This window comes from Triticum aestivum, chromosome 4D (assembly GCF_018294505.1).
Source record: "Triticum aestivum cultivar Chinese Spring chromosome 4D, IWGSC CS RefSeq v2.1, whole genome shotgun sequence".
NCBI classification, from domain to species: domain Eukaryota; kingdom Viridiplantae; phylum Streptophyta; class Magnoliopsida; order Poales; family Poaceae; genus Triticum; species Triticum aestivum.
In genome coordinates this window covers 493,941,789-494,002,913 of record NC_057805.1, presented here as the reverse complement: position 1 = coordinate 494,002,913, position 61,125 = coordinate 493,941,789, and the positions used below count along the sequence as shown (strand labels likewise).

Below are 61,125 nucleotides of genomic sequence, written 5' to 3'. Positions count from 1 at the left end.
ATGAAAAATGAAATAACAAAAAAACACATAAAACTGAAAGAAAAATGAGAACCTTTCCGAAACTATAAAGGATAGATTGTTGGGCTGGCCCATTGTACATAGCGGGAGCACAGCGACCTACGTGGTACATAGGATCTGCCCTTGTGTCCGGCAAAGCAAGAATCTAAAATCTCCAACTTGGTTTGCTCAAAGAGAAAAGTCTCAAACTGATCGTATGTTCTCAGAAAGAGTGACAAATTCATGTTCCATGCAAACAATTTAAGCACTTCATCTCAAATGGCAAATTGAGGCATATTTAGAATGCAGGATTAGAAAATGTAACACCATGTTTGGATGTTTGAATTTGGCAATGAATTGAGGAATTGGTTTAGAAGCGGTGAATACCACGTGTTTAGGGTGGCTACCAAAACGACCAATGTAATTGAGCTCTAATTCCAAGTTGTGCGCTCATAAGTGTGCACGCGCCCGCCCTCGATTCCAATCCCCCCCCCCCCCCGGCGCGCATTTTCAGCAAAACCAGTCTGACCCACACTTCCTACCTCTCTGCTCCCTTTCTTGTATCAAGTCTGTGGGAGGGCGACGAGTAGAGAGGACATCGACAGAGGGAATTTGGCGATGATGGTGCAATTATTCATTTCAGTTTCCCTATTTACTTCCTTGTTTTTTTTTCTTGCACATTATGGTTCATATTATACGTAGATGGGCCTTGTGGAAGTAATCGTTAGAAGTAAATGAAGAAAGACATTATTGGCATCACTTCGAGGAGACCAATGGAACTATACAGGGAAACACTTCATGTCCGTATACTTGATTACTCAATTCTCGTTTGACGAGTGTAGTACCGTTCATCCTACCGATTCAATCCAATGTCATGGGTTTCCATTATATAATCTCCCCACCCACCAGTCGCACCTCCTCATCCACCCTCAAACCCTAACTACATATCGCACACACTGCTCTGATCCATAGCTCGCTTCACTCTGACGACTCCTTCCATGGTGTTAGCAAATCAAGGTTCCTGCACAACGTCATAAGCGGCAGTGGAGGTGGAGACAGCAACACATAAGACGCGGCATGAAGGAGGTTGAGGCCCACCGGAGCATCGAGGCCGGTGCACATAGGACACAACCCAAGTCTTCCTGCGGCCCTGCCTAGCAACGATGCAGTCTAATCTCGTCTGAGGCTACCTCGATCCAATGTCGTCACTATCGCTCTGTTATCGTAGACGCTCCTCCACTAAGACACCCTTTTGTACACGGTGATCATGTTCTAGCAGGGGCATCATCCTCGTGGATGTGCTATCATGGTTTCGTGTTGTCAAATGGAAGCAACGTCCAATCTTTTCTAAAGCGGAATTTGTTTTCTTTGGAAGTAAATTCTGATCTCATTTGGAAGCAATCTTGATGGAAAGATACGTGAATTAGAAGAAGAAAAATCTCTGGAAATATATGTCAGAAACAAATTTCCACTTCTTTGGATGCACATGCTCACTTGTAAACAGATGTATTTCTTACCTTTGTATTCGACAATTCTCTCTGTTACTTCCAGTGCACAAAATGAAGCTTCGCTACACAATAACCAAATTTGTAGTTTTCACAATACATGTATGCTTCCTACATGGTTGAACAAAGTTTATGTTAGACACTAATCATGCTTCCAGCATTAGCGCACTATGCTTCCTATGCATCTGAATAAACTCATGTCTTTTGGATCTACACAAACTTAGTTACGTCAGAAGCAAAACTAAGTCATGTTTGAAGCAGGATTAGCGACTCAATTATGGGAACCCATGTCAATTTCATGGGTAAAGTGTACCATTTTCCTCGATCTTGCTATGCACATGCAGCACTCGTGTGCTTAGTTAGAAGAGGAGGAGAACCCTAGAGAGAGATAACTGAACATGGGGCGTGCAGTTCAAAAGCAGTTACGAGCAAACCAGCCAATTAATAAAGCAAAGAAGCAAATCACGCGCGGGTGCTGACTATAAGATCTGACGACCTTCCTTATTCTGATCGGATGACCGGGACTAGTTTGATAGGAAGCAAACACATGTAGTCGGATGTCTAGACGCACCCAACTATCTATGCAAAAGAGGTTGCTATGTGTCAGATCACTTATGATGCCATAGCCATACCCTTGATTGATGGTTCTAGTTTCTGCCCAATTATTATCAACTATTCCATCATAATATGTTATTGTTGCATGTAAGATAGTTGAAAATTAGTGTTGTTATGTTACTAGCTCTACTATTTCTAATATTATAAACAACGAAAAATTAAATTTGTCTTATTGTTACAAACGGTTTCGCATTTTTTGGAATACTGATGTTGTCATGAATAGTTTCAGAAAAAAAATAATGTTTCTTCAAAATATTGTTGTTGTTATGGACCCTTTTTAAAATTGCAAAGTGATATATAAACATTTGAATATATGCACATGTTGTGGAAAATTCATTTTCAAACATGTACATCACCATACAATGTGCATAATCTTTAAATTATGCAATTCAACACTTTGTTCCGCCAAACAGAAAATAGGAATTGGGCGCTCCCGTTGGACTGCAACTGCGGATTACATGTACATCCATACATGAAAAAAAATGAATTCCAACCCGTCTTGATATTGTGGCCGATTTGGAACTAGACCCTAATTCAATTCCTTGAGCCCAATATCTACAACCATAAAGAGCTGAGATGGCACTCATGGTATACTCTTATGTTATATTAAAACATGAATTTCCGACATATAGTGGCATTGGATGATGCTTTTGGACATGTCGCGGGGTGATCACGGGTGTGCACCAGTAAAGAAGATAGATAGTGGCATCGGATGATGCCTTTGAACATGGCGCATGGTGGTCAACGAGTATGCACCAGTAAAGGAGACCATTCTTTTAGCATTTCTAAAAATAAAATAAGATATGAGCTCTTGCGGATATTTTCTCTACTACCTAAAAGAAACATAAGGATCCGTCTCCCCTCTTACGTCCTCCACTTCATCCGACCTCCCCCTCCCGCACGTCCTTCCCTCCTCCCGCACTTGCCATGATTTTTAGCCCCAATTAATGGCATTTACTTCCTCCCCAAAAAATAGGGACTGGGATTCTCCTTTCCAGATCGGAGGCTCGGAGCAGCCGATCCCCTCGTCCATGCCCCGTTTTCCTTCCCGCGCCGCCGCACTGATCTGCATCCGTACTCATCCTTCGCCGCCACCATTGAAGTCGCCTCGGACCCCTCTCTCTCTCGTCCAACCTCCATCCTCACTTTTCCTGCCATGAGCCGCGAGCTCCCTGGTCCTGTCGCGACGGCAGATGACAGACAACGTCTCGGAACGTCCTGCTCGAGCACGACATTGACGGCCTAGAAGCAGTCGTGCGACGAGGGCGGCCTCGAGCAAGCGGTTTGCAGAGGCGCTGGAGTGTGCGGCGCGTTTCTTGTACTTCCATGTTGGTGGTGGCTTTGGTCACGTGAAGGTATTTTGTCCATCGATGGTGTATGTGTGTCAAGATTTCCAGATGCATGTCTGACTTTCTGCTCTGTTTATCTGTAAAACTACAACCCAGCATCAGCATTCTTGGACGTCGGCCCATGTTCCACTTGATCTATGTGCCACTGTGCAGAAAGTCTGAGCCCAAGAAAACTCTACTGCTGCTTCACTGCTTCTGCTAATTAGTCGTATAAAAAAGAGTCCTGAGCAGACAAGTATCCTTTTATTATGTTTATAGTAGATTGCTACCAGTTTTACTTCTCTTTTCTGAACATATTGTTGCGTGTGTGTGTGTTTACAATATGCTATCATAGGATATTTTATTGTTCCAGTCACATTCATATTATAGTTCATTCTTAGCAAATAGTAGTGTCTACTTAATTAATCAGTACTAAGATCTGGTGGCTTTTTTGGTAGTTTAATCAGTATCTTGCACGTCTTATAAGGACTCTTTAGGAAATCCTAAATTTTTATTTTCTCCTTAGTTGATGTGTGTTGTGTCTGGTTAAAATTGTATGACTAATAGCTTTCTTTTCTGTTTTCTCTTCAATTACAGCTTGTGGACACATAGGTCCTGAAAAAGGCAGTCTTGCTGTCTATTGTTGTTTTACAGTTTGTCTAATTCACATCTAGATGTTTTCTAAGGATGTCACATCTAAGCTCCCACAAATAATGTAGCAACAAGGAACAAAAAAAAGCTGAGACAAAAAATAAATAAACCACAAGCATAGTGGGCATCAGGTTAGATGTGACACAACTATGTCACATCTAGATGTGTCCTAGACAGACCCGTTGTTTTAACTGTGTAAATTGGATGGTTAATGAGTAATAAAAATAATAATAAGTATATAATTGTGCATGTTGTCATCTTCAAATTGAATTTTGTACTCCGTTACTTTACTTATCTTGACATTTAGCATAGTTCACACTGCGTGTTTCAATTTATATAGCTAATTTATAGAGTCCAAAGAAAGAAGAAAAGTTCTACTTATAAAATATCCAAATCGGGAAGCTGCCGGGAAGAATGCTCATTCTGCTAGGAGCATATGTACAATAATAGCAGACCATTATCTGCAGATGATATCCAAAAAGCAGAGATGTGTGCCATGTTTATGCGGGAGAAGTATGGCAAGGTTGACACAAGTAAAGTTTGTGATAAACCTGAGACGACACAAAATAAAAAATCATCTGTCTTCATTAACTCAAATGTGCCTCATGTGCCCAGAAGTTCCCTCGCATCAACTGCTAGAAACAACCTGTTGGCCCAAGCCAATCAACTTCTATAAAGAATGTTGTACCTCTGCCTGATAATCCAGAAATCATGGTCAGTCCAAAGCTAAACAAAGCTCCCAGAGAGCCCCCCATAGAGAAATTGGATTCCAAGTGGATTCGTTGACACATAGCACAAGGTATACCTTTGCTTTGTGCTTCCTCACTTGCCCAATTTCTTAGAATGTTGGATCTTTTCGAGTTCAATAAACTTCTTTGGACAACAAGAACCAGTGAACTTGTAGTTAATGGAGTGTTTGGCGACTTAAGAACTTGAGACAACACCCCAAATTTTGTGAATTGCGTAAACCATAGCTTATATCAAGTTTGATCTCCAAAATAAATAGATGCAGTATAGTATATGAATGGTTATATAGTATATGTAAGATAGCTGACAACTATTGGATTATGGCAATAACTGTAGGATTAGCCAAGTAGAAGCTCAAGTGGGCTGGTTATTTGACTGGGTTTTCTTATACACATCTGCAGGTTGCAGAACAACCATGCCTAAGATCATGTGTTGCCGCAATTAACAGGATGTTGAGCATTCTTTATATTTTCTTATTATTTTGTGCGGATGTAGGTCATGGAAGGACGTCTCATGAGAGCAGAGTTTTGGCTCCCACATCCCGGGCTCATCTAAATGCGTTTAAAATATCAAACAAATTCAAAACAGTTATGGTGAAAGATGCTTAGGCGCATGATATTCGTGCAAATTTTGGTGACATTTGGAAATTCGAGGAGCTCGTGGCAAAAAAAATCCGGTTTGAGAGAAACATCTCAGAAACAGTACAGATTTATCTTTTTTGCCACGCACGTTTCGAATTTCCAATTATCACCAAAAATTGCACGAACATCACGCACATGCGCATCTCGCTTGCAATTTTTTGGGTTGGATTTTTTGATTTATTTTTGTATTTTTTGCGATTTTACTTCACCGGGCTCATCTGAACCCGGGCTCCGAAGTGGATTATTGTTTTCGGGTTCTCTTTCTACTTCCCCCTTTATTATTCCCCTATGTTGCTCTCTAACGGTCTATTCTGTTTTTTTGTGTTGTAGGAAGCGCATCAACCTTCGCTATGATTTTGTTGCCGCTGGCTGCAATCTAATTTTACAACCAGTTCATGCAAGTTATCATTTGCCCTTACTTCATAGAGACATTACAAAGTATCCATTGAATCCAATGTTTTTCCATTTTTTGTTATTTCATTGTACAATTATTTTCTTCAATCTGGGGTCACCGGTCCAGCTTTATTCAAGATCCCCCAGATCCAACTTCTCGTTTGATTATTATAGTTCATATCCAAGGAATTCGTGTTTATTTTAGATCACGTTATTTATCATGTCAGTAGTACCAATTCCCTTATTAGTGCATTTGATTAGTAGTGTGGGGCTACTTCCAAGAGGGTGTGTTTGGAGATGTCAATGAAAAGGAAGGAACGGGGCTTATAGTGGTCCCAGTAGATGAATGGAGCCAGTCCTATGCTAGGAAATAGGATGGCATTTGCTTGATGCATTCACATGATTATATGTACCCTGTGGAAACAAACAGGCTGCAATACTTTTCAGGTGCACATTGGTCATAGTAGAGGTGGAAGTTAAATGTAATACCCATGAAGTTGAATTATGACCTTGATTATCATTTCTTAATACTCCATATTTTGTATCCCGTTGCAACGCACGGGCATTCACCTAATCTTTATGTAAATGAGGGGCGTAGGGATGTATTCCTTGGAACTTTACACCTCGATATCCAAAGGATCTCGTAGGAAATATCCCAATGGTTGAAATACTGGGCATCTGAGCCTCTCCACAGGTGATTGAGTACCAAGTCAATCTTTAGCATCACTGGGTGGTATCTAGTCATAAGTCAATGGCTAAGATTGACTGTAAACCACAACAGTCAACCGTACGCTCGTACCAGATCACAACTCTAAAAAATAACTCCACGCAAAAAAATCTAAAGAATAATCAAGAATATTTCAGATATTTCACCATACAAAAATGATTTCAGATATAGTAATTCAAAGACCAATTTGTACACAGGAGAAACTGACGTTGAGGAGAAACCGACGTTGAGGAGAAACCTGGTGTAGTGTTGTTTATTTTTCCCTGCGCTAACATCAGAACCAGACAGAGATTCCTGATTGTGCTTGCACATATATTTCGCCTTCTGACACTCTGAATCACTCTGTTGCGCGGCTAATTATTAATTAATCTACTAGGAGTAGCAGCTTTATACTATATCTGTGAAAAAACAAGTGGATGAACGTGCGGAGTGCATAGCATGCGCGTGTGGAGTGGCACCCTAGCTAGATAGCTAAATCTTTGCGGGCCAGCTGGTCGAAGCTGATGGGCGCGGTGAACCCGGCCGCTCCGTCCAAGTATGCGGCGGCGCTGAGCTCTCCGGCGCGCTGCGAGGGATGCCCCCGGTCCCAGAAGACGAAGCGGTCGTGGTCGGCGCACGTCGTGGAGTTAGGCAGGCAGTCGCTGTCCGCCCCCATCCTCCCGCTCCCGCAGCACGCGCTGTCTATGTTCACGTACCCTGCACCATCAAATCAAATCACGTGGATTAGTACAAGTGCTTGCTGCTAATGCTCATCATTAAGAGTTTAACTTCCTTCCAGAAGTTAGGTATTTGCAAATCAAGTACTCATCCGTATCCATGGAAAAGAGGTAAGGCACGGCGTACGTACCGGATGCCGCTGGGTTGGCGAAGGTGACTTGTGAGAGGTTGTAGTTGTCGGCGAGGGAGTAGTCGAGGCCCGGCAGCCGGGCGGCGAGGCCGGCCATGAGGGACCTGAGCTTGTCGTTGAAGCCGGCCGACAACTGGTTGAGCCCGTCGTTGCACGCGCCCGTCGCGCTGAGAGCCCGCGCCGCCGGCACGCAGCCCAGCAGCCCCACGTTGACGATCCCGAACTTCCTCGCGCCCATGCCGTACAGGTCCGTGATGGCGGTGGAGTAGCCGGAGATGAGGCTGGCATACAGCGCGGCGACGTCGCCCGGCGCGGCCGCGAACACGGAGATGTCGTTGCTGCCGACGCTGAAGAGGAAGAAGGACCTCGAGAGCAGGAGGCGCGCCGCGGCTTTGCCCACCCTGGCCTCCATGGCGGCCTTGGTTGACTCCATGTACCGCACCTGCTTCGACAGCGGGATATTGTTCCCCGCGTTCTGCATGCATTATTAGCTTTATTCACTTATCTCCATGCGTACGTGCGTGTGGAACTCGTGATGGATGGTAACATGCACGTGCAAAAGATGGGCCAAAATAAACTTACGGTGGAGTCCAGGATGCCGGCTCCGGCAGAAGCATAGCTCACGCCTGTGGCGAGAGCGCTGAGGAGCAGGTCGCTGGGGCGTGGCGCGAGCGACAGGTACGCCGGCGGGCTCTCCTTCAGTCCCAGTTTTATTGCTGCATACATGGTTGCACGTTAAACGATCAGTGACGCATCTTGAATTGATATACTCATGTACGACCGATGGCTTAGATACGTACCGATGAAGTCGGCGACGTGGTAGCCGTTGCTGAACCGCCCCGTCGCCCGGGCGCCGCCGGGGAAGTCGACGCCGTTGAGGGGCGTGTTGGCCCTGGGCACGTTCGGCCCCGGCAGGTAGTTGTTGTTGCCCACGTCCAGCGTCGAGTCCCCGAACACGTACATCGCCGGCACCAGCCTCGCCATCTTGCGCGGGCCAGCGGCGGCGGCACTGATGATCAAGCACACTTGCAGTATGGTGACCATAACAAGGCACCCCATGACCGTGATGATGGTCTCTGAGCTAACTGGAATATATAGCTTGCTTCAGGCTGCACTCTCGATTGGTTTCTCGATCGCTTGGTGTGTGTGTGTGTGTGTGTGTTGGTGGCCATTGGGCAGGACTACTTATAAGTGGAGGCGCATGCGCGTTTTCAACTCTCTACCAGGTCCCGGTCTCATTGCACCATATGCTTCACAATTCCTTCATTTTTTTCAGTCCGGACATTGGCCATATGATATGTGGATGTGATGTCCCCGGCGAGGAAGAAGGTTTGGCTCCAAAGGGATCAGAATCCAAGGGCCATGCGCTAGTGATGCAACACGCCCATTAGCCATGTGCGCATGCGTGCTTGTGGCCGGAGAATGTGCTTGCCTACAGTGATTTTGATGTGTTCCTTCTGTGACATTCCTCGGTCTGTTAGTAGGTCTGCATCCATCGGAATAGTAGCCTTAGCGTGTCTGCGCGATGTCTCGTTTTCAAATATATCCCATCTTTTCGCAATAGTAGGTCATCATTTTGCTTACATTATTTATGTGAATGGATGTGCCCAGATGACATCCTTACCAAGTCAGATCTCATAACCATGTACTATCTAGTGGAGAATAATACATGTATGGACCGGTAGCTCAAGCACTTTTTTTAGTGCAATTCCATGCATGCTATCCGAAAATCAAGTAGCAAGCCTGACTTGTCTTGGCATGCATGATTGAATACAAGAACTGAAAAAAAAATGCAACGTTCCACTATAGAACTTTTGTCTTATATTTTCGGACGGAGGTCGGACTACTTTTGACCATTTCCTACTAAGGTATGTATATGTCTGTATAGTTTTTTTATATAATTTCCTATACACATGACCGTCTCTAGGAATTCTAGGCATAGGTGCGGAATGCAAAATGGGGCCTAATCGACTTCCAAATTTCCATTCTAATTCCAATTTGCATATACCACATAACTCTCGTTATGTACTTGCCCTAATCAACTTCTGAATTTCCATTCCTATTTCAATTTGCAATACCACATAACTTTCATTATGTACTTTCCCTTCTCTTGATGAAGACAATCTTGGCGAGACCGTGATTCAGCGGAAGGCTCCTATAACAAGACCACGCACTTTATCCATGAGGCCACTAGATCCAAGTCCTCAATAACATAGGTAATCATTAAAGACATGGATGTTCTATTTGAAATCTGATGATTAGTTTCCCGGGATCAAATTGTTCGGATTTAAACCATTTGACCTTTGCTCCGACATGTTCACCTAGCAGCACTTCTTTTCCTTGTCTAAGACTCCCATTCATAAGAGAAACTCGATAATATAGTTCAGCAAATTGAGATCTAAGGTAACTCCCCTTTTACCCTTAGTGTGGGGATCTAGGAAAATACTAATGGTAACATGTCATTTAGTCTTCTCTATCACTAGGCTAATCACACCTCTCGGTTCACTCCATCTAATACACACCGTTACTCATAAATGTTCCATCAAGATAACCTGGTCAGGATTAGATAACAAAATATAGATACGTTATGCATCCACGAGCCAAACTTACAGTCAAGCGAACATCAATAGATGGAATTATTCAACTCATAAGGCACCACAAGAATTACATACATGATCATAAACACGTATGGCAACTCATATGATCTAGACAATGAAGCAGAAAGAAATAGATCTGTTGGACTCATGAATTGATAAAACAATTCGATTACTTAATCAATTAGTGATATCTCTAGAGTTTACTCCTCCATGCTACTACTGAAAGAGAAAATGAAGTAACTGACCACACAAGCAAGTTGGAGGGTGCCTCGTTCAAACACTATCAATCTCTTGAACTAGCCAATAAGAAGCCGACCGGTCGAATTGGGGGTGATGATGCAAACAAAAGCGCACGATGCCATTATCTGTGGTCACAACTCACATTCTCACAAACTATGCAAGGGAAGACCAGGCTTAGGATGCCAACTAATCCCATCAGCAAATACTTCCACGAAATTTAACACTTACTACATCTCAATCACCATTCGAATGAGTTCATGAATTCACCTAGCTGGCTATCGTCTTTGAGGGTTTATCACAGTTTGTTGTCCATTATCCGCTTACATTAAAACCTCAGTTTTGCAATAGGGTCGCTGTTAATTTTTTTCTTTCAAAAAGAAGGTTGAAACTTGAAACCACCAGCCTCACATCATTGTGATGCACACAGCCATTTTTATTAAAGTTGATGCAAGGCAACAAAGGCAAAGTCATCAACAAGAGAAGTACAAAGTGAGACAACCACGACATAACCATTACAAGATATATGACTTTAACACCTATGGCTAAGTCGATTTCTTCTGCAACAACACTGTCAAAAAGGGATAAACACCCTCATGATGTCGCCTCCTCCTCCTTCAAGAAAGAAAGTTAGGGTTCATGCCTCTCACCGGCGTCAGCACAGGTCCGCCTCGTCTCCGGTGGCCCTAGGGCCACGGAGGCACGGTCGATCCTAGCAAGGGCCGGTGGGAGGGCTCCGTTTCAGTTTTTTTTTAATTTTGCTTGGGTTTGTGTCCTGCTCAGGAAGGCGAGACGGCGGCGGCTCCCTAAAGATGGAATAAAGGTCTCCCCGCCTAGCCCCCGTTCCGACAATGCATCTAGCATCGTTGGTGGGCGTGTGGAGGTGTATCTCCGGCAGATCTATCTTTGATGGATTTGCTTAGATCTCGTCGTTGTTTGTGTACCTTCGTGTGTAACCAACAAAGAAATTTCCATCCTAAGAGCATCTCCAACGGGCGCCGAATGCGCCGCGCGCTAAAAACTGCTTTGCCACGCGCCCATCGCCTGGTTTGGCGCGGCGCACAACGCTGGCTCCAGCAGCCGCGCTAAAAAGTAGCGCGCGCGCAGCTCCAGCAGTGCGCAAAAATGCAGCGCGCGCTAAACATTGCGTACATTTTTTTAATACGATAAATAAAATTCATAGATAAAAAAAAGATACATAGATATTTTACATAGTTCCATAGCATAGATAGATTAAAAAAACTACTACTAGATAGTTCAACGACATAAAAAAAACTACTAGATAGTGCAACTACATACTCCCAGTCGTCGTCGTCATCGTCATCGTCGCTATCCTCGCTGGTCTGGTCCGAGGTATTGATCCACATGTCCAACCAACGGTCATCATCAGCCGAAAAGATCGACTGCCCACCATTTTGAACGATATCGCCAGAGCCTTTCGCCGACGCCTATCCAACCGCTCGTCGCGGCGCCTTTGCGTGTCCTCCTCGCGGCGCCTTGCCCAGTAGGCTTGCTCGTAGGTGACGTCCTCCGGGTGGCGCCGGCGTCACTCCGCCATGGTCCGCTCGTCCTCATGGGCGACGAGGAGGCGGCGCTGCCGCTCTGCGTGCTCCGCACGGTCTTGTGCCGTGCGAAGACGAGGCGGTGGGGCGACGTCCAGCGCCTGCTGGAGCGTGTGGACGTCGTCGAAGTTCATCTGCGGGCGCGGCCTGCCTAGGCGCCACGCCGCCGCGTCGTACGCGCGGGCGGCCTCGTGCGCCGTCTCGAAGGTGCCGAGGCCGAGCCGGAGTTGGCCGGACCGTATCTCGGAGTAGAACCCGCCGTTGGGGCGCTGGCGGACGCCGCGGTAGCCCGACGCTCCTCGGCGGCGCGGCGGCATGGTGGCGCGTCGGTGGCGGGGCGCTGGAGCGGTGGCGCGCGTGGCAGCGGAAGCAACCGAGGAAGCGGTGGAGGCGCGCGTGGCAGTGGAAGAGGAAGAGAGGCGAGCGCCGCATTTTATAGGCGCGCCGGAAGCGGTGCGCCAAAAATAGCGCGCGACCTGCCGCCTTTTCCCGCGCGCGCGACTTTCCCGGCACCGCTGGAGCGCGCCGAAACGTCCCGCGCGTGCTAAAAACTCAGTTTGCCGCGCGCCTTTTAGGACGGCGGTTGGAGATGCTCTAATTGCCGAACCAACCAGGCCGACGCATAAATGAGGCGACATCTTCAACAAGGCAACGACATGAGTTCGTCATTGTTAAGTTCGATCAATAAATGTGCAAAGAAGAGTTTTCACCCTAGATTGAAGCAATGTTTCAGTCACCATCTTGCCACGGATCTTTTGAGAGTCACATCAGCCAGTACTCCATGCCAGACAGGAGTGGCACTCAAGTGTTGGATGCTACTTACATGTAACAATGTCGGTTTCGTGTTTATTTATTCGTCACTCAACTGCAAAGAAATTCAGTGACAGCCCCAAGCCGTAGACAGGACGACGCGCCACCGGCTGCGAGGAAGGCTACCGGGGAGAAGAGTTGACTGAAACTGTACCTGAAGATTTGGCGCACCATTATATATTACTATTACTATTAGAGACAGGGTTGCTCTCAACGTCATTTCATAAATCACGCGATCGACTAGCAAAGTTCACAGCAGCAACAGTGTCGATGTTGCCGTAAAAGAAGCTTTTAAACTGTTGTAATTTATCGAAATGAATAAGTACAAGCTAATAATCTGAACCAGCGTGCCTCTAGCTCCCATGAATTGGCCAAAATTTACGTCTATGGAGCACTAAACGATCCTGGAATCACCTAGCTTGGCTGCTGGTGCTAGCTATCATCGCCCTTGAGCTTCCTGACCTTGTCGAGGAAGGCTTGCCGGCCGGGGAACGGGTTCCCTCCCTCGCCGCCTTTCAGCGGCGCCGCCCTCTCGCCGCCGCGCCCCAGCCCCAGGATCTCCTTCTTTGCCGCCGCACCAATGCGGGCCTTCCTCGCCGTCCCCAGTGCGCCGCCAGCCTTCGCGCCGAGCACATCCAGTTTGGCCGTCCTCACCTGCTCCTCCCTCCTCGTCCGCATCCGCTCCCTCCTCTCGTCCCTCTTGCCCCTCGGGCCGTCCGCGTCGGCCGCCCCGGCGTCGAACAGGGCGCCGCCGCCGCGGGGGGGTCTGTTGCCGCTGCTGCCGGTGCTCTGGCGCCGGTCGGCCTTCCTCGGGATGCGGCCGCCGTAGGAGGTGCCGAGCAGACGGAAGTCGAGGCGGCCCCAGCCGTCCTCGTCGGAGAGGTCCCAGCCGAAGCGCTCGGCCATCTCCTGGAGCGGCCCGTCGCCGTCGTCGTCGTAGACGTAGTCGAACTTGGAGTCGCCGCGGAGGAAGCGGTGCGCGTGCTCCCACTCCACGCGGTCGACGTAGACGGGGTCGTCGAGCACCTCGCGCGCCAGGCGCGCCCAGGCCGCCGTGTCCCCGTAGTCGAGCTCCGCGACCACCCAGCGCAGGTAGGACGGCGGCAGCGTGCCCAGCATCTGCCCCTTGTGCTTGCCGAAGTCGATGACGCGGTCCCTCGCGGGCCGCGAGGACGCGCCCGCGCCCGCGGCGGCCCAGAGCGGACGGAGGAGGGGGAGCCTGGCGGGTCTGGGCAGCGTGGCGGTGGAGCGGCGACGGGGAAGGGGGGAGAGAGGCGCCGCTCGGGATGGGGGTCTCGGCCGCGGCGGCGCCGGGGAGGAAAGGCAGGCCCTTGCGGCGGCGAGCGGGAGCATGGCGTGCCTTTGGCGGCGGCCGGAGAGCGGGGAAGTTTGTGTGTCTGGATGGAGAGATGCCGCGTCACCGCGCCCTCGCGGGTAAAATTATCCACTCGCTGGCTGGGCGCTCACAATATACAGAGCAAACCATTGTTCGCTCGCAATATACAGACGCAGTCACGCAGAGCAAACCATTGACCCGTGGGTACAAGGTTCATCTCACTCACAGAGTCACAGCTCGTGCTCATTGTTCGCTCAACGGCGGTCGAGTGACGACGCCGGGACGACGATACCATGTGGGCTGAACAAAGAAATCAATCTTGGATGCCTAAACCATCAAAACTGTGACGAGATGCAAAGACTAAAGTCTGAAATAAACCTTATCTTTGTAGAGGCCGACGCAAATAAACCCTCACCTTTAAATCCCTGAAGTTGATACCCTGACCTCTCCGATCCCAGTCTTTTTAAACCCTAGACATGTCCTCTCCGATCCCAGTCTTTTTAAACCCTAGACATGTTTGGCGTACTGGGAACAGAAATGATCCCAGCCGGGTTCATCAGCTACTCTTGCTGACAGTATGAGTCCACAAGTCAGATTCATCTCTCTTCTCTTATCTTCTTCTTCCTCTATCCTCTCCTCTTCCGATCCCCTTTCCCTCTCCAGCCACCAACTCCCCTCTCTCCACCACTGATCCCTCTTTCCTCTCTTACGAGGCAGGCCGAGACGCGAACTGGTTGGCGTCGACGGCCGAGTTGACTCCGTCTGGCAGTCGACCAGAGGCGGCGGCTGTTGGAGACCTTTGGACGGTGGGGCTATACTGAGTGGTGGCGGCTGGCGGCGGGGTCTCGGTAGAGTGCGACACGACCAGCTGGTCGCGCGCGCGATGCGGCTGTGGCTGGTGCATCGCGGCGGCTTGCACGCGGCTCAACCACGGTAAGCACGGTGAGCCGTCCGGTGACGTGCGCGACCAGTGGGGCCGAGGCACGCGTTGGCCGGCGGTAGCCGGGGTATCACGCGGCACCTGCAGCTCATGGCGTAGTCGAGGCTTGCGCGGGGACGAGGACTGACACAGCTCGGCCATGCGGGCTGTCCAACGAACACGGGTCATGGTGCGGGTTGGCCAACGAATACGGGGTCATGCAGACGACGGGCCACGCGTATCTACGAGCAACTGCAGGAAGCAGGTGGCGTCGGGCACGAAGTTGAAACATGGCCCGTGGCTGCAAGCGAGCTAAGGCAAACGGCGATGTGGTTAGCGAGCAACGCGGCGACCAATGGCGGGATGGAGACGCATGGATGCGTACGTGAGTGCAGCCTGCAAGACGTCGGGCGCCGCTGCCGGTCACCGCTGCACTGCACCTAATTAGTTGGGAGTGAACTCGTGGGGAGATGCATATGATAGCTAGGTGGGACCATGCAGTAAGTCACTATAAAAATCAATCCTGGCTGGGACCAGACCTTTTCAATTACACCAAATAAGATTTTACTCACGCGGGGTCGGGATTAATCGGGATATGCAAGTACTGGGTACCAATTTCAGGGATTTGAAGGTGAGGGTTCATTTGTATCGGCCTCTACAACCTCGGGATTTATTCCAGACTTCGCTCGGACGCAAAAGGTTAGGACACCTCCAACATCGACCCTCAAACCGTCGACAGCGTGTGGTGCGGACGTGTTTAGTCCTCTGACGCGTGCCCGCTCGACGGCCAGGACGCACTTTTTTACGGTGGTGGTTGGAGGGGGGGGGGGGGGTGGGGGGGATGGGGAGGTTGAACAAGGAAATACCATCAAAATTGTGCCATCCAGAAAAGAAAAAAAGAGAACCATTTCCCCTCTCTCTAAAGATGGCTCATGCAAAACGTCAGAATGACGGCCCAAAGTAGAATTCAGCACCTGACCAGCAGAAAAAAGAATTCAGCATGCACCAGCCGGGAATCGAACCCGAGTCTGTACCGTGGCAGGGTACTATTGTACCACTAGACCACTGCTGCCTCGGTGAAATTCCATTTTGTGGGTTTTATAACTCCAATCTTCTAGCAGCAAGCGCACTCACCACATGTCAACAGCTGCAAACAGGAGTGCCCCCGCAGCTCTTGCATCTTTGCTGCACTCCAAAGTTTACTCCATAATCTCACATTTCTCTCCCTGTCCATCTTACTTTGTACTAGAACCCATCCATCAGGCCAGATGATGAAAACTAATAAATTGCTCAAAATAACCACACTAGGGACAGCCACCAATATTATTTTTTTCTTGACAAAGGGCAATAAATTTCCCACTGTTTATTACTCCCTTCTTTCCGGTTTATAAGGTTTATTTTAAAATTTTAGATTTTCCGTTTTATAAGTCACAATTTGATTATTCTCACCACATGTTCAGATTTCAAGATGCAGTAATTCATTGCATACAAGGTTTAAGATAAAATTGATCAATGCATGTACTTCATGCATGCATGCATTGTAATTAATGCATTGGTAAACATAATTCTTTAAGGAGCCGAGCGCATTAATTGAGTGCTTTTACAAAGTACAAAAATTATTCCACCACTTATCATCTACCAAGCGGCCGGGAAGATTGGGTCCGCGACGCCATTCAAGGCGGCGGACCGCGACCTCACCGGTGGCGACGGACGACGCTGGCGACGGCAGCGAAGCGAGAGAGACAGATGGGAGAAAGGGACGTGTCCGAATGGATAAGGTTTGACTGGTAAAGCCCACACACTCGCTCTCACATTTGTCCCTCACCTCTCTTGCAAGCGAGTGAGCTTACCATGTGTGTCGGCATCGATTGAGCTAGGGTTGACAACGATGACATGGAAGACTATGAATACGACGACCATAACCACTCACAAGATCCCCCAAGTCGTTGCACCTAGAAAAGCAAACTGGAATACTTGCAAGGATTACTATTACAATACATACATACATCAACATTTTTCTGTTTCCAAAGCCCTCTTTCACATTTTTCTTCGGCCTCATCTTGGCTCAGTGTGTTTTCAACTTTATTGACAATGTCATCCAGATTCATCTCTAGATCCACTTCATCTTCCCCTATCTTCCATTTCTCTTCCCCTAACCTTTTCATTTTTTGGTAAATTTTATATTACCTTTTCTATCTTGCTATTTCGTTCTTCAAAGTTTCTTATATTTTTCATTGAGTTTCTACACCTCACGATTCATTTCAAACTCAATTCACTCCCTTGTAACAAAAATCACCTTCTTAAGCAGAGCACTTTGGATCACCAGCTTTACAAAATGCAAGAATAAGAAATAAAATCAATGAGTGGAACACAAATTTGGATGAAGAAATCTACCAAGCCAAGACTCACCACGTAGTGTATTATTTCTAGAGACTAGGTCCAGCCTTGAATAAGTTTGACTTAGGACAAAGTTAGAATTCAATTAATGTGAGAGTGATTATCATTGATCTTTACTTGCTCCGATGAATATAAAAAATCCCAAGCAAGTTCTCTCAACTGCATCAGACACAGGAAAATCCTAAGACAAACAACCAAACAAAAGAAGCAAAAGGAACAAGATAAACTTTTTTGAGGTTTCCTTTTGAGGAAATTGCACTCAAAGCATCAAATCATCTTGTGGGAACATTTTAGTCCTCAATCATTGATGGAGGGGCATTGATGGAGGGGCCTTTTCACAGGGAAGATCAGGAGTGACCCGTGCAGGCATGGGCGGATTTGGGCCCCAGGCAGCCCAGGCCATTGCCTGGGGCGTGAGAAAATTTCTCGGCCTATATATAACAAAAAAATAATTCGGCCTGGGGCGTAGCCCAGTTCCAAGCCCAGGAGGCCCAGGCCGACTAGCCCAGCCGCCCAGGCCGACTCACCCTCTTGCCGCTCGCACGAACCGCACCATCCAGACGCAGCTGCCCTCTTCCCCCAACCCGACGAACCCTAAGCCGTCGCCGGTCGCTGCCCGCCACCGCCACCGACTGCCGTCGCCGGCCCGCTCCATCCCGCAGCGCCCCCCGGCGCCCCCCTTCCACTCTTCGTTCCAGCGCCCCTGGTTGCGCCTCTGCGGCTCCTGCCCTGTCCGCCTGTCATGTCCGGCGAGGGCGCGGCGCAGAGACCTCGGCTAGGGCGCGAGGCTGCAGTCTGCAGGCTGCCCGGCGGCCGGCGAGGTAGTCCTCATTCCTCACTTCCTCGGTCCTCACTTCCTGCCACATTGTCACTATTTGTCGATGATTTTAGTTGTAGAAACCGATGACTTGATGGCTTGATGCCATGTTTTTGTTTGTAGATGTCACATTGTCACTAATTGATGATGATTTTAGTTGCTAGATGCCAGAGTTTGTCTGTTTGTTAGATGTAGAAACTGATTTTGACATTGAGAAAATTTTGTTTCTCTAAATTTTTACAGGAACGCAAGATGAGTAAAAGAAGCAAGACACTGCATTCTTTTTTTCAAGTTGGAAACACCGAAACCGCGAAAAACAGGTCCTTCAACTCAAACGACTGATAATACCCCTAATGTTAGAGCTGAACTCAAACTCGGTGATGTTGAATCTGACCTCGGTAAGAGAATACCAATTGAGGATTTAGATGCAGACATTAGAAATCTTGCTAGAAGGGAGTACATTAGTATGGGTCCATGCCAACCAACTAATCATGCTTATGAATGGATAAATGGTAGAAGCTCTCATGACTATTGGTTCAATGATCATGGCGGCTGATTGGAATATAGCATTGAAAAAAAAATCAGCCTTTTGCTTTCATTGTTTTCTGTTTAAGCAACCAAGAGCTGAAAACTATGGTATTTCAAGGTTATCGTACACGTAAAGGCGTTTTGCCTCGTACTAGACATAAGTTTTCACATTTTGCATCATTATTAACTAGTTTTACCTGCTATGTTATGCACTGATTTGTATTTCAAAATCGATGATTGAAGGTTTAGCTTCTTCTGCTATTGAAGATGCAGTCATGGGAGGCTCAGATCAACCAATCCTTTGATTTGGTATCAATCTTTTGTATCATCTATCTATGCTACATATTGTCTTTTGATTTGTCTTGCTTTATTAGTTGACCCATCATGGAACAAATGCTGCCATTGAATATGATGTTTGGTTTTTCTTATTAGTTATGCAACATAGATTGACTTTTGTATGCCTTGAAACTAGAGTTTTTTTGGGTAGTTTTTAGCCCTTAGTTTCTCGCCTGGGGCGTCAGCAAATCATGGGTCCGTCACTGCGTGCAGGTATTAAGAGATTAGTTTTTTTTAAGATCGAGTACATATTTAATGGAGAACAATTTGTTAGAGCTCTTCTTCAAAATAAATGCATCAGTTTTAGATGGAACATTGTGGTTTATGGTGCCGCTCAACCTGAGGTGCCGATATTAATTATTATGTAATTAAATGTACTGTTTAACAATGTAAAATCTTAATTACTATTTAATTATTCTACTAAAAATGTTACACATAAAAATAGCCTGAGTTAGGATGGGGTGCTGATATGGGAAAGTATCAGGTGATACCAGTCTTTAAATGATACCATGATACCAACTTGAAAAATTCAAATTTAGACATGTCAAAAAATTATGAAAAAATCATGGATGTTCATAGCACATATGTCGACCACTCCTAAAAAATTCAGATCGAAATTGGAAATATATAAGGAGAAACAAAAAAGACAAATTCAGATGTGAATAGTGTCATTTTTGCTTTTGTCTTCTTTCGACACTATTCATGATGAATTTGTCTTTTTTGTTTCTCCTTGTAGATTTCGAATTTTGATCTGAATTTTTTAGGAGTGGTTGACATATATGTTGCGAACATCCATGATTTTTTTCATAATTTTTTGACATGTTCAAATTTGAATTTTTCAAATTGGTATCATGTGAAGACTGGTATCATGTGATACTTTCCCATGCTGATATCTAGCTAGTCTCATCAAGGAAAGAAAGACAGAATAGAGGGACGTTTTCAAAAGGTGGCATGGTGGGGTAAGGGTGGTGGCCTTGGGACATTTTCGAAACAAATAGAGGGACGCTTTCAGAAACATTGTACAGGGGTTCGGGCGGGGTGGGGTGCAGAAGAAGTTTACTCCAAGTTTGTGCGAAAGTAGGCATGCAACAGTGTTGAAGTTGGCAAGGTCGATCGTCAGTTTGGGCTGAAGAACTTCATCATCTTCGTCCAATTCATCGCCATTGCAGCGCTGTGACGTTGGTGTGCTTGGTGTGATCGTGTGTAAGGTGTAGTAGTAGTGGGTAAGCTCAACAAGTAGGTTATAAGGTGAGCACAACTCTATGCTCGTATGCAACCAAAAAGCGTGCACTCGTGTGACCACATATAATGCGAGCAACCAAACATAGTGAATAGAGCCGTTGTTGTGATGCAGGGGGAGGATATGCAGGCAACCAATCAACATGCAGATGTTGGTTTTTTGCCTGCATATGCTCAACCAATCCCTGATGAGACAAGTATGCAAAGTGCCTAAAAACAATGCAAGTGACCAAACACATCCTAGTCTCGTCAACGAAAGAAAGACAGAAGGGCGTTTTCCAAAAGTTGCATAAGGGATCTGGCCACCTGGGTGGGGTGGGGTAATGATACGTCTCCAACGTATCTATAATTTATGAAGTATTCATGCTATTATATTATCCATCTAGGATGTTTTATATGCATTTATATGCTATTTTATATGATTTTTGGGACTAACCTATTAACCTAGAGCCCAGTGCCAGTTTATGTTTTTCCTTGTTTTTGAGTTTTACAGAAAAGGAATACCAAACGGAGTCCAATTGACGTGCCAATTTTTGATGATTTTTTCTGGATCAAAAGAAGCCCCCGGAGTAAAAGAGTTGGGCCAGGAGAGTCCCGGGCTGCCCACGAGGGTGGGGGGCGCGCCCACCCCCTTGGGCGTGGGCCCCTGCCTCGTGGACAACCCGGAGACCCCCCTGACGTGAGACCTACAACAAAAAATCCTATAAATACTGAAACCTCCAGAAAATAACCTAGATCGGGAGTTCCGCCACCGCAAGCCTCTGTAGCCACCAAAAACCAATCGGGACCCTATTCCGGCACCCTGCCGGAGGGGGGATCCCTCACCGGTGGCCATCTTCATCATCCCGGCGTTCTCCATGACGAGGAGGGAGTAGTTCACCCTCGGGGCTGAGGGTATGTACCAGTAGCTATGTGTTTGATATCTCTCTCTCTCTCTCTCTCGTGTTTGATTTGGCACGATCTTGATGTATCGCGAGCTTTGCTATTATAGTTGGATCTTATGATGTTTCTCCTCCTCTACTCTCTTGTAATGGATTGAGTTTTCCCTTTGAAGTTATCTTATCGGATTGAGTCTTTAAGGATTTGAGAACACTTGATGTATGTCTTGCATGTGCTTATCTGTGGTGACAATGGGATATCACGTGATCTACTTGATGTATGTTTTGGTGATCAACTTGCGGGTTCCGTGACCTCGTGAACTTATGCATAGGGGTTGGCACACGTTTTCGTCTTGACTCTCCGGTAGAAACTTTGGGGCACTCTTTGAAGTACTTTGTGTTGGTTTGAATAGATGAATTTGAGATTGTGTGATGCATATCGTATAATCATATTCACGGATACTTGAGGTGACATTGGAGTATCTAGGTGACATTAGGGTTTTGGTTGATTTGTGGCTTAAGTTGTTATTCTAGTACGAACTCTATGATAGATCGAACGGAAAGAATAGCTTCATCTTATTTTACTACGGACTCTTGAATAGATCGATCAGAAAGAATAACTTTGAGGTGGTTTCGTACCCTACAATAATCTCTTCGTTTGTTCTCCGCTATTAATGACCTTGGAGTGACTCTTTGTTGCATGTTGAGGGATAGTTATATGATCCAATTATGTTATTATTGTTGAGAGAACTTGCACTAGTGAAAGTATGAACCCTAGGCCTTGTTTCAACGCATTGCAATACCGTTTGTGCTCACTTTTATTACTTGTTACCTTGCTGTTTTTATATTTTCATATTACAAAAACCTATATCTACCATCCATATTGCACTTGTATCACCATCTCTTCGCCGAACTAGTGCACCTATACAATTTACCATTGTATTGGGTGTGTTGGGGACACAAGAGACTCTTTGCTATTTGGTTGCAGGGTTGCTTGAGAGAGACCATCTTCATCCTACGCCTCCCACAGATTGATAAACCTTAGGTCATCCACTTGAGGGAAATTTGCTACTGTCCTACAAACCTCTGCACTTGGAGGCCTAACAACGTCTACAAGAAGAAGGTTGCATAGTAGACATCAGGTAAGAGCTTCCCTAGCAGACCCCTTAAAGTTACGACCCTTAAACCACGGATAAGGGTAGAGAAAAACGCGTTTTAAAGGCCGAAATCGGCTACGGCCGGACAGAGCCCGCAAACCCGAGCGAGGGCTCTGTTTCGTGTGCTGCCGACTTCAGGGGCGGCGGCAACAACGTCGTCATCGGGGTAGTTCTTGTCGGCGCAATCGGGGGAGGTGTTGGCGGGGTAGCTCTTCCGGCAAGCTTCTTGCGTTTCACACCCTCAACCTTCAATTTCTTCGCCGGCGCGGGCCGGACCGGATTCCCGGCGGGGGCTGCGGGAGCGTCGCCCTGGACAACGACGTTGCCCTGCCACTTGCGGGGTGGCGCGGTGGAGCCTTGAACGGCGACGGGTGCGATATGGCCGGTGACGAGATCTGCCGGAGGGGTTGGCGCGTGGATGGCATCCACGGTGACAGGTGACGATTGGGAGGCTTCCATGGCGGCAGAGGGAAGCCGGGTAAGGTTCTCCGAAGCGGGTGGAGGGAGATCGTTGGCGGCGGAGGGAAGGGGAAGCGGGAACTGCCGCGCGGAAATGTCCCTCCTGCCAAGTCTCGCAGCCGACAGGGGTCGAGCTCGGGTCGGCCTCCCACCCCGTGTATCTAAAGGTCGAGGACGAAGATTTGCTGCGCCCCGCAATTTTTTTTACAGGCCACGGGTTGACGTGGTGTCTGATCGGGCAACTTTTTTCGCCCGAAAGCGTAAACGAACGGTTATTTTGCGGGTCGGCGTGTTTTAAGGGGTCTGCTAGAGATGCTCTAAGGGTGGTGACGTGGGGGCGTTTTCAAAGAAATAGAGGGACGTTTTCAAAAACATTGCAGAGGGGTTTGGGCGGGGTGGGGTGCGGTCGGGGTCGGGGCTGGGCGGGTTCCCGTGGTGGGCCCGTGGTGAGGCTGCCTCCTCTATACATATTCCCCCTCCCCCCCTTTCCTCTTCTTCTTCCATCCGAAACAAACAAACAAAAAAAAAAAAATCTCTCTGCTGGCTCCCCCCCAAATCCCCAGCCCCAGCCGGACCCGCCGCTGTCCTGTCAACCTCGCCGGCGGCGCGATGGATTCGTCGTTGGGGAGCCACGTCACGGTCATCCCCGATTGGGTGGGCGACTTGGGCGAGTCCGTCGGCCCCGTCGACTACGGCTGCGTGCGCCGGTGCCGTCACCGCCGCCTCGCCACCTACCTCTGGCTCCACGGCTTCCGCGACGCCCTGCGAGGGTACGTGCTTGAGCATCCCCTAATCCCCACCCCCTCCGTCCCCCTAAACTGTTTCGCTCGCTCACCGGCGGCCGCCATTGCCCAATCAACCAATCACTCGCAGGCTGCTCAACGAGACGGACGCGTACATGAGCGTCATCCACCTGTCGCGGCTGGTGCGGCAGGGCCTGTGGGACGACGCCATCGCCTACGTCTCCCGCTTCCTGCGCCCGACCTCGCACCCGCAGAGCGACGAGGCACAGGTGCTCCTCCACTTCCTCAAGCACCACGCCGCCTTCGCCAGCATGGTCGCCGGCGTGCCCGACCGCAACCTCACCTACTTCAACCGCAAGTACAACACACGGTACCTCAAGCACGACGACTCCGTCTCCCACGACGCCCTCCGGATCCGCTCCATCGTCCTCTCCATTCTCCACTCGGAACAAGTCAGGTAGGTGATCATATCTTCAGTTCAGTTCCTGCCTGCCTCTCCATTCCTGCAATTTTTCCTCTTTATTATGTCTCTCGACTTAAATCTGTACCACTGTTTCATCAGGTCCTCCCTGGACTGGGAGCGCGTTCGTTGGAAGGCCTCTCAAATCGTCAAACACTTGGCTTACAAGGCTCCTGAGTTGAAAAGCCTGGTCATATTGCCGGCCGGCTCAATGATGCCACACGATGTACTTCCCATCGGATTCAGGTGATTCCGGCTCCATTAGTTTGCTTGTCCATGTTCACTTGATCCATTCCATTCTAGGCAATGTGTAAAACCGGTCTGCCAATTTCATTGCAACTAACTTTGATACAATTAATAAAAATAAATAAGTCTCTCATTGATTTCCCTGTAATCTTGTTTGCCTAGGTACCGTCGGAGGCGCCACGTCAAGGAACAAGACCTGCCAAGACCTAAAACACTGGCCAAGATCTTCCTTAGGACCAAGAAGAGGTAAAAATATGACCTTGAAACATGGCGAATTCATTCTGCTCTTGCTGGCTCTTTCTTGACCAACTCAACTCATGCACATGCTCCATGTTTTGCAGGCTGCCTTCGTCAACTCGCAGTCACGAGATAAACAGGGGTACAATGCCCTATTTACAAGCATCTTATTATTAAGCAATATACTTCCTTGTAGATTCTATATCTGTGATGCTAAAAGCCATCGTTACTGTTGTTGGTGCCAGGATTGACAGACAAAACAAGGAAGTGGCACGCAGATCTTATTGGTAACACTAGCCCCTGCTCTTGTGTCCTTGTCTTGTTTACTTTGCACTTTACACATCTATAGCTTGCTCGACTTATTGTCAATCCAGATATATTTGGCAGCAAGCTGTGAGGCCCTTTGATTTTACTCTTTCGAAAAACCTCTCGGATCTTGCATGTATATGCATATAAACTGATCAACTTGTGTCATCTTCAGATGAAAGCTTGCAGGCTGGTCTGGAACTTCAATCAAGTGGGAAGGAAGGTAACCCTAGCTTACTAATCCCATTTGTTATTATCTCCACTTATTATATGACGTCTTCTTACTAGCTGTCTAATAGGCTGAATCCTTTTGGCACACATCTGCACAGCATCTTCCAAACCAATTTTAGTGGTTTCTTCTCTTTCAACTTCACACTTTTTACATGTGATTTGGAGACTGTAGCCCTGTTAGTTTTGTGTACATGCTTTCCGCGTTTGTTAGAACCAAGCCTTTGTTCTGACTTCACAAAAAAAAATCAGACATTTGTTTGCTTTTAAGGTGCTATACTGGAATATGCGTTGGATATTCCTTTGTTGTGACCTGTATGCCCATTCGTATTTCAGCCAATCTAAATTCTGTTGCAACACAGATTGTTTTATTGTTATGAACATTGCCCACTCTTATTTGTAGAATTTCTCTAAAAATATTTGAAGTATCTGACTTTATTGTTATGCACATGTATATCGGTGTTTGTTTGATGTGCACATAATACAGAACTGCAGTCCCTGTTGTGATTGGTCTTGATGATGGTGTTTGCATTTTATCAGTGCTTGGCTGCTCGCTGCCACTTTTAACTGTTTAATTAACTCATTGCAGGTGTTCCTGGTGCTACAGTCTCGCAGACCATGTCGAATACCTTGACAAATGCAGGTATTGTTAGGTGACCACCCTTGATTGTTTCCAAACCAGGGCGAACCTCCATCTTTGGCTTTGCACAATTGATCCCTGAAATCAAGGGCTGACCTATACTATAGCAACGGGGTCAATCGACACCTATGACCAACAGCATATGATACATACATGTTAATTAAGAACAGTTTACCATGAGCCAGTAAAAGTTAGCAATACAAGCGCAGACTTGGCAAGGTGGCGACCTTTTATGCTGGGTCCACCCCTGCCTGAAATTGTTCGTTGTTAGAAACCACCAAATTTATGCATCAAGGGGCTATATGCATTATTGATGGTAATATTTGATTTAGTGATGATGTGCAGTGGTTGAGATCAACAATTATCCATCGATATTTATATATTGTCGAGGCTAGCCACAACAATTCGTAGGCATGTTTTGAAATTCACAAATATATCTAGGTGACGAATAATAGCCAAAGTTCTAGTTTTCTATATTTGGCCAGGGTCGTAGAGGAAGTGCATTATAATTTAAGGCACTTAGTTTTACTTCACAGTTCACACTGGCCTCACGAAGTATAATACCAAGCCATGTCTGTGCCATGTGCCTATTAGCATGTACTCCTTCTATAAACAAATATAGGACGTACAATGTCGTGCTGGAGTCTGTTCCACTACTTACCTTCTCGTTCCTATGTACATTGTTTTCCCCGTATCTATAGCACCTACTTTAAAAGATCTGCAGTTGAAACATTTTCCCCTTGAGTTTTCCAATCTATCATTTTTATTAATTGCTTCTCTTTCTTTCTATTTTATCTGCATGATAATTCTTAATTACAGTTACCGTAAGGCTCATGTTCTTTTTTGCCCTTTATTGATGCATGTTTACCTGCTGCCTTTACTAAATGCTGAATTTGTTGCAGGTGCTCCTGTTCCTTCAGTTTCACAGACTATGTCTGGTACATTGACAGTTCCTGCTAAAATATATGGTATCTCATCCGTGACAAATGCATGCTATTTTTGTTAAACTTGGGCAAACTTCCACCTTATTAGTGAATCATTTTTTCCGTTATCATAGAATATCAATTGTACTAGCACATGGGCTATATGCATCATCATAACAGTGTATGCTTTATTGATTTCATGCAGTTCTTATGTTCCAAAAGGCTGCTTCTCAGTTTCAATCTATAACCTATGTGCCTGTAATCATTGTCATGCTTCATTATGTCAAAACACATATTGATTTATTGTTTAGTTCATGGTCGCAACACTCATTGAGTTATGTTTGCTTCATATGCACATTGTCTGTCCCTAGTTACAGAAGTTAGTTTTAAGTATCTACATCAGGGAACCTTTTTTTTCCCTTAAGCTTTCCATTACCAATCTTTCATTGGTTTATTCACATATTATACCTGTTTTATGAAGCAACACCATCATGATTTGATGGCGTTCCTTACACTTCGTGAGTACATGCGTGTACTGCATTTCTAATTGTCGAACTCGTTGTAGGTGCTGCTGTTGCTGCAGTCTCACAGGCAGTGAACTTGACAAGCCATGCTGAAAACGCTGGTATCTCGGCAGTGACAAATGCAGGTAAATTGTTTGAATACTGTTGATTGTTTATATACCAGAATGGAACTCATCTGCCCAACTGATCCCTGATATGATTTGTTGTAAGTACACCGAATGTGTAGTCAAGTAGATGCATGCATTACTGATAATATTATACTTCCTCTGTCCCATAATATGAGACGTTTTTGCTAACATAGTTTGCAAAAAACGTCTTAGATTGTGGGAGTATGTGATATGCCATGTTTCAGTTTCATTTGTTCAGTCATAAGAACTGGTCGTGCTGCTTTCTGCTGTTTACTCACCATTTTGTTCCTATGTAAATGTACCTTTTTTTCATCAAGTACTCCCTCTGTTAAACTGTTTTTGTTGTTTTGCTTATATTATTTCGATGGTAGTTTCAGGACTGAATTTGGATCAATGAGGCTAATTGTTTGTGTTTATACTGCATAACAATACTTGAAGCGATCATTTTTACACCATATAGGTCCTGGTTAAAAAATAAAAAGATGTTGCTCCCTGGAAAAGAATGAACGTGAATTAAGTTCAGATTCTTCCATGAACTAGCTTCTTTCTTCACCTTTGGTCCTTGTAATGTTCACTGTTAACTGAACACTCTACATAAAAATCAAGTCAAGGCATGTTATGCCATGGCGATTCTTAATCCAGTGATCCTTAAGAGTATGGATTCTTGGGCAGGCACAAATAAGGTTTTGAGTTCGGAAAATTCCAATCTCAGAAAGCATCCAAGGACAGAACAAGCAGCTTTTGAGCAAGGTCCTCGTCCAAAAACACAACGGTCAAGTGGGGCTTTTGGTGAAGCATGTCTGGTAAGAAACTAGGTTTCATTAACTTGTATGGGTGACATAACAGCCCACAATGGATTATACAATTCCTACTGTTCTGTCTCTTCCATAGCAAGTAACTATAGTTGGCATGCATGCACTTGAGTAAAGAGGGGCTTTACTGTTGTGCTATTTTGTATGCATCATCTGGCGCGGTACTACTTATTAATAGGTGTAACATTTGTTGATGGATAGGCGTCGGTGACTAAAGTTGGAGCGTGCTCGCAGGCTGGTATTGTCCTGGAAGATCCTAAGCATGAAGTTGAGCAATCCTAAGCATGAAGATACTAAGCGTGGTGGCCCTTCTGGACTTTCGAGCGGAGAAACAGTCGAGGAAACAATATGCTGTTGGAACGAAATAAAATAATAATTCTGCTGCGGCTTGTACTAGTAGCACTCTATTTACGTGACCTACTTGAGGCTTGCAAGTCTCCTGGAGTCTATGTTATGTTTTGACGCAAGTATGTTCCTGAGTTTCTAATATGAACTTAATTTAGGTGTAAGAGAGTGAAGAATTGCATAATCTTTTTTATTCTCTTATCCAACGTCCTATTTGACCTGTCTTCTATCTGCCCATGTCTCCCTATTCTGCGCACTTTATCAAACAAATAAAGGATCGCAAAGATAATCAAAACAACATAAATGCTAGATAGTGCAGCTACACTATTCAGCGAAGTCTGAGCACGTCATCAACTATTTATTCCGTTACATTTTTTTCTTCAAAAGGCTACAACTTTTGAATCAAGTGTCAGAAAGAACCGTTTTCACTGTCTGGTTCCTTGCGATGAGCTCTTTGAAACTAATCCTTACATGGATACGTTTTGATGATTTTTTTCAAAAACAAATTTAATGCTAGATGAGGCAACTTTAGTGCTAAACATAAGCCAACTTCACTTCGTTAAAAGTAACTAATCAGCAACAAATAAGCAACTAACTAGTAATAGAAAACAACTTCAAGACAGAGGTAGATAACATCACATCACCTTCATAAGCAACTTTCTTTACACTAGAGGCAAAGTTAGTGCTAAAAATAGGCAACTTCACTACATTTTGTATCCTAGTTAATTTTGTCTAACATTCTCTTAACTTACTCACCTGTACTTCTAAGTTGCCTATTATTCATGCTCGTTTGTCGTTGTTTCTAAATTTCCTATAATACTATGAAGTCATCTACTTATGATGCTTTTGTGTCTGCTATTGCTAATTATGGTAGGCAACTTGGTGGTGAATCTAGGCAACTTCAGACTGTTTGTAGGCAACTTAGAAAAATAATGATAAACAACTTCATAGTATTGTAGGCAATTATTTCACAAAGTTAGGCAATTGAGCAGCAATGGTAGACAACTAATTACCAATAGCAGGCAATTGGGCATTAATGGTAGGCAATTTAGTATTTAGGCAACTGAACATCAACTTTAGGCAACTGACCATCAACAATAGGCAAGTGAGCAACCATGATAGGCAAGTTGGAATAATGTAAGCAAAATTCACAGGTATACTAGTGCAGTGAAGTTGCTTTGTGTGTAGCACTAAAGGTGCCTTATGTATTGTGTGTTTTTTCTTGTTTTACGCAAACCAATCTAATACGAAGTCCTACTAGGCCCAAAATATGAAGTTGCTTCCCTATAACACTATAGTTGCCTTCATCGCACCCAAAGTTGCCCTTGAAAAAAAAGTTTGACGAAAGCTACCCATATGGGATCTAATTTTGAAGAACTCGTCGTTAGAAACCGTTGAAACATAACTGGATTTCGATCTTGAATCAAAAGTTACGGCTTTTAAGACTTTTTGAACGCCAAATAAATGCACGTAGGGACAAGATCTAGGTTGATTTCTTCGTTAACTTAACAGGATCGCGTGGGTATGAGGGAAGGTGGTGGCAAGGACCAGAGTGCTTCCTTTTTTGGAAGTGTGTGAGGAGAAATCGATTGCATTTACATATATGATAGGGACGCCGGATCACACGAATGGGCGCCCGAGCTAGCCACGTCCTAAAAAAATGCGAATTTATTGCTAGATACATACCATACATTTCAAAGTCGCCAAGTTAGGAATTCAACATTAAATTAAACAAGCATAGATCATCTAGAACATAGGTCAATCAAATCAACTAGCATAGTTTAACTTTGTGCATTCTGTTTACTCCCTCCGTATCAAAATAAGTGTCAGTTTTGTACTAAACTTTTACTAAACAAGCATAAATATATAATTTTTTTACTTCGGTTTATTCAGTTAACCGTTCGGTTTTTCGGTATATACCTAAAGAACCAAAGTTCAAACGGTATGTAAATTTCATATACCATGCTTCCATACCAAAAACCAGAAACCACAAAAATTGTAAAAATAGTTTGGTTTGATTTATTTCGGTATGGTTTTTCGGTTCAGTTTCAAAATGCACAAGAGTATAGTCATCCATCATGCACTCCCATTGCCACCCATGGCACTTGAGTTTCATACTGCCCATGAAGCCCATGTAGGCGCCCTTGGACCCCAAAACTTGATCACACATAAGGTTGAAGTAGGCTCCCTTTGGATCAAGATCCTTGAATTCATGAACATAAGCCTTTGCTCTTGCTTTTTCCTCAACATCCTCTCTTCAATGGCAATTTGTCGCTCACCCATGTCAACCCTTTGCTCATCGAAGGCAATCTAACACTCCTCTAATTATTTGATCTCGGTCCATCTTGCTGCCTTCCTCTCTGTGGCAAGCTCCTTCCTTGTGGTGACCATGCTCTCAAGTGTGGTCGAGCTTCTAGGGCATATAATCTACAATCTAGCACCCTCTTTTCTTCCTTCAAAGCAAGTTTCAATCTTTCATGACCAACTTCAAGTATGCACTTTTTGCAACCTCCTTTTCACTCTTCCTCCCCGGCGGCCACTTTTTTTATGGCCCGCCGACCTAGAAGTGGGACTCCTTTTTACACCACCATCATCATCAGAGTTACTATCTTCGGAATCAGTCATGATGTCGGGAGATTTGGAGCCTTGCCTTTCTTGTTTGGCACCTCAATGATTCTTGTTTTACACTGCAAAGCCCTTTGCTCCCAACTTGCTCCTTTTTTTCAAGTTCATGATCTTGTACATTTCTTGAGTAATGATTGCCTATATAATAAAGACAAAAAATCAAATGATTGAACATGATATAAAGAGTTGGCAAATGCAAATAGTTGAGCAACACAAACAATTCATCACCTTATCACCATGGGTGGTGCCCTAGGGTTGAGATGTTTCACTTGCTCCACACAGGCCACCCACTTGCTACAAGATTCTTGAATTGGTTGCCATTGATGTGCGAGGGAGATACTGATATGTCGCCACATACACGTTTCTTTTGTGAAGGAAGTAATCATGGATATGTTCCCAATATATGTTGCCACTTTTGTTCAACCCTTGAGACAGGAATCAAGAGTGATGGCCTTCCGCGCATTCACCAAAGCCACGTCTTCATCGAACATACAATTGGCGGTCCTTGATCCCCACTTCATACCATGCAATGAAATGAGACAAAGAGGATAAATCATACATTGGTGGTATTTCATCGAGCACTAGTTGTGCAGCCTCCCTGGGGAACTCGGAAGGAGACGGGGTAACATTCTCCTCTTGTGAGAGGACAACAACATCCAAAACCACCGTAGTACGAAGACATGGTCGACTAGTATTATCCATATACACTAAGACTCAAGATCATGCCATATCCACAACTCATTTTCTTTTATTTTTCCTTTGATTCTATTTTATTTCTTTGTTATATAAAATACTCATAGTATAACTATATTTTTTTATATTTTTCTAGTTGATTAGTATAATTCATATACACAAAGTCTCAAGATCATGCCGTGGTATAAGCACATGGCTTAGTTGCTCCCAATAAGTCATTGGGATAGGCAAAACAGAAAATTGAGAGAAAGATATAGGTAACCGATTACGTATGTTGATGGAGTACTGTTTTCTTGCTGTTGTCAAAATTCGGGTTTAGCATAGGCGATGTGATTTAGATATGCTATTGGAGATGCTCTTATGTATGAGATGAAGTAGTGCTCTTGTCAGAGTTATCATGCCTGCTAGTTAATAGTACTATGTATTATTTGGCATGTTCTGATACATATCTGCATATATATGGATGGCTCGACACTGCTTTCATGGCAACGAGATTCAGTACCTGCATTGACAGTTGCCCATATCTTTATTTTTGTCCAAGTGCTTGTGCTAGTTGGGCAAATTAATATGACGGTTGCATTGCAAAAGACTAGGGAGGAGCAAAATTCTGACTAGCGCAACAAATTGGAGCTAAGAGATGAGTTTTGCAAGGCAAAAGAAACAACTTAAAAGGCATATGCCACAGTTGATAATAATAATTATTTGGAAAAGAGCAAGTTGGGTAATGATGTAGTTGAAGACAAGACCAGCACATATCAGCTGTTTACAGTACGCTTAAAAACTAGAGTAGCTAGCAGGGTAACCATAACTCAGTCGGACACCTCCAGGCTCCAGCTCAATCAGACAAGGAGGGCAGCGCGGGCAAGAAATCGGAATCCTCAAACTCCTCGTAGTAATCCAGGACAGCACCTTGAAGCGGCGCTGGAGCAGGTTGGGGTGCAGGTTGCTGTGGCACGGCTGCACCAAGTGGAGCTTGAGGAGGCCCAGCAAGGGCTGGCACTAGCATGGCTGCAGCAATCTGAGCTTGGTGTGGCACGGCTGCAGCAAGTGGAGCTTGAGGAGGCCCAGTATGGGGTGGCACTAGCATGGCTGCTGCAATTGGAGCTTGGTGTGGCACGGCTGCAGCAAGTGGAGCTTGAGGAGGCCCAGCATGGGGTGGCACTAGCATGGCTGCTGCAATTGGAGCTTGGTGTGGCACTGCTGCAGCAAGTTGAGCCTGAGGAGGTGCTGCAGCCTGGCGTTGTTGTGCCAAGGCGACGAGTTGACCGATGCTATCTAAGATGCTCCTTAGTGAATTGGTTCCTGTCTGGACATCCTGTTGGTTCCTTGCCATCCCATCTAGAACCTCTTTCCCTTGTTCCACCTGCGATCGACCGGGTCAAGTCAGAGATGTTTCACATAGACAGACACACACACACAGAGACCAACCAACCAACCAACCAACGATCAGTTTGCAGCATCACTTACTCTCTGGTACACCATGTGCAGTGGGTCAACAGCATCGGAGATGGTGAGCCTGGGAACCTTTGTGGGCGGGGCGTCGCTGCTGCCTTCTTCTCCAGCCTTGTTCTTCCCATCTTTCCTTAAGGCTTCACCATAGCGACGTGAGGCATCTGGCGTGAGCCCAGGGCACTCCTGCAGGTGCGCCTTCATGTCCACGCCAACTTTGGAGTGTGTGTACTCCTTCTCGCTGCACACGAGGCACCGGACATGTGGCTGCCTCCTGCTTCCAGGAACCGGCACGTCCACTCGCATTACAAACTCCCACATGGAGGTTTGCTTCCCTTTGGGGCGCTCATGACTGAAAATGCAGAAGCAAACATAACATGTATCTGTGTGTCTCTCTCATACCAGAGGGGCAGTTGTTATACTTAATTAGTAGAGAAAAGAAATGCAACGGTAATGACCATGCTAGCTAGCGAGTGTGCACTTACCCAATCACCTGAGGCAGATACAAGCGCATGTAATCGTTTATGAGCTTCGGCATAAGCGCTGCCACACAGTGGGCATGGGCGATGCTACAATGAGATTACATAGATGACTCACACGTCTTAGTTAATTATCTCAAATACCACAACAGCAGTACTGCATGCATGCATGCACGAGGCTGGGTGAAGAAAGAGTTGCATACCTAGTGTTCTGGTTGAGGCATGTCTCGATTTTGTTAATCTCATCTACTAGCTTGTGAGAGTAAGCATACGCCGTAACGACAGATTTCAGTGGGGCAACCTTCTCCACAAAGATTTGCGCTGCAACGTCGCCCCTTCCAGCGTCAATAAGATCCATGATCTGGTGCAATGTTTGACATGGTCAATAGGAAACAAATTCAATACAAAAAGGCCAACATGTTTGCAATTTGGATGAGCCTCTCTGCTGGCTCAAAGCATCCGACCTGCCGCCGCCATATTGTGAGGAAAGGCATCGGATGAATAGACATTGTTTTGGGGCCTCGGCATGGCATTGGCGATGTGCTGCTCCAGGGGGCCCCATTGGTTGGTGTCAAGAAGAGTGTTTACTTCCACCACACTGTAGTCACTAGGAATCAACGGCCTGCAAATAAGATTGATGCATTAAAAACACCAAAAAGTGCTAAAAAACACACATTTTTAGGTTGATGCATGAATTGGTCTGGATATATAGGGTGAAAGGCAACAAAAGAATTCCAATTCATGTCTAGACGTACCAATTCATGTACTTAGTGAGAGTCTACATTCATGATTCATCTAACGAGAGATCCAACCAATTGGTAGCTAGATAGACTCAAAGCTTAGCTAGCAACATGACTGTAGATAAGTAGATTGGGGGGCCAAAGGAATTAGCTTTTGCAACTTACTGTTGCTCTTCCTCCTCCTCCTCGTCATGGTCGACCAGAAAATTCATCGGATCGAACCTACAGAAGACGCGAGGGAGAGAAGATCAGGACTGTGACTGAGCGCGGAGAGCTATGCATAAGGGACTTTCATCCCGCCCCCACAGGGGATGCATCGGGTGGCTGCCGGGGCGGGGCGACGGCAGCGCCATGGCCAACTCAAGAAGCAAGCGGCGCCGTCGCGTGGGGCTGCGGACCGTCCAGATCTGCCTCCGGCGGCTCATAGGAAGTGACTAAAGTGGAAAAGTAGTTACCTTTCCTCGGCGGCGGCGTCCTCCTCATCGGCGCCCTGGCTCCCTCCGATACCATAGGCGCGCGCGGCCGCATCCATGGTGGTGAGGCTCTGCAGCAGCAGGAAGGACGGGTGCAGGGGTTAGGAGGTAGGGGAGGAGGCGTGGGAGAAGGAGGGAAGGCGCCGGCGGGGGAACCCGGCGTAGAAGCAACCTGGGTGTGTGCGCTGCGCTGCAGGCGTCGGAGAAGCGCAGGCGAAGGCGAAGGAGGACTGGAGGAAGATGTGGAGTGGGTGCCCGTGGTGTGGTTTATTCACCGCAGTGGCCTACCATCTTGGGCCGCCACCCGGCAGCCCATGGGCTACGTGAGCCAATATCCAACCTTTTTTGCTGGAAATTTTTATTTTTTCCACCCTTCATCAGAAGAAAAAAAGTGCTTTCTCGTTGGTTTGTCAATATAGATGTCCATTTCTTTTTTTTTTGCGGGTGATAAAAATCCATTTCTTCACCATCAAATCTAAATATCCAAGTATTGAATGAATCTTGATTGTGGCCATCAGAAATAACATTGTTCTGAGGGATGGGAACTAGGTCCCGTTTAAACCCACTAATAATCCAACTCTTTTTTTCAGGGAAAATGAACTATGGAGCTAGTTAAAGCTAACTAAACGGGACTTGCGGACGCTGCTTATTTGTCATTTACATCCCTTGTTCAGTTAAACCCCAAAGGAACAAATAACATGTCTAAATATCCAAACATACATTAATCATACTTCATCACAGCGAGTACATTACATGCATGCATTTGCTGCTGATACTTGGCATCACTGTCTACAAGCAAAGCGGTGGCCACTACTACATCAGTAACAACAACAAATTAAAGCAACTTCCTCCAGCGTCACCACATTATACTTGATAGTACATTACATGCATACATTTATTTGCTGTTGATATTTGACCATAACCCATCACTGTGTGTTGTCTATAAGCAAAACGGTGGCCATTACATGAACTCAACCATGCATCAGTAACAACAAGTTAAGCCTCTCTCTATCTTGTGTCCTGTCCACAAAGAAACACCACCCATCCCATGGACTGGACTAGCTTTCATGCATCCCTCCTCCAGCTTCAGATGCCTGCACATCAACAATTAAGTACACCACCTCTTAGTATAGGGATCATGCATGATTCATACAACATACATACATACATAAACTCCACGTAAAAAATGCAAAGCCTCCTTCCTTCCTCTTTACCAAGTGCACCCAGCACAACATATATATACTGCCAAGCTTAATTAGTTGGATATTCATCAGAAAAATAAATAAAGTTTAGCCATTTCATTCACAAAAGCATCTTAAGTTGGGCAGTATAACTTGCGCCAAGCATCTTAAGAAATCGCCATAACTTGCGTTCATGTTTGATGCTGGTTTAACATGGGAATAACCCCTATTTCAACCTACCAAGTATCTTAAGGCATGCTTCCGTCCACCGATTCTTCCAAGACCGGAACCTTCTGGACTCAAATGTTACTTGTGTGTGCCCAATAGACAATATTTTCAAGGAACTTGACTCAAATATTATGTATGACCGATGCTTTCTTAGCAATGGTCATTTCAATGACAAAAGGTGATGGCAGCGGCTTGTGGAAGATTCAAAGAAAGAGACCGACTTTCATTAATTTGTCATGAGAAACAAGGGTTTTTAGGAACAATTTTATGTAAGAGTGAACACTTGCAGTATGTTATTCAATGGAAACATGAACAGTTACCCTCCACAATGCAAATGTAGTCCTGAAACTATCCTGGATATACCATATGCAAAAAGAAGGAACAAAGAAGTAGATAACAAATGCAGACTCAGAAAAGGCATATCTTCCACAATATTCAGAAGCTATATTTCCACAGGAAACAAGTGCCAAAAGGACAGGTAAAGGTAGCAAGGCCAGCTCTATAACTGAACGAATGAAATCGAAATACGGACAGCACATATTATATTAACAATGCAAGCAGGCAATTGACTATATATTTGTTGTTCTCTGACAACAATATCAGGGATCAACTGAGCAAATGGAGTTTCGTCCTGTTAAAAACAACTGGCGGTGTTCAACTAATTTACCTGCATTTGTTACTGATGCGATTCCAGTGTTCTGAGCACTGTCTGTCAACTTCACTGCCTGCGCGACTGAAGTAGCAGGAGCACCTGCAACAAGTTCAGCAGTTAGAAACGCTAGCAGGTAACCAAGTACCGGTGAAGTGCGGACTATCAAAGCTTGATTGTTGACGTTCTCTAACAATTAATACTTCAGGAATTAACTACGGAAGTTTTTCATGCGCAGAAAACGGGTGATAAACTTATTTACCTTGATTGGTCACCGATGAGATACCAGATACTTCAGCACATGTTCTCAAGGTACCGAGCATACTCCGCGAAACTGGAGCAACAGGAGCAGCTGCAACAGATCCGGCAGTTAGAAATGACAGCAGATAGGCAGGCGCTGACGAAGTGCAAAGAACAAGATCAAGTAAACAACAAAAGAATGATAGAATGAAAAACTCCAGGGCAAAATGTTCAAATGGTACCGCAGATCTTTTAGAGATAGGCCCGTATAACAAATAGGGGCAATCAATGCAAATACGAACCAAACTGTAAGGGTGGAACAGGATTTAGCACTACAAGGTATTCCAGGCTAGCCGAATCAACTTCCTCTATGATTCAACTAAAACTTTGGCTAGTATGTTTTCAAAGGAACTTTGGTTATTATTTATAATTGATATACTTCTCAGAGGAAGCCATAAATAGTATTATAAAAAATTAAAAGAAGTCCTAAGTGGCATATCAATGATTATTACGAGACATCTAAACCACGGCACAACAATGACACATAGCCCCTTCACACGTACATGTGGTGATTGCTAGAAACAAACAATTTCAGAGATAAGTTGCAACGCAAATGGAGGTTTAAGAATGGTTGAGGGTGGTCAACAAAACTACCTGCATTTGTCAATGACGAGGTCCCAGAATTTTTAGTAAGATGTGCTGCGGTACCAGACGTGGCGTTCGAGACTGAAGCACCAGGAACACCTGCAATGCGTTCATTAGTTAGAACTGGTAGTAAGCAGGCAAGCACTAATAAAGTATTAAACTGCAAAAATATAACATCATCAAGCCTGACAGGGACAGTGGTTCTGAATTTACCATGCACAAAAGCAAACACACGGAAAACAACTAAAGATAGAATGGAAGAATGCAAACACAAAAGGGGAACACATGTTTCTACCGTTCATCGTTCAAAGATATGTGCTGCAACGGATCATAGATAATGGCCACATAGCCACATAGGCCACATCACAGTTATATCCAAAGTGTAAACATCACAGAGCAATTTGGAAGAATATGGAAATGCGGCATAGTAGTAAAAAAAACATTAGCGCAACAAGAATTAGTTCATTCTAATTTGACATATATTAATCAACAGGGCTATTGTCTCCGAAATATGATGTGAAGTGTGATTCTAAAATTGGAAGGGGAATAAACTGTTCATACTGGTCTAAGATATTATGTAGATGTGTGCCAAAAGGATTCAACCAATGAGACAGCTAGTAAGGAGCCTACATAACCAGTGGATACAATGAAAAATGACTGGACTAAGAGAAGGTTACCTTCCTTCCCACTTGATTGAAGTTCCAGACCAGCTTGCAAGCTTTCATCTGAAGAAAACACAAGTTGATCAGTTTATATGCATATACATGCATTCCAAGAGGTTTTTCCAAATAGTGAACCAGTAAAATCAAAGTGCCTCATAGCTTGCTGCCAAGTGCCAAATATATCTGGGTTGACAGTAAGCCGAACACAGGTCTAGATACGTAAAATGCAAAGTAAACAAGACAAGGACACAAGAGCAGAGGCTAGTTTTACCAATAAGATCTACGAGCCACTTCCTTGTCTTGTTCGTCAATCCTGCCACCAAAAACAGTAACGATGGATTTTAGCATTCAGATTTAGAATCTACACGGAAGTACATTGCTTAATCATAAGATGCTTATAAATAGGGCATTGTACCACTATTTAACTTGTGACTGCGGGTCGACGAACGCAGCCTGCAAAACATGGAACATGTGCTGAGTTGGTCAAGAAAGAGCCAGCAAGAGCAGAATGAATTTGCCATGTTTCAAGGTCATATTTTTACCCCTTTTTGGTCCTAAGGTAGATCTTGGCCAGTGTTTTAGGTCCTGGCAGGTCTTGTTCCTTCACATGACGCCTCCTACGGTACCTAAGGCAAATAAAATTGGCAGACAGGTTTTACACATTTCCTAGAATGGAATGGATCAAGTGAACATGGGCGACCAAACTGATTATGGAGCCGGAATCACCTGAATCCGATGGGAAGCACATCGTGGGGCATCATCGGGCCGCCCGGCAACAGGGCCACGTTTTTCAACTCTGGAGCCTTATAAGCCAAGTGTTGGACGATTTGAGACGCCTTGCAACGAACGCGCTCCCAGTCCAGCGAGGATCTGCTTGCACATATATGTGTAACAGTATAGTACATTAAAGTTGAGATGTAAAGAGGAAAAATTTGGATAGGAACTGAAGATGGCTTGAAAATTGCAGGAATCGACAGACAGGCAGACATGAACTGAAGATGTGATCGTCTAGCTAGTGCTACCTGACTTGCTCCGAATGGAGAATGGAGAGGACGATGGAGCGGATCCTGAGGCAGTCGAAGGAGATGGAGTCGTCGTGCTTGAGGTACCGTGTGTTGTACTTGTGGTTGAAGTACTTGAGGTTGCGGTCGGGCACGCCGGCGACCATGCTGGCGAAGGCGGCGTGGTGCATGAGGAAGTGGAGGAGCACCTGGGCCTCGTCGCTCTGCGGGTGCGAGACCGGGCGGAGGAAGCGGGAGACGTAGGCGATGGCGTCGTCCCACAGCCCCTGCTGCACCAGCCGCGACAGGTGGATGACGCTCATGTACGCGTCCGTCTCGTTCAGCAACCTGCAGGTGATTGATTGGCCAATGCCGGCCGCCGGTGAGCGAGCGAAGCAGTTTATAGGAGGACGGAGGGGGTGGGGACGCACGTACCCTCGGAGGGCGTCGCGGAAGCCGTGGAGCCGGAGGTAGGTGGCGAGGCGGCGGTGACGGCACCGGCGCACGCAGCCGTAGTCGACGGGGCCGACGGACTCGCCCAAGTCGCCCACCCAATCGGGGACGACGTCGACGGAGGCCCCCATCGATCGATCACGGTGCCGGCGAGGTTGACAGGACGGCGGCGGGCTGGGGATTTGGGGGGAGCGAGCAGAAAGAATTTGTTTGTTTTGGATGGAAACAGGAGGGGGGAAATATGTAGAGGAGAGGAGGCAGCCTCACCACCACGTCCCACCGGACTCCACCTAGCCCCAACGCCACCACCCCACCCCACCCCGCCCAAACCCCTGTGCATTTTTTTGAAAACGTCCATCTACTTTTCTGAAAACGTCCCAACGCCACCACCCACCCCACCCCACCCCACCCAGGTGGCCAGGTGTCCTATGCCACTTTTTGAAAACGCCCCTCTGCCTTTCTTTCGTTGAGATATCAGCACCGCATCCTAACTCAGGCTATTTTTATGTGTCTAACATTTTTAATAAATAATTATTAAATACTCTACTAGTAAGATTTTACATTGTTACATGATCACATTATTGTTTTTATTTGAAGGGAAACGATTCCTTCGACCAGCTGATTTCTTGGCTACGTCCGCCGCCTCGCTCGCATAACAGGTGTCCCATGTGATGTGCTCCTGACTGCTGGCGATTTATTCGGCAATTTCTGTAACATAACCAATGTTGTAAAATTTTCTCCCGTAACATCACCTATGTTACAAAAAAGAGTGAAGACCAAAAAAAAAATCTGCAACAAAGCCTTCGTTGCAAAAAGAAAACCCGCAACAAGCCCTTTGTTGCAAAAACAATCTACAGCAAAACCTCAGTTACAAAAATTCTGCAACAAGATCACCATTGCAGAAATTTTCTGCAATAAGACCTATGTTGCAATGATGGAGCGCACTGATGCGCCAAATCTAACGGCCTGCGAGCCGGCCGATCTTTTAAAAAGATCAGCCGGCGAACGCGTATGCACGCCCTGTATTTGAATTAATTTGAAGGTATTTGGATTAAATCAGGCTCGAGTAACTAGAAAAATGTCCGGCAAAATATGCTTTTTGGATTCTATATATGTAACTTCATTTACTAGAAATTTCTAGACTGGTTTGGATTGGTTCGAATTTGGTGATTAAATTTGCATAAAAATAAAATTAAAAAATCTTTGTTTTTTTCCTTTTTTTAACAGGAAACGGTCCAGAACGACGTGGACCAGCTTCATCAAACATTTGGAATACATCTGCGAAAGGACCCCAAAGAAATGCAGAAATACAACTCAACCGGAGTACTTTATAGAAAAGACCCTAGACGTGAGAGGGAGATTGCAATGTGATCCACGATCCACCGTCTCTGAGCTTCACCTCTAGGCCAAGAATCCCCCTCACCGGGGACAAACCCACTTACTCGGAGCCTAAGGAAGGTGACTCGTGCAAACAGCTGACTCGTTTTCAATAAAAAGGAATAGCCAAACCGACCAGCTGGCTGGTCAACCTCAGTGATCTTATCGGCCGGCAAAGCGGAAACGGACGACCACAGTCCCGGGAAGGGGACCTTGCCATCGCTTCATTGTCACCGGGACAGAGAAGGAATGAACAATGGGAGAAAGTCAAACATGCCTTCCTTTCAGCACCATGGCAGGAGGAAAAGTGCTGCCCTTCGGTTAGAACAATTGGCGATGCAGCAATTGAGGCCGCTGCAGAACACCACCGATGATATGCGAAAGACAAAGCATTCGTAAGTGCTCCAGATCTGATGCCGGAGACCATTGTCTTCTCGTCTGCCACCACGACAACAAAGAACACACGAAAGAAACAACTCCACTCTTGCCAGATCCAATTGGCCCACGAACTTATTCATGGAGCTATCACCGGATCAACCAACCTCCACCCTCCTCCATGAACAGTGAGCAAAAGGGATGGTATCCGTCAGTTGAAAGTCGATCAAGATGTCCAGCACGAAGCTCAGACACGACATGGTGCCAATCTAACCCTAAATCTACCTACGAACATGGAAAGGAAAAACGGGATGGGACCCTCACACAACTCGTTCCTGGCAAGGCCGAGGGGAGAGGGTAGGGGCCGGAGTGGCCTAGAAGGAAGAACTTTCTAGGAGAAGGGGCAGAGAGAATGAGAGGGGGTCAGAAAGAGGTCCTTGGGTTTTTCCTTTGATTGAGCTTCAGATCTAGTGACCTATGCCGGACAACCACCATGATACTTTGAGAAAGAAGCCCCCTCCCAACCTTCAAGTTAGCCCTTGTTACAAAATCATATCTTTAGTTGAATTGATTCGCTAGGACTTGGATTAATTTGAGTTAAAAAGGAAAGGAGGGCTAGTGGTCCATCGGGTATTAACAACTATTTTTTTGCTCCATTTTTTGGGCAGATTTTAAATCTGTAACTTCATTTATGATAAATTTCTCAATTGGCGCATTCTTCCTTTCACACCTTCTCCCCGAGTTAAATACCGTAATGGCCCATGTACTTGCTAAAAAGTTCTCTATACCTTTGTAGTCGTAAAACGCAGGCTTTGCATCCTCTACTTAGCAATTGACTCGGCTTAGTCCAACATAAGCTGACTTCGAGCAAAAAATGCCGACGTGAGCAGGTAGGTAGGCTGGGGGTGGCCGAAGCAGTTGGAAAATTTTCATTTAGTCACGTGACTTTTATTAGCATCCAGTAGACCCTTTGTGTATGTGTGTGTGCGTGTGTGTGTGAGAGAGAGAGAGCGGAAGAAAAGGGGGTTGTCGGAGAGGTGGTAGCTATGGCGACGAATGGTGTTCGATTAGGACGATCAGCTGTTAGGATGAGGATCTACGGGAACAAGAGGGTCGTCAACTCCATCGTTGCAGTGGCGGCGCACAGATTGCCGTTGATGGCCCCAAATTGTTTGATAGCTCGATAATTTGTGATATTTTTTGAGTGATTCTTATTTCGTTTCACTGTTACTTCTCGATAATTTCTAACGCTAATCCTTCAAAAAGGAAGAAAAATTGTTTTTGTTGTTTGTCAGAAATATCATATATGGAAGGAAACCAAGGAGAATTACTGCAAATCAAGTCAAATGGAGCAACTTCCATGTGGAGAGCCAAGCCACCAGGCACAGCAGATCAAAAGACGGGCTTCCATATGAGATCTTCTTAGTTTTGGTTCTTTCATCTCCATCATCATCTCATCCTTCACCATTGTAAGAGGAATTCCAAGATGTGAGAACGATTGTAACTCTATTCAATCTCATTCGGAGATCAAGACTATTTGAATTATCCATTTCATCTTATTGTGGATTTTCATGGTATTATTGATATGGTTTTCATGAGTTTAATCTCTGGTGTGATTGGTTTCTTTCTTATGATGTGTGAGTAATCCTCCATAGATGTGGGAGATGTAGGTGAGTGGTAAGATTCATTTGTGCCTAATCTATATGTCATCATTTGTATTTTTACAGGTCCATAACAGCAATGCCTTCAGGAAGGAAATGACGATTAAGCGCCATCGTCATGGGATCCAACCATCCAAGGCTAGATTCTAGGTTTTCATCCTGAAGAACAACTCCAAGCATATCCAAACAATGCCTTCAACAAGGTAACGATGCAAAAAACATAACCATTGCCAGGTATAACCAACTTGGGCCAGGCATAAGGTTTTCATCCCGGAGCTCAAGACCGGGTGTCGGTGTCAAAACCGGCAGACCTCGTGGTAGGGGTCCCGAGCTATGGATCTTGGATCGAGGGTAACAAGAATGAGGAGAGGATGTTTACCCAGGTTCAGGCCCTCTGTATGGAGGTAAAACCCTACGTCATGCTTTTGTTTATATTGATGAAGATGTATCAAATACAGAGTTGATCTACCTCGAGATCGTAATATGTGGTCTAACTCTAGGGCTAGGTGAATGATATTGCGTTGATGTTCCCTCTACAGGCTAAACCCTCTGGCTTATATACACGCCAGGGAGGGTATCTAGGGTTAGAAGGTCGGTATCTAGGAGCAAGGCGGCAGCAGAGATCTTGGAGTATACGTCAAGTCTTCGGTGGAGGTAGTCTTGATCACGCCTCCTGCGTACGGCCTCCGGAGTCCATCTTGACCACGAATGAGGGCCCATCGGCCCAACTCGAGGAGGATGGGCTGACTAGGTTAGTACCCCCTAACCCAGGACACCGTCACCGGGTACTCGAAAAGCACCACCAAATAAAAGTCAATCAAGTGTAGTCGCCACCACTTTTCCACAATCACACTAGCTACATGCGCTGGACAAGAAATGTAACCGTTATTGTTGCACAACCATACCCTCTGCGTCAAGTCACCATCCATAGGTTGCATCTCATTGTTGAAGACAAACTAGCCGAAGCGAGAGTCGCCAAACTCCAAAATAAAGCTTTCTAGCTACATCCCACAACGTCGCCAGTAAAAGCCACTGGCAGCAGCCACTAGATCTGCAGAGAAAAACTCTCACGAGATATTTGGTGGTTACTAGTTAGCAGAATGCAAATCTCACCGGAGAGAACCATGCTCAAAGGCCGCTATCTGTCAACTACACTGCCGGGAGGAGTAGCCGCCGCCCCGTCATATCTACAGTAGGCTAGACAACGCCACCTATGTCGGGCCAAGCGGGCGCGATGGCTCGAGCCATGCCGCGTGGCTTATGGCACTGCTGCCAGGCACCGTACACGTCACATGCCATCAGATTGAAACCCCTGCTTGTAAAACAGACTTGCCCATGACCGCCATGCCATAGGAGTCAACACAGGTCAGCTGTTGTCGTCCCCATCGCTGAGGTGGATGGATGACCACCATCAGATCTACACGTGAGGAAAGCCGGTCGCATCCCAACTAGGCGCCTCCAGCCGCGACAAAGGACTAGCCTCCTTCGGTGATGAGGCAAGCAGATGCGAAATGAGAATATCTGTTGCGAGAAACCTTTGAGTGCGTGGCACAAGAGGGGAGATGGCCCGCCGCCACTGACAGCCGGCCGGGGTGTTACCCGACCATGCTGACCAGTGATGGCAAGGTGGGGATGGACGTGGGGAGGCGCATGCGGCGGCGAGATGGGTGGCCGTCTGAGTCACCCAAATTTGGCGATGCGGGTGTGCTTTTTCGGGGGTTGATACGTCTCCAACGTATCTATAATTTTTTATTGTTCCATGCTATTATATTATCTATCTTGGATGTTTTATATGCATCTATATGATATTTTATAAGATTTTTGGGACTAATCTATTAACCTAGATCCCAGTGCCAGTTTCTGTTTTTTTCCTTGTTTTGAGTTTCGCAGAAAAGGAATATCAAACGGAGTCCAAATAAGCTGAAATTTACAGAGAATAGTTTTGGAAAATATAAAATATACTGGAACGAAAAGATATCGGAGAAGAGTCCCAAGGCTAACACAAGGGTGGAGGGTGCCCCCCGTCGTTGTCGTCGCCTCGTGGGCCCCCTTGACTTGTCCTCGAAGCCAACACCTCCTATAAATCCCAAAATCTCCAGAACAAAACCTAGATCGGGAGTTCCGCCATCGCAAGCCTCTGTAGCCACGAAAAACCAATCGGGAGCTCATTCCGGCACCCTGCCAGAGAGGGAAACCATCACCGGTGGCCATCTTTATCATCCCGACGCTCTCCATGACGAGGAGGGAGTAGTTCACCATCGGGGCTGAGGGTATGTACCAGTAGCTATGTGTTTGATCTCTCTCTCTTGTGTTCATGATTTGGCACGATCTTGATGTACCGCGAGCTTTGCTATCATAGTTGGATCTTATGATACTTCTCCCCCTCTACCTTCTTGTAATGGATTGAGTTTTCCCTTTGAAGTTATCTTATCGGATTGAGTCTTTAAGGATTTGAGAACACTTGATATATGTCTTGCATGTGCTTATCTGTGGTGACAATGGGATATTCACATGATCTACTTGATGTATGTTTTGGTGATCAACTTGCGAGGGAGTGTTCACAGATAAGCACATGCAAGACATACATCAAGTGTTCTCAAATCCTTAAAGACTCAATCCGATAAGATAACTTCAAAGGGAAAACTCAATCCATTACAAGATAGTAGAGGGGGAGAAACATCATAAGATCCAACTATAATAGAAAAGCTCGCGATACATCAAGATCTGAAAGCTGAATAAAACTGTTGCTTGTTATTGATTTGGTGCGGCATACAAGAGTATATAAGAGGGTACAAACCGACTTGGGGTAGGGGTACAAAACTGACTTGGACTAGAAGTCATATACCATAATGACTACTCTAACATCCCCCCGCAGTATCAACGGCAGGCTCGACGATGTTGAGACTGAAACAGATATCTTGAAATGGCTTAGTAGGCAGTGCCTTGGTGAAAATGTCAGCAAACTGAGCCGTAGAAGGAACATGAAGCACCCGAACCTGACCAAGAGCAACCTTTTCACGAACAAAATGAATATCAATCTCAATATGCTTTGTGCGTCGGTGTTGAACTGGATTGCTGGTCATGTAGACTGCTGATATGTTGTCACAGTAGACAATAGTGGCCTGCTCAATAGGCCTGTGTAGCTCGGAGAGTAACTGCCGAATCCAGATTGTATCTGCAACGGCATGTGCCACAGCGCGATACTCAGCCTCAGCCGACGAACGTGAGACTGTAACCTGTCTTTTCGAAGACCAAGAATCAAATTGTTACCAAGAAAAACACAAAAACCGGAAGTGGACCTTCGAGTGTCAGGACAACCAGCCCAGTCTGCATCAGAGTATGCGGTAAGCGAGTTTGGAGAAGAATTATTGAGGTGGAGACCATGATTGAGAGTTCCTTTTAAATACCGAAGAATGCGTTTAACATGATTATAGTGAGGAACCCGGGGATCATGCATATAGAGACATGCTTGTTGAACAGCAAAAGAGATTTTAGGACGAGTAATGGTGAGATATTGGAGAGCACCTGTTAGGCTACGATAGAGAGTAGGATCGGAAAAGGGTTCACCGGTAGCCGAAAGTTTAAAACTAGTACCGACAGGAGTGCGAGATGATTGACAGTCAAGCATACCAGCACGATTAAGAAGATCAAGAATATACTGGCGTTGGGAAAGAAAAAGGCTGGAGGAATCTCGAACAACAGCAATGCCTAAGAAATGATGAAGGAGTCCTAGGTCAGTCATAGAAAATTCAGATCTAAGAAGAGAGACAATATGATCTAAGAACTTTTGAGAGGAGGCGGTAAGAATGATATCATCTACATAGAGAAGTAAATAGGCAGTGTCAGAAGTTTGATGATACACAAAAAGAGAGGTGTCGGAGAGAGATGGAGTGAGGCCTATTGTTTGAATGAAGGAGGAGAAGCGTTGAAACCAAGCTCGTGGGGCCTGTTTAAGACCGTAGAGAGATTTCTGAAGAAGACATACATGAGTTGGAAAGGATGGATTTTCAAAACCCAGAGGTTGCTGGCAGTAGACAGTTTCTTGAAGGGAACCATGGAGGAAAGCATTTTTAACATCAAGTTGGTGAATGGGCCATGAAGAGGAGACAGCAACACTAAGAACGGTGCGAATGGTGCTAGGTTTAACAACAGGAGAGAAGGTTTCTTCGTAATCAATTCCTTGTTGCTGAGAAAAGCCACGACAAACCCACCTGGCTTTATATCGTGAGAGGCTCCCATCGGAGTGGAACTTTTGGCGAAAAATCCATTTGCCAGAAACAATATTTGTATTGGGAGGACGAGGAACAAGTTGCCAGGTGTTGTTTTGAAGTAAAGCATTGTATTCTTCTTGCATGGCAGCGGCCCAATTGGGATCAAGTAGAGCAGTTTTGTAATTCTTTGGAAGAGAAGTGAGAGATACGGAGGTATGAAGGTTTAGGCGGTCTTGGGGTTGATGAAATCCTGATTTGGCCCTAGTACTCATGCGATGATCATTAATCGGGGCTGCTGTAGGAATAGCACGAGGGGGTAAGGTGGGTACTGGTGAGTCCGGCGCAGCGGAAGAGTCGGACGAAGGAGTAGGGCTGGGTGGTGGAGTGGGAGCAGGGGCCGGGGGTGTTGGGGAGGGAGCAGGGGTCGGGGGTGTTGGGGACGTCTCGGGTGGGGTGAGTGTATGGTTGGGATTGGCTATGGTGGGTGTTAATGGTGGTGGTGATAAGTTGTGTTCGGCAGGTAGGGGAGTATATAGTTGGAAAGGACGGGGAGAGGGGGTGTTTGCGGAGCTAGGGGTGTTGGATGGTGTAGTAGTGCGTTGTGAGAAAGGAAAAATGTGCTCAGCAAACGTGACATGACGAGAGACATGAACGTGTCCGGTGTGAAGGTCGAGACAGCGATAGCCTTTGTGCTCGTCAGAGAAGCCGAGAAAAGCACATGGGATAGAGCGTGGTGACAATTTATTTGCAGAAGTGGCGTAGGCATTGGGAAAACAGAGACAGCCGAAAACACGAACCGCGGAGTAGTCGGGGTGGGAAAGAAAGAGGGAATAATAGGGAGTAGTGTTGGGTTTAGTTTTAGAAGGTCGAATATTTAGAAGGAAGGTGGCCATGTGTAGGGCTTCAACCCAAAACTTGGGAGGCATAGATGATTGAATGAGGAGAGTGCGAACTATATCATTGAGGGTGCGAAGAGAGCGTTCTGCTTTACCATTTTGAGGGGAGGTGTAGGGACATGAGAACCTAAGCAGGATGCCATGTTGTAAGAAGAAAGTACGGTTTTTAATGTTATCAAACTCGCGACCATTGTCACATTGGATAAAGCGAATTGGGAGGAAGAAGTGAATAGACACATAGCGTTGAAAATTAAGGAAAAGAGAATGGACCTCGGATTTGTTGCGTAGAGGAAAAGTCCAGACAAAGTGGGTGAAATCATCTAGGATAACAAGGTAGTATTTAAAACCCGAAACACTTGCAATGGGAGAGGTCCATAAATCACAATGTATTAATTCAAAGGGATAAGTGCTACAAGAACTAGAGGAACTAAAGGGAAGACGCACATGTTTGCCTAATTGACAAGACTCGCAAAACACAGAATTATGAGAGTCCCTATTACATGGTATGGTAAATTCACTAAGCATGGAAGCTAAGACGGCGGGGTTGGGATGGCCCAAGCGACGATGCCAGAGATCGACGGAGGCCAGCATGGATGTTGGAGGGGTGGCGGCAGGAACTCCATTAAGAGAATAAAGATCACCGGAGCTATTGAAGCGAGCGATCTCGGCCTTGGTCAGGTAATCCTTCACAGATAAACCAAAAGGGTCAAATTCAGCCGAAACTAGATTGTCGCAAGTAAATTGGCGAACAGAGATAAGATTTTTAATGAGGGCGGGTGCAACTAGAACATCGCGAAGTAAAAGAGGTTTGGTGGAAGAGGGAAGTTGAGCCTGACCAACACAATATATAGGAATAGATGATCCATCTCCAAGGATAATGGAAGGGAAAGGAGATTTAGTGCAAGAAGATAACCAATTACTAGATGCAGACATATGACTAGAGGCCCCTGAATCAAAGATCCAATCCGTACCTGAGTTTCCTTGTGCAGCAAAGTTATTCATGGCCTGGAGAAAGGCAGCTTGATCCCAGCTCGGCATCGCAGGTGAGGGTGGCGTCGGAAGCAGTGCCGGCGGATACGATGGTGAAGGCAGTAGGGCCGGCTGGGAAGTGTAGTAGGCATTGGCCGGCTGTGGTGGGGGTGGCGTCGGGAGCAGGGCCGGCTGAGGTGTGTAGTAGGCGTCGCCGTCGGTGCTGTAATGACCATAAGGAGCATACGTCGGGGCGGCGTGATAGGCATTGGCCGGCTGTCGGGGGTTGAGAACCCCGGGAGCACCAGTAGGCGGCCGAAGGCCGGGTTGCCAGGCACCTGAGTATGCCGGTGGAGCACCGAGGGTGGACGGAGCGGACCAGGGCATGGGCCATGCTTGAACAAGCCCCGTCCAAGGATCATGAGGAGGCCGCCATGCAACCGCAGATGGAGCACTGGTGGGTGGTGCAGGACTCGGTGCTGGTGATGTCGTAGGCGGAACCGAACGAGTCGACGGCGGCCTGTAGATAGGGTTTTTGCCGCGGTAGTTCGAACTAGGACGCCAGCCTGGGGGCGGTTGAACAGATGACGATGCGGACGGCCCGGTGGCAGGAGCCGGCCTGGAAGGCGGCGCTGGTGTAGACGACAGAGGAGGATGAGACGCAGCATGAAAGACCTTGGGGCGAGAGTCCTTGCGAGCTTGTGTTTCCGCCGCGAGTTGTCGCAAGGAACGAACTTCAGCGAAGGTAGGAGGGGGCCGTATCATCGGTATGAACGAGGCTTGCTTGTCAAAGTCTTCGCTGAGGCTGACGACGACGATATTGATTAGCTGTGAGTCGCTAACTGTATCGCCGAGTTCGCGGAGCTCATCACCAATGGTCTTAACGCGCTGGCAGAACAGTTCACCGGGGCGTCTCCTTGCACCATATTGCGAAGCTCAGTGTGGAGAGCATTTTTACGAGCGTCGGTGTTGCTTTGGAAGAGCTGACGGAGGGGGTGCCAGATGTTGGCAGCGGTGGCGCCGTCGTGATCGAGCATGTTGAAGATCTCGGTGGTGATGCGGGTGTAGAACCACTGGACGATCGTGAGATCGTCTTTCAACCATTGCGGATCGTCGGGGCGGGGAAGACAGTTGGCGGCGACATGCGAGCGCAGGTTGCAGCGGCCGAGGTGGAGATCGAAGAGATGTCTCCAATGGTAGTAGTTGTGGGCGGCGAGATCAAGAACTATGGGGATGTAGGGGCTGACGTCGGAGATTGTGTCAGCAAGAGATATTGGTGCGACGAGGATGGGTGCAGGGTAGTTTTATGGAGCTATGGTGAGAGTCGAGAGAGAAGCGGCCGCGGCGTTGGCAGCCTTGGCGATGAGTGCGGCCCGGCGCTTGAAGTAGCCGAGCGGCGGCGGCGGTGGCATTGGCGGAGCCATACCCTAAACCCTAGGACCGGTATCTGATACCATGAAAGCTGAATAAAACTGTTGCTTGTTATTGATTTGGTGCGGCATACAAGAGTATATAAGAGGGTACAAACCGACTTGGGGTAGGGGTACAAAACTGACTTGGACTAGAAGTCGTATACCATAATGACTACTCTAACAAGATCGTATCACCTCAAGAACACGAGAGAGAGAGAGAGAGAGAGAGATCAAACACATAGCTACTGGTACATACCCTCAGCCCCGAGGGTGAACTAGTCCCTCCTCGTCATGGAGAGCGCCGGGATGATGAAGATGGCCACCGGTGAGGGATTCCCCCTCCGGCAGGGTGCCGGAACAGGGTCCCGATTGGTTTTTGTTGGCTACAGAGGCTTGAGGCGGCGGAACTCCCGATCTATTCTGTTCCCCGATGTTTTTAGGGTATATGGATATATATAGGCGAAAGAAGTCGGTCAGGGGAGCCACGAGGGGCCCACGAGGGTGGGGGGCGCGCCTCCCTGCCTCGTGGCTTCCTTGAAGCTTCCCTGACGTCTACTCCAAGTCTTCTGGATTGCTTCCGTTCCAAAAATAACTCTCCCGAAGGTTTCATTTCATTTGGACTCCGTTTGATATTCCTTTTCTTCAAAACACTGAAATAGGCAAGAAAACAGCAATTTAGGTTGGGCCTCCGGTTAATAGGTTAGTCCTAAAAATAATATAAAAGTGTTTAGTAAAGCCCATAAACATCCAAAACAGATAATATAATAGCATGAATACTTCATAAATTATAGATACGTTGGAGACGTATCAATTTGCATGTGCCAAACTCTAAACCTTCAAATAATAATATGTTTTGTATGCCCTAGGGGCTGTCAGTATCTTCCATGCTAGGTGGGTTATTCTCACGATGAGTGGTCGCCACTCATCATTCACGAGAAAATGGCTGGTAACCGGGATGCCTGGTCCTATGATCAAAAGATCAAAAACAAAATCGCAAATAATTTAAACAAAACTCCCCCACGACTGTTGTTGGTATGGACGGTACCCGTTGTTTCGGACCAGTCGTGGAGTGTGATTGTTGGTGGAGGGGGAGTAAAAACTTTACCTTTCTGTTTGGAAACCGCCTATAATGTGTCTAGTATGGAAGATATTGGGAACTCTTGGTTGTTATGTTGACAATGAAAGCATACCTCTCAAAATTATTTTCATCTCTGTTTTAAAAGCTTCGAGCTCTGGCACCTCTGCAAATCCCTGGTTCCCCCTGTGAAGGGCCTATCTTTTACTTTTTTGCAAGAGCCAGTGGTATTCCTTCTCCTTCCAACCTACTCTTTAGTTGGCAAGCATCATGTGATGGGGAAAGTTCTAAGCATATATGGCCATTCAAATATATTTGATCATGAAATATTATAGTTGACAATTATCTATATGATAAATAAGTTGGGAGGCGAAACATTATGCCCCTATCTTTCTCTGTGTTCGATGGATGCTATTTGTTCTAAAAATATGCTTTGAGTGGTAGCAATCATGGAAGACTATATGATAGTTGAGTATGTGGGATTTTCTAAATCAAAGCTCTTACATAGACCCTTCCTGAAAATAAGATGAATTGCAATTGTTTGATGACTGAGAACATAGTTTGTTAGTTTTCAAGAAATTTTATGATCTATGCTTTAACATGTGAATAGCTTGCTACTTGATCATGAGAAGCTTTATGATATGAGCTACTATTATGATATATAATGATGCTAGAAAAAGTGATTGAAATTATCATTGATCAAACTTGTGCACTTGATAGCATTCCACATCAAAAATTCTGTTTTTATCATTTACCTACTCGAGGACGAGCAGGAATTAAGCTTGGGGATGCTTGATACGTCTCCAACGTATCTATATTTTTTGATTGTTCCATGCTATTATATTATCTATCTTGCATGTTTTATATGCATCTATATGCTATTTTATATGATTTTTGGGACTAATCTATTAACCTAGAGCCCAGTGTCAGTTTCTGTTTTTTCCTTATTTTTGAGTTTCGCAGAAAAGGAATATCAAACCGAGTCTAACTAAGCTGAAAATTTACGGAGTATACTTTTGGAAAATATTAAATATACTAGAACGAAAAGATATCGGAGAAGAGTCCCGAGGCCACCACAAGGGTGGAGGGCGCCCCCTAGGGCGCGCCCCCCGTCCTTGTCGTTGTCTCGTGGGCCCCCTTGACTTGCACTACTAGGAAAAGGGCTATAGATGGAATGGCCACTAATGGCGCACCAGACATGTGGTGCGCCATTGCTATGTAGCAGTGGCGCACCATGTGCTGGTGCGCCATTAGTGTGAAATACACTAATGGCGCACCAGACTCACGGTGCGCCATTAGTAACAATTTTTTTTATTTTGCCAGACATACTAATGGCGCACCAGGGCACAGTGCGCCATTACTAGTTGTAACTAGTAATGACGCACCAGCAACATAGTGCGCCACTACAATATTTTTTTTATTTTTTACTTTTTTGCAAAACTACTAATGGCGCACCTGGGGCAGTGCGCCATTACTAGTTTAAGCTAGTAATGGCGCACTGCTCCCTGGTGCGCCATTAGTGTTTTTTTTTGCAAAACTACTAATGGCGCACCACCAGCAGGTGCGCCATTAGTAACCAGGGTTACTAATGGCGCATTAGGTGGTGGTGCGCCATTAGTAACCTGGGACGAGCTAGATATTTTGGACAGCCACACCTACCCACTCACTTTCCCCACTTCATTCTCTCCTCCCTCCTCCAAGCTTGTCTCGGCTGCCTCCTCCTCCTCACCTCATTTGCACCATAAATTCATCCAAATTACGTGGTTAAACCCCCTTTTTTGATAGGTAAGTAAGGGGGAAGCTATCTTTATGTTGTTCTCCCTCCAACAACGTGCACATGCACTTTTTATGTCCTAGCTAGATCTATGTATGTTTGTGGTGTTGCATATGTTTGTGGTGTTGCATATATGTTTGTGTTTGCAGGTACCGGTATTTGAAATGCGATAGTTGCCAATATTTTGCCGGAATGTTGATTCATTTCCGTTTCGGCGAGAATTTTGGCACTATGCATTCTTTTTGGTCCTATTTTTAGGGAAAGTCATGCCAAATTTTTTCTTGGTTCTAAAATATCGTTTTGCTCTACCCCGCAGGCGACCATGGTCCGCACGATGACCGAAGGCATCGTGAATAGGTTTTTGAGCTCCGCGAAGGCCGAGATGCTTGAAAAGAACGAGACGGAGATAAGATGTCCGTGTCGAAGATGCAAGCTGAAGAGCCTTATTGCGGACCCGGATTCCGGGCAGGTGCGGGACCACCTGCTCTTGCGTGGTTTCATGGATGGCTATCGGTGGCAAGGTGATGAAGATGACTATGAAGTCGTCCATGGGGGTCGGGCAAGAAATGAGGATGGGCAGCAAGACAACCACCGCGGCTCGGGCGGGCGAGAAGACGAAGAATCTCCAGGACATGATCACGACGGTGATGCTGTACACAGTCATCATGTAGAAGATGCCGGACATGATGATGAGGAAGATGCGGGAGCAGACGAAGGGCATGATCATGAAGATGAAGATGCCGGCGGAGCAGACGACGATGGACCATCGATGGGCTGGGTGCAGGACCCTCATATTCAAGAGCTGCTTCTCAAGCAGACGGATAACGCAAGAGCTGCCGCCCGAGAGAAAGCCAAGCTGGATCAACTGGAGATAGACGCGGTTACTCCATTGTATGAAGGATGCAGGCCCGAGGATACCCGCCTGAAAGTAACGCTCATGGCTCTGGAGATGAAGGTAAAGCACAAAATGACCGACGCATGCTTCGACGAGAACATGTCATTCTGGCACGAACGTCTTCCCAAGGGGAACAAGTGCCCGACCAGTTTCGAGGAGGCGAAGAAAATCGTGTGTCCTCTGGATTTACCGCACGTGAAATACCATGTGTGCATGAACAATTGCATCATTTATCGGGACGAGCACGCGGAGTCTACCATATGTCCGGTGTGCGGCGTCACTCGATACAAGAAGAGGAAGAAAGCTCCTCGAAAAGTGGTGTGGTACTTTCCGATCACTCCTCGTCTGCAGCGGTATTTCGCGGACCCTAAGGTAGCAAAGCTCCTGCGTTGGCACGCGGATAGGGAGGAGAAGAAGCGAGAAGATGACGCAAATGATCCGGAGATAAATAAAAAAGACAAGATGCTGAGTCACCCTAAGGATGGGAGCCAGTGGCAAGCGTTGAACTTCGAACACCCAGAATTTGGGAACGATCCAAGGAACATCGTGCTGGGCGCGAGCACCGATGGAGTCAATCCGTTTGGCAGCCAGAGAAGCACACATAGCACCTGGCCTGTGTTTGTGTGGATGTACAACCTTCCCCCCTGGTTGTGCATGAAGAGGAAGTACATTCACATGAGTATGCTAATTGAAGGGCCGAAACAACCAGGGAACGACATCAATCTGTATCTGGGGCTGCTGGAAGAGGAGCTAGACACGCTGTGGAAAACGCCAGCCAATACGTGGGACGCCGCAGAGAAAGAATATTTCCCTATGAGAGCCGCACTGCTCACGACGGTGCACGACTATCTCGGTTTCGGATATCTCGCGGGGCAGGTGGTCCACGGATTTTCTGGATGCGTCAGGTGCATGGATGACACAACGTATCGCCAGCTAGATAGAGATCCCGGGTCTTCGAAAACCGTGTTCATGGGACATCGAAGGTGGCTTCGCGACGATGACCCGTGGAGGAAACGCAAGGATCTGTTCGATGGTGAAACCGAACCCCGAAGACGCCCGCGTACGAGGAGCGGCGAGGAAATAGACGAGCTGTTGAAAAATTGGAAAGATTGCCCACTGCCGGGAAAGAAGCAAAAGGCGCCAGAGCCGGGAAAGAAGCGAAAGGCGCCAGAGCCACTGCTGAAGGTATGGAAAACGAGGTCTGTTTTCTGGGACTTGCCGTACTGGAAGATCCACCGTGTGCCTCACAGCCTTGATGTCATGCATATCACGAAGAACGTGTGCGAGAGTCTGCTTGGTACCCTGCTCAACATGCCAGAGAGGACCAAAGATGGGCCGAAAGCAAGGGCAGACTTGAAATCAATGGGCATCAGGGAGGAGCTTCACGCTAATGATGATGATGATGATGAGGCGAAGCAGGACACGGAAAGTCGTCGCAAAGGCAAAAAGGCCAAGAAGACCGGAAATGACTTCCCTCCCGCGTGCTTCACTCTAAGTCAGGAGGAGATCGATCAGTTTTTCACCTGCCTCGTAGGAGTAAAACTTCCTTACGGTTACGCGGGGAAGATAAGCAGATACCTAGACTCAGTGAAGCAGAAGTTCAGCGGGATGAAGTCTCACGACTGTCACGTGCTGATGACGCAGATACTTCCAGTTGCAATCCGTGGGATCATGGACGCGCACGTCCGTGAAACGCTATTTGGCCTATGCAACTTTTTCGACGTCATCTCTCGGAAGTCGGTTGGCGTGAGGCAACTCAGAAGGCTACAGGAAGAGATCGTGGTGATACTATGCGAGCTTGAGATGTACTTCCCTCCCGCATTCTTCGACGTTATGGTGCATCTGCTGGTCCATATCGTGGAGGATATCATCCAACTCGGGCCGACGTTCCTGCACAGCATGATGCCGTTCGAAAGGATGAATGGTGTCATCAAAGGATACGTTCGCAACATGTCACGTCCAGAGGGAAGCATAGCCAGGGGCTTTCTGACCGAAGAGTGCATCTCCTACTGCACGAATTATCTAGGCATCGAGAACCCCGTTGGTCTGCCCGTCAACAGGCACCTCGGCAGGCTCGCTGGATGGGGTCACCGTGAGGGTCGCCGCGAAATGCATGTCGACTTCGATGGTCGACTCGCCGACTTTGAAAGAGCAAACCTAGTCGCGCTACAACACATAGACGTGGTCGATCCTTGGGTGGTAGAGCACAAAACGTTTATTGAGAAGACGTACAATGACCGAGGCCAACAGAGGACGGACGGAGATATAATCAAAGAGCACAACTCATGTTTCACGCGTTGGTTCAAGCAGAAGCTTCTGTCGTACCCTTTACATGAGGATTCTTCCGCGGAAGAACAACTCATATTCGCCTTGTCACAGGGCGCCGAGCACAACCTGATGACGTATGAGGCGTACGATATCAACGGCTACACATTCTACACCGAGGACAAGGACATGAAGAGCGATGGTTATCAGAACTCCGGGGTAACGATGGAATCCTACACCGGTAACGACAAGGACAGATACTACGGAAGGATCGAGGAGATCTGGGAGCTGAGCTACGCTGGAGAGAAGGTCCCGATGTTCCGTGTCAGATGGGCCAAGAGCGTCATAAAAGAAGACCGGTATTTCACCACCATGGTTATACCCGAAGCCAAATCCAAGACCGCAGGCGCGAACGTCACCGCGAAAAATGAGCCATGGGTACTGGCTTCCCAAGTGGACCAATGCTTCTTCATTACCGACCCATCAAAGCCCAGTCGTGTTGTCGTGAGGAGAGGCAAAAGGAAGATCATCGGAATGGATGGAGTCGCCAATGAGCAAGACTTCGACAAGTACGGCGACCCGAAGATGGAACATGACGACGACGATGAAGTATCAGCATACACCACAAGAAGAAGCAGGACCACCCTACCTAAAGGACGTCCGTTCAAGAGAAGAACTCCATTTACGAAAAATAAGGGCAAGAAGATTGTGAACAGATAGCTAGCTAAGATCGATTGTATTTAAATTGTAGCCTTCATTTCTCGATTGTATTTCATGGGCACTTTTTGAACTCATGAATGTTTTTAAATTTCATGGACACTCGATCTCGATCCCCCTCCATCTCGATCGCTATCCCACCTCGCCAGATTCGGTCCCCCTCGCCGCCGAGCACCCCCCGCACCATCTCCCCCGCTCCACCGGCCGCCGCCGCCGACCCCCGGCCCGCACCCTCCCCCACTCCACCGTCGCCGACGACCCACCGCACCCTTCCCCGCTCCACCGGCCGTCGCCGCCGACCCCCCGCCCGCACCCTCCCCCACTCCACCGCCGCCGACGACCCCCCGCACCCTCTCCCCCGCACCCTCCCCGGCCCGCTCCACCGTCACAAATGAATGTAACTAAATTTGCAAAAAAGCAAATTTGATTATATTTTCAAATAACAAATTTGATGATATTTTTAAAAAATCATTACTGTTTTTATAAAAAAATATTACTGTTATGATTTAAACAAGTTTGAACATATTTAAACACAAATAAATATCAAACAGCATTTTAAATGCATAAAAACAAAAATTGGGGAGCCTAGGAATCGAACCCAGGACCTCCTAGTGTGTGTGCTACGTGTTGACCAGTCGGGCTAGTGGGCGTGTTTTGATGGAGATAGGGTTAGGTGGAATATAACCTAACCAGTCGGGCTAGTAAGTAAAACAAAATTCTAATGGCGCACCAGGGGGAGGTGCGCCATTAGAATCGACGTACTTATGGCGCACCAGGGGGAGGTGCGCCATTAGAATCGACGTACTTGTTCCCCTCGCACTGTGGCCTCCCTCCCTCCCTCGCCAGATCCCCACTCGACCCCAACCGTACGCCGCCGCCCCCTTGCTCCGCCCCCTCCGTCCGCCGCGCCTGCACGCCGTCGGCGACGCCGCCGCCGCTGTGGTCTTGCGCTGCCTCGACGCCGCCGCCCCGACCCCCGCGGGACTCCACCCCGCCGCCCCCGCGCCCCCGAACGGGATCGGCCGAGCGCGCGCCGCCCGCTCCTCTCCTCTCCTCCTCCCTCCGACGAGCGAGGGCCTCCTCCGGCCCCTGCAGCAGCTGGCGAGCGCGGCCCCGACGCGCCCATCCCGCCTGCCCCTGCCGTCCTCCGCCACCGGCCCCTGCTCTCCTTCGACCGCGGCGAGCCGAGGACCCGGACGAGCTCGGACCCCGACCGCGACCCCTTCGCCGACCCCGACCCCGACCCCTCCGGCGACCAGGTACCTCTCCTCCTTCCTCCTTCCTCCCTCTCTCCACCATTCCCCATTCCCTCCCTCCCTCCCCTCGACCGTGGCAGTGTAGGTCATCTGACAGGGTAGTCCATGGATTCAAATTAGCTAAAGGAGATTCAAACTACCGAACCTTTAGGTTAACAACTCAACACAAACCAATCCCTGAAAGCAAAAACTCAACACAAACCAAGTGCATTATTTTTGTGACTGTTTTCATGTTTGCAGAACCAATATTTTTGTGCCAACAATCAGTTTACTCCCTCATGCCAACAACCACTCATTTTTCAGTTAACTCCTTACAGTTTAGATCATATTTTGATTGTCAACAATAGTGGACTTTTAAGGCTTTTTAGAGGCAATACTAGTGGATATTAGGCCATGTGGTTGATGATGATGATGATGATGCATAGTAGTTCTATGTTGTTGTAGTAGTTGTAGTTGTAGATACAGTAGCAGTATCATGTGCTACAGTAACAAGTTTGTAATGGAATAGCTGAATTATAATACTATTATTCATTTATGATAGTTTGTGAGATACAGAAATAGATAAATTTAAGTTTGTAATGGCTAACAGCCAGACATGTGAATCTGTTCTTGATACTCCTTTTCCCTTTTCTTAGAATCATCATATACAAATTAGAACCTTTCTAACATCTGCATATTTCAGGTTTCCGAGGAGGTAAAGGAAGTGAAGTCCAGACAGTGCAGCAGCAGCAACACCTCCAAGGTGAGAAATATGTTCCTATTTATCTTTTTTTGCTCAAGTTCTTCAGTACATCATATAATATAGAGAAGTGCAGATCAAGTGGTGCAATCATATACATCTGGCCACTTATTTGCTCCAATGGCACAAACTTGAGCTGCTAGCATAAAAAGTGTTGCAGGCGACAGACAGTGAGGAGCTACTGTCAAAAACTTGAGCTACTGTAAAAAAATTCAGTTATGGCATCTAGAATTATGTCAGTTTTGTTTTGTAACTAGAAGACCAAAGTGTTAGGAATTCTGTCCAAACTGTAGTTTTCAGTATTCTGTCCAAACTGAAAACTGTTAAAAAGACCATGTGTTTTTTGGTCAAAATCTGCATGTAAAACTGAAATAATCAGTCATAAAGAATATCCTCAAGACCATGTGTTTCTTGGATTTCTGTAATGATGATGGAACATTATAAAGCATTGTACTCCAGTGTGTATGAAGGATACAAAAAATTTAGCAACTTCTCTGATTTTATAAAGTTGTTCTTATATGGGTGAAACTTCACTTGTTTTTAGGCTAGTGCAGGGTGTTGCTTTATTGTGATGCCTCTGAATTACTTGTGATCACATTGAGAAAGACTTGCAAAGATGATGATCATCTTTTACAGAAAACAATTTCTGTAAACACGTCAGTAACTTTGCTAGTTTGCTGGGTTTTGTCTCCGACCATTGTGTCGTGATGAATTTGCAGGTACCCCGAGAGGCCCTTGAGTTTGCTGGAATGTCGATTAACTTCCGTTCCGGCAAATTCGGGTACTCCATATGTCCTATTTTCAGCAAAGGTCATGCTGAAATTTTCCGTGAATTTTAGCATGACTTTGCTAAAAATAGGACATATGGGGTACTTGCGACTAATGCATGGGCCGGGGTATCTTAGTACTTAGTTAAGTAGGATCAACTGCCCCGCCATTCTTGCTGCATTAAACCATAGGTGGCAATAGAGCCAAGTGATTACGCCCAACTTAGAATTCTCCTTAGCATCGATAAACCCTAGATGATAAACCCAACATAGGTGGCAATAGAGCCAAGTGATTAGGCCCAACCTAGGGTGCCTCGGCATCGATAAACCCTAAATGATGAAAACTTAACTTAGCATTTAGGGTGCCTCGGCGTCGACAAACCCTAAATGATGAAACCTTGGCTTCTATAGGGTGCCTCGGTGTCGATGAGAACCTAAATGATGTACGCTTAGGCTTTTAGGGTGCCTCGGCGTCGACAAACCCTAAATGATAAAAGCTTAGCTTTTAGGATGCCTCGGTGTCGACAAACCCTAAATGATGAGACCATGATCTTGTTCCTTGACAATAACCAACTTTTTGACCAAACTTTTTTCCTATTTAGAGCGAAACATGGCCCACAACGATGAGGCCGGCGGTTCGGGCGGCAAGCAATTCTGGGAGCTGTCCCAGGAGATGGAGGAAGAACCTCACCGCTATGAGGACGCCGCGGAAGACACCGATCCTGACTACACAACCCCTAGTGGCGTCGGGGATGACACCACTGATGGTGCCGCCGAGGATGCCACCACTGATGATGGCGGCGCACGCACAGATGGCAGCCAACCGAAGAGGCAACGGAAGGACCGGCGCCCGAACGTGCTCGGCACCGTCAAGGAGGAATTTACTGAAGTGAACTCCGACGG

General features: G+C 46.5%; 4 protein-coding genes across 8 annotated transcripts; 1 reads left to right on the top strand and 3 right to left on the bottom strand.

Moving 5' to 3' along the window:
• Window positions 1-6,716: 6,716 nt before the first annotated feature.
• On the bottom strand, window positions 6,717-8,633 carry LOC123100551 (GDSL esterase/lipase At5g55050). The gene is made up of 4 exons (XM_044522462.1): window positions 8,252-8,633; window positions 8,034-8,167; window positions 7,452-7,926; window positions 6,717-7,300 (listed from the first exon to the last, which is right to left on the bottom strand). The coding sequence occupies exons 1-4, from the start codon at window positions 8,508-8,510 to the stop codon at window positions 7,068-7,070; spliced, it is 1,101 nt and encodes a 366-aa protein (XP_044378397.1). The 5' UTR covers window positions 8,511-8,633; the 3' UTR covers window positions 6,717-7,067.
• Window positions 8,634-12,936: 4,303 nt separating this feature from the next.
• Window positions 12,937-14,259, bottom strand: LOC123098956 (uncharacterized). The gene has a single exon (XM_044521047.1). The coding sequence runs from the start codon at window positions 14,008-14,010 to the stop codon at window positions 13,090-13,092; it is 921 nt and encodes a 306-aa protein (XP_044376982.1). The 5' UTR covers window positions 14,011-14,259; the 3' UTR covers window positions 12,937-13,089.
• Window positions 14,260-23,225: 8,966 nt separating this feature from the next.
• On the top strand, window positions 23,226-28,479 carry LOC123098955 (uncharacterized). Of its 5 annotated transcripts, none has more exons than XM_044521045.1 (12): window positions 23,226-23,493; window positions 23,597-23,923; window positions 24,029-24,172; window positions 24,335-24,418; window positions 24,514-24,551; window positions 24,655-24,696; window positions 24,891-24,938; window positions 25,533-25,586; window positions 26,486-26,521; window positions 27,072-27,155; window positions 27,831-27,961; window positions 28,205-28,479. In XM_044521045.1, exons 1-12 carry the CDS (start codon window positions 23,333-23,335, stop codon window positions 28,250-28,252), a joined length of 1,197 nt encoding a protein of 398 aa, XP_044376980.1. In that variant the 5' UTR covers window positions 23,226-23,332; the 3' UTR covers window positions 28,253-28,479. The 5 variants fall into 5 exon arrangements, with proteins under 5 accessions (XP_044376980.1, XP_044376978.1, XP_044376979.1 ...); XM_044521043.1 differs by having other exon boundaries at window positions 28,172-28,479; XM_044521044.1 differs by having other exon boundaries at window positions 26,486-26,551.
• Window positions 28,480-35,480: 7,001 nt separating this feature from the next.
• LOC123100550 (uncharacterized) lies at window positions 35,481-40,081 on the bottom strand. Its single transcript, XM_044522461.1, has 11 exons — window positions 39,816-40,081; window positions 39,402-39,728; window positions 39,106-39,249; window positions 38,922-39,005; window positions 38,795-38,832; window positions 38,651-38,692; window positions 38,395-38,442; window positions 37,727-37,816; window positions 37,095-37,184; window positions 36,851-36,934; window positions 35,481-35,868 (listed from the first exon to the last, which is right to left on the bottom strand). Exons 1-11 carry the CDS (start codon window positions 39,962-39,964, stop codon window positions 35,861-35,863), a joined length of 1,104 nt encoding a protein of 367 aa, XP_044378396.1. The 5' UTR covers window positions 39,965-40,081; the 3' UTR covers window positions 35,481-35,860.
• Window positions 40,082-61,125: the final 21,044 nt, after the last annotated feature.

Excerpts from the sequence above, each read along its gene's own strand:
- LOC123100551 (XM_044522462.1), bottom strand. The coding sequence starts at position 8,510 with ATGGGGTGCCTTGTTATGGTCACCATACTGCAAGTGTGCTTGATCATC. Across the intron at positions 8,168-8,251 it reads CCACGTCGCCGACTTCATCG|CAATAAAACTGGGACTGAAG; the intron begins GTACGTATCTAA and ends CCATGTATGCAG. Across the intron at positions 7,927-8,033 it reads CCGGCATCCTGGACTCCACC|AACGCGGGGAACAATATCCC; the intron begins GTAAGTTTATTT and ends TAATGCATGCAG.
- LOC123098956 (XM_044521047.1), bottom strand. The coding sequence starts at position 14,010 with ATGCTCCCGCTCGCCGCCGCAAGGGCCTGCCTTTCCTCCCCGGCGCCG.
- LOC123098955 (XM_044521042.1), top strand. The coding sequence starts at position 23,333 with ATGGATTCGTCGTTGGGGAGCCACGTCACGGTCATCCCCGATTGGGTG. Across the intron at positions 25,587-26,485 it reads GAATACCTTGACAAATGCAG|GTGCTCCTGTTCCTTCAGTT; the intron begins GTATTGTTAGGT and ends AATTTGTTGCAG. Across the intron at positions 27,962-28,171 it reads CTTTTGGTGAAGCATGTCTG|GCGTCGGTGACTAAAGTTGG; the intron begins GTAAGAAACTAG and ends GTTGATGGATAG.
- LOC123100550 (XM_044522461.1), bottom strand. The coding sequence starts at position 39,964 with ATGGGGGCCTCCGTCGACGTCGTCCCCGATTGGGTGGGCGACTTGGGC. Across the intron at positions 39,250-39,401 it reads CTCCATTCGGAGCAAGTCAG|ATCCTCGCTGGACTGGGAGC; the intron begins GTAGCACTAGCT and ends ATGTGCAAGCAG. Across the intron at positions 36,935-37,094 it reads CTCATCGGTGACCAATCAAG|GTGCTCCTGCTACTTCAGTC; the intron begins GTAAATAAGTTT and ends AACTTGTTGCAG.